The sequence below is a fragment of the Dermacentor andersoni genome, chromosome 4, assembly GCF_023375885.2.
Source record: "Dermacentor andersoni chromosome 4, qqDerAnde1_hic_scaffold, whole genome shotgun sequence".
Lineage (NCBI taxonomy): Eukaryota > Metazoa > Arthropoda > Arachnida > Ixodida > Ixodidae > Dermacentor > Dermacentor andersoni.
Window position 1 is genome coordinate 189,598,551 of NC_092817.1, and position 64,748 is coordinate 189,663,298.

General features: G+C 45.1%; 1 long non-coding RNA gene and 1 pseudogene across 1 annotated transcript; one reads left to right on the forward strand and one right to left on the reverse strand.

Moving 5' to 3' along the window:
• Nucleotides 1-16,106: 16,106 nt before the first annotated feature.
• On the forward strand, nucleotides 16,107-39,134 carry LOC126531873 (N-acetylgalactosamine kinase-like; annotated as a pseudogene).
• Nucleotides 39,135-39,903: 769 nt separating this feature from the next.
• On the reverse strand, nucleotides 39,904-45,681 carry LOC129384731 (uncharacterized). The gene is made up of 2 exons (XR_008612387.2): nucleotides 45,552-45,681; nucleotides 39,904-40,148 (listed from the first exon to the last, which is right to left on the reverse strand). It is a non-coding gene; the product is annotated as an uncharacterized lncRNA (long non-coding RNA).
• Nucleotides 45,682-64,748: the final 19,067 nt, after the last annotated feature.

Below are 64,748 nucleotides of genomic sequence, written 5' to 3' on the forward strand. Positions count from 1 at the left end.
AGTGAACGTTGTACGCTGCCTATGTGCTAGCGCTATGCCGGGCTGTTGCGCATATAACTGCAGCAAGAAGCCTGAAGATGATTATGCCATTTTCATGATGCCACAACGAAAGCGTGACGGCGTGCGCAGGAAGCCGTGGCTGCATGACATTGGCCGAAAGAACTTTGTTCCGACAAAGTACAGCGTTGTTGGCGAGCTGACGCGTCTTTCTTATAGCTCGTAGCAAAGCATCCCGTAATGCTGCATTTTTTGTTATTCTTCCGGCCTGCTCGCCAGCATTTTTGTTGCGGTTGTTCAGTTGCGGTTGTTCTCAGTTCTCAGGATTTTTGGCAGCAGCGGCAACGGAAAACAGCGACGACGTGCTCACAATCGTGTGCTTCTTCCACGGAGGCCTGTTCTACATCAAGATTCTTCGGCTTGACATAGCTGATGACCTAGCTCGTCATATCAGCAAAGTTTCGTCACCTGGCCGTATGACACGTGCTGCTGCAGGCCTGGGACGTAACCTGGACAATAATTTCCGTTGGCTGTTCGAGGAGAAGACTACTACAAAAGCTGCGAGCGCTCCCGCTCAAGGTTCATTTTGGCAGCAGCGGCAAGGGAAAACAGCGACGACGTGCTCACAATCCTGTGCTTCTTCCACGCAGGTCTGTGCTGCTCTGTTTTACTGAATTTATTTTTTCGTTTGGTTTCCTGCTGTTGCTGCTGCTGCCACGGTGTACTTTGCATTGCAATGTCTAAAGAAATCAGGGCTCTTTTCGAGGAACTGAAACATGAACTTCATGCAGAGTTCAAAGGTTTTAGAGATACATTTGAGAGAGATTTTCGGAAAGATATGAGGGAGGTGAAGAACAGCCTGACGTTCATTAGTAAAGAGTATGATAGAATGAAAGTGGAGAACAAAGAACTGAAAGAGGCGAACGTTCAACTTGAAAGTCGGTGCAGTGACCTTGCACAGCAGTTGAAGGCTCTGAAAGTCGTCTCCTCCATGCCGAACAATACTCTCGAAACGCAAACGTTGAAATTAAAGGTGTTCCTTGCAACATGCCAGAGAACCTAACCGAGATAATAGGTAGAATTGCAGCAGCAGTGAATGCCGCTGTTTTGCCAACTGACATTGACGTAATTCACCGCGTCCCGACAGCAAACTCGGCAGTAAAAAATATACTTGTCCAGTTCAATCTCAGGCAGGTCCGTGACGCTTTTCTTCAGAAAGCGCGCGCTGCAAAATTGGTATGCTCTGACATTGGTTTTGATTCTGACATGCGAATTTTTGGTAATGAACACCTTTGCCCTGAACTCAAGCGCATTCTGGGTGAGGCAACTGTGCAGAAGCGCCAAGCCAAATGGAAGCATGTTTGGGTGCGCAATGGTAAAATCTTTGCTCGTCAAACCGACGATACGCCCACAATCAGAATTGCATGCAGAGAGGACATTGCGAGGCTCACTGCGTCATCAGATAGTGACTAAAGCAAAAGGTGTCACTGGCTCAGTAATGGTAACGTTTGAAAACATGTCGCATGTCTATGCTTCTGAAACCAAGCGCATTTGCAGTGCGACATGTTTATTCTGTAGAAGTTTTGTCATACCCTCGTACATCCCTTGTAAGTATATTATACCCAAAACGAATTGCGTCATATTACGTTGTTGTGTCCATGTGCTTAAGGTTGTGGCACTAAACAGTTTCAGTCGTGATGAAGCATCCGGTTTGATTGCCCAAGTTTATATCGTACAAACTGACAGTCCCACGTGGTTATTGTTACTGTACCAGAGATATCTACATATGTCAGCAAGAACTCGGCCTTGCAGTTACACAAGTTGCGTTTGCCAACCATTTTCCGTAGGGTCACGTACTTTATTCTTCTTATCATTTCTAGATGACAGTCAATCGGTATTTTGAACGTGTTTGCCCCTGTGAACTCGGATCTAGTATGAAAAAGAAAGGCTTGTTCTCAGCGTTGCATTTAAACATTCACTCAATGAGGCATAAACACGAACAACTAGATCAGCTGATACATAATCTTCCGGTATCTTTTGATTGTTTTATTTTTACTGAAACATGGTGCGCACAAGAAAATGATCTCATTTCGCTGGAATCATTCTCGCGCTTTTTCTTGAACAGACGAACCCGCGGGGGCGGCCTGGCAGTTTATATTAAATCTTGTTACGCATTCGAGCTTGTTGATGAATTTTCAGTCATAACAAATGACTATGAAATTCTCACATTACGTCATAACCATCATATCTTATCTGTAGTGTATAGGCCCCCGAGCCTGTAGTGTATAGGCCCCCGAGCGGGAACAGTGACCAGTTTCTCAATTATGCAAACAAATTTCCAGAATTCTGTTCTAGTAACCGTTATATAGTGGTCATGGGTGGCGATTTCAATATAAATATAGCTGAAGATAATTACACGTCACTTAGTCTTGCCAACATAATTGAATCCAATGGTTTTACAAACGTAATAGTGTCTCCCACAAGAATTACGGCTTCCAGCCAGACAACTATAGATTTATACGTCGTGAATGCAGACTACTGTCGAATACGCTGGTACATTGTCGTCCGACCTTAGCGACCACTGTCCAATTTTTGTGTCGGTTGTACAAAAACTTTCAACTTTCACTAGAAAAGCCCATACTACCTATCAGTCAATTAATGACACAAATCTTAATAAATTCAGAGAAATGATAAACAGTGCTGGCTGGTCCGAAATTTATACTAATAACAGTGCAGATGAAGCGTACAATATATTTATAAATAAATTTCGTGAAATATGTGATGCATGTTTCCCGTGGTCCACAAAGCGCCAATCTAAAAAAATGAAAAAACCATGGATTACGCCGTCTCTTTATAAACAGAGAAAAAAGAAAGACAAGATGTTTCAAAAATTTTGATCCAGCCGAGATTCGGCTGACCTGACTGCCTTCAAACAGTTCAGAAATAAATTAAACAGCGAGTTGCGCAAGGTGCGTAAGGAATATTATACGAATATATTTGAGAAAGACGGCCGCTGTGATGCAAAATTAGTTTGGAAAACAATAAACGCAGTCCTTAACATGCCCAAGCCCTCCAATTCTATAGGAGGTCTTACAATGAACGGTGTAACCTTAGTGGGTACTGAACTAGCGGATAGCTTTAACAAACATTTTATTGGTCTCCCTAAAACAGATTACAACAAAGATGCTACCTGCCTAATTTCTGTACAGACACCTGACTCCTTTTTTCTCCACCCTACGCACCCATTCGAAGTTTTTGCTACACTAATGGCCTTGAAGAATAGCTCCAGCCTTGACGCAGAGGGTCTGTCAGTAAAACCAATAAAATTTGTAGCTGACCTTCTTGCACCTCACTTATCGTATATATTTAACCTATCGATATCTTCATCTGCCTTCCCAGACAGACTAAAGCTAGCCAAAGTGATTGTTATCCATAAATCTGGGACAACACAAGACATGGGCAACTATCGAACAATATCGATTCTGCCAATTTTCTCGAAACCACTGGAAAAAATTTTGCTTAAGCGTTTGGAAATTTACTCTAATGGTAATCGCCTTTTTACAGATTCCCAATTTGGTTTTAGACAAGGCTTATGTACGGAATCTGCGCTACTTAAACAAAAAGAACTAATTTTGCAAGACATTGAAAATAAACTTCTAACATTGGGCATTTTTGTCGATTTCAGCAAAGCATTTGACTGCATTAATCATAACATTCTTTTAGATAAACTTTATGCATACGGTATAAGAGGCAATCCGCTTAAGTTGATAAGGTTATACCTTGAAAAACGGCAGCAATCCGTATGTGTTGATGGTTGTAGCTCCAGTTTTGAGTATATAAGATGCGGAGTACCGCAGGGCAGTATCTTAGGTCTGTTCCTCTTTAACGTATATATAAACGATCTCTTCCATATTTCCAAGCAGGCTGAATTTATAATATATGCCGACGACACTAGTTTATTTTTATCTGAAAACTCATCGAATGAACTCCTCTTTGAAGAGAACGTCATATTGGAAAGCCTCCATAACTGGTCACATGTAAACAGTTTAAAGATTAATCATAATAAAACAAAGGCGGTTATTTTTCGTTCGATAAATCGGAAAGTAACCATATCAATCCCACTGCTTATTGGAGACTACGCTATCGAAATCGTAAGTAAATATAAATCTCTTGGCGTAATATTTGACGAACATCTTAAATGGGCTGATCACTTCCGTCATCTTTCTTCGAGCTTGTCGAAATCTGTAGGAGCTCTTTCACGAGGTCGCGACGTGTTTCCCGTGAAAGTTAAAAAATTAATATATCATTCATTATTTCACACTCAAGTAAGCTACTGCCATCTTGTGTGGGGAACTGCGGCTCGCGTGCATCTAAACCAACTACTACTTCTGCAAAAAAAATGCTATCCGCATAGTTTCTGGCTCAGATTACCTAGCTCATACCAGACCACTGTTTATTAAACATGGAATATCTAGTGTCATCATCTAGTGTCATTTAGCATTCTTCGCGCCTTGAATAACTTAAGCTTACCTCGGGCTAAGTTCATAATCCAACTCTCATCGGTGACACAAACGCGCACTCATACAAGCACCAGACGCAAAGAGAAATGGCTTTTATCCCGACTTCGCACAACGTATGGCTCCCAAATGTTGCATTTCCTGGTTCCGAACACACTTAACACAAACAAATGGTACACAGAAAATATGAACGTAAACACAGAAACAATTGTTCAGCAATTTTTTGAGCATGTGGTGGGTTCAAACCCAAATTAGGCTAATAGTGTTTTTTTTGCCATTGTACAAAAAGAAATGCTGCTATGTATTGTTTGAACTTGATATATTATATCGTAGTGTTGAAATGCAATTACGTTTTACTCCTTCTGTTTCTGCTATACCGCTGTATTATGCTTTTTTGTTACTTCTCAGTGCATTGTATATTTGAATTTTTACTTTGTATTACATTAAGTTTAATTGTAATTCTGCATTGTGTATGGTTCCTTGATTCAGGATGTATGTCAAATTGTACTTTTTTTCCTTCACTGCTGCCATTTTGTAAATGGGCCCCGGACCCCGTCAAGCTGCTTCAAGGCAGCTTTTTGTCCCCGGCCTTTTTCTCTTGGAGAAATAAATGAATCTTGAATCTTGAATCATGTATGCTTAATATTCTGGGGCGGCTCCATCACCTCGCACGTCGCTGACTGTTATTCAGTCGGAAGTGCAGCATTATAGATTCTGCTTTGCGCCCTGAAAAAAATAGTGGCAAGTATACTCATGGTATTGCAGGTGATGAGCGTTAGCTAGTCAACATTGTTTTTTTAAGTTTTAAGGCGAAAGCCTTTAGATCTGTTTCAAGGTCGCGTTGTAAGCTGGAAGTATCACGTCACCCAAGGAAGGCCAGAGGGGACCCAAAGCATGTCCAACCCGGTATAAGAGAATGATTACCCAAGTTAATTAATTAATCATTAGTGATTGACAAAGTGGATTATGGAGGATTAAGGTTGATTAGAGTATATTAAATAAGATTAAGGTGGATTAGAGTGCATTAAAAAGGATTAAGATGCATGGATAAAGATTAAGGTGGGTGGAGGTGGATTAAGGTGAAAGGTTGATGAAAGGGTATTAAGGCCGATTAGGAAGGATTAGGGTAGATTAAGGTGGATTAGGGACCATGGAGCTGGATTATGTTCGATAGAGGTGGATTAAAGTTTATTAAGGTAGATTGCGACTATTAAGCAGGATTAAGTTGTAATGAGGTGCATGAATAAGGATTAGGTGGATGAAGGCGGATAAGGGTTGATAAAGGAGGGTGAAAACTCTATAGGGTAGGCTAAGGTGTATTAGGGGTGACGTAGGTTCATTAGGTTGTATTAAGGTGGATTAAGGAGCATTAAGGTGGATTAGGGTGGACTAAGTTGAATTAGAGTTCATTGAGTATTAAGACCGATTAGTCTAGCATTACCCTCCTAATGCACATTAATCCACCGAATCCACATTCATCGACCTTACTTCTCCTTCACTCACTTTAATCCCCGAAAGTCCTCCTTAATGCATCCTAATCCACCTTCATCGACCTTAACCTACTCTAACCCTCCTTAATGCACTTTAATCCTCCTTAGTCAACCCTAATGCTTCCTCATTCACTTTAATCAACCGTAATCCACTATATTCGTCTTTAATTCACCTTAATCCAGCCGAACCCACATTCATCTACCTTAGTCAACCCTAATCCTCCTTAATCCACCCTAATCCTTATCATTCACTTTAATTCACCGTAGCCTACCATATTACTCCTTAATGTACCTTAATCCTTCTTATTCCACCCTTATCCTTCTTCATGCACTTTAATCCACCCTAATCCACATTAGTCGTGCTTAATGCACCTCAACGCACCTTCATCCACCCTAATTCACCTTAATCGACCTTAATCCAACCTAGTCCTCCTTTATGCACCTTAATCTGCCTTCATTCACCCTAATGCACCTTCATCGACTTTAATCCAACTTAATCCTCCTTAATACACCCAAATTCGTCTTAATACAGTCACTAATCAATCATTACTTTTCTAATCATTAATCATCTCTTATACGCGGCTGCACATGCTTTGGTTCGCTTCCCACCTTCCTTCGGTCACGTGATATTTTCTGTAGCTCACAACGGGACCTTGAAACAGATGTCTAAGGCTTTCGCTTAATAAACCACACACAAAGAGATGTGTTACAAGCAATACTAGATCAGACGCACGAAGTAAAGCGTCTGATCATGTGGCAGAAAAATTGTCTGGAGTATAGAACTCGCCTCAAAACTCCCTTTACAACGGTATACCCGTTCATACGGCTTTAAGAAAAACCAAACTCCTCTTAAACGTTGCCTCCAGCATTATCGATGCTGTTATTAGCATTCCTCAAAATTTTCAACCCCACTGGGGCGTCCCACTGGCCCAAAATAACACGCCTCCATAGAATCCTGTGGCCCGTCCGCGGGAGCCCAGGTGGAAAAGCGCGCCGTGCGCAGCCGGCGGGCGAGGAGAATCGAGGAGGAGAGCGCCGTGAGAAGGAGATTGTCGCTACTTTCAAATTATCAAGGGGTTTTAGTTTACCCTCAAGGCGTCCCTTTCATCTACTCTGAAAAATTGGCATGTGGCTACCAGATGTGGGCAGCTTGCCTCACAACACATGCACATGCTCAGCTACTTTTGCCAACCTTTGTGCTAGATGTCAATCAGCATGAGCAAAGCAGCGAGAATGGGGAATTATGAAATTAAGGCAGAGGTTCTAGCATTAAGGGAAGTCATACTTATGAGGTGAGTACATGTGAAGAAAGGTATTCAGAAATGTTGGGAATTTGCAGTTTCCTGTTTATAGGTCTATTAAACTCGCCCTAGCTATTTCAGTTATTTCATCATGTGTTGCAAGCTTTAGTTGCAATATGTGTTCCTTAAGTGCTGCCACACTTACTATTGGAAGTTTTAGAACCTATATTTCTTATTCAGTTGGTTCATTCATACCTACAAGCAGCAGTCTTCTCACTCTACATCAGCTGTTGAGTGCAATGCCCAGATATGTTCTCAGTCTACTTCAGTGGGAGTCACTAACACAGTGAATGATCATGAATCACGTGTGCTCTTAGAAAGTGCCTTCATGTTATGCAGCTGTAAGTTAAGGTAGGGGATGCTTTGGAAAGCATGTTACGTTGCTTACATGAGAATTATTTTATGCCAGAAAGCACACAAATATTTGTGTTTATTTGTGGTGTTATTCGTTAATTACTTTCTTGATTCAGCGCATATATATGAAGCAAGAGATCCTGGCTTGTTCTTTCTTTGCAATTACATTAATTACAAATTACGCTTACAAATTACATTAATCATATAATAGCACACTTTACATAATTGAGCATACTAAAAGTCACTTGGCGAGCAAGACATGTACTTGTCTTTTTGAATATCCAAGCTTAATGTTTTAGTGTGTGCAGTTTGGACGTGATTCTTGAGAAGCACTACATCTGCTACAAGTATATGAGGTATAATTAACTGTGTTTAAAAATAATCCTAATGTTCCTTGATAGCTGTCTTTCTTTTACTAGACGATACAAGCATGGTGCTTAATTCCAAGATAAATCTGCCTGCTGTAACTGTATGCATCAGTGTTTGACTATTCGATACCTACTATACCTATTAGAAAAATGTATTTGCCTACCTCCAATTATTTGCATTTAAGTAGTGAAGAGTTTGATGGCAGCCTGTCTGGTTTGGTCAAAAGAGGCATGGTAAGTAGTTTAAAATTAACGGCCAACCATAAAAATGAGAAATAAGAGGTGGTTCAACTGGAGCTTTGTTCACAATCGTTGTGAACGAGGCTTTCATTTGGAAGCCGAAACATATATTTTTTATGCCCGATCTTGATTTGCATATTATTATTTGAATTCATCTAGCCCCAAAGAGGTGGCAATATATTTGGAGTACTACTCTTTGCATTTTGTTTCCATTGCTGAGTTTTTTAAAAAAAAGTAACTTCATGCACCACACAAGTACAACTCAAACATTTTCATTCTTTCAAGGACGTCACTAGTGGAAGGTATTCTGCACCAACATAATTATTTTGAGATTTCCAGTAAATATGTAGTCCTCATAAAAAGTATCTAAATAATATTGGCCTAAGCGGTTATACATTAACCATGTAGGCTTCATGAACTTCTGACATCACTTGGTCTTGGCAAACTTGTGAGCTGACAAGTTTGAGCATGCAGTCACTTCCCTCCATATTTTTGATGAAAGCTTGCCCTTTGGTGCTACTCTGGATCCAGCCCGTTTCCTGCGATTACCACTATGGGCTTCAAGGTACACACTCTCAGGAAAGCTTTTCATGCACAAACCTGGTTCTTCCCACTTTTACTAAGACAGACATTGAAAGCAAGGATAGCATAGCAGGCATGTTGGCTACAGAAGTACTCTATTAAATAGCTTTGTAAGTATTCGTCTAGTGGACATGTCCATATCCTTTTCTGCGGAAGTGCAAATTAGCTGGGGGAGCATGTCATGTTCTCATGCATACCCCAGTCCAGCCAATCAGAACTTCAGCAGCGGATGAAATGGATATTTCCACTAGGTGGGCACGGAATACATCCCCTGTGCTCTGTCCTATCTTTCCACACTTCTCCATGTATTTTACTCAGTAAACAACTGGTTCAGCATGTTGGTCACCTTAATCAATCGTCCAATAGCTCAGCACTTAAAAGGTATACAATACAAATAAGGCACTGTAAACCCAAGCAGTTAGGCTGGCGATTGCTGCTGTTATGCACCATACAGACTGAAGCAATGGCTTCACCGCAGCTTTCCAAGTTAACTTTACCGAACTTTGAATTTAGAGAAGGCAGAATATAAAAATAGACTAGCATTTTTCTTATGTGCTTCCCCCCTCTACTTTTTTGTCTTACTAAAATCAGTATATTCAACCTAAATGAAGTAAAATGAAAAGGAAATTGTGACACTAATTTCATTTCACTGTCTTTTTAAAAGTATAGCAAGGTTTTTTAATCGCATTACGAGTTTTTACTTATGTTTCGATCTTAATGTTCATTTCTCATGCTACAAATAGGGCTACAACTGTTCCCTCATCCACAGCTATCAAGGCCTTATGGCAACTTTGGAAGCTCTCTAAACTGAGTAAATGCTATGCATTGCATAATTTCTTACTACATTTTCATGGCTGCCTTTAACGTCTATGGTTTCTCATTAAAGCCACCATCTCTCTTGTGACCACCTTCAAAAAGCTTGTGGTAATGTATGCCTAACAAGAAAGATGGGTCCTTTGTAGTGCTAGTATGCTCTAAGTATAGCGTTTTATGCAAAAATTGCTGACATGCATGTCTGAAAAATACCGCTTCATGTTTGCTATTTTGCCTTCTGTTTCAATTTCATTGAATCTATACATTTTACCAGTGCACGAGTATGGTTGAAGGCTGTTCTTTAAAATGCTCATGAGCACTTATCATGATCAGTTCCCCATATAAGTGGTTTTGCTGAAGAGAATACAGGAATACAAGCATAATTAGACAAGGAGGAATGTGGGTAGGAACACTTTATTTTCAGCACACATTTTTTTTTATTGAACTGCTGTTATACTGCTAAAATCTGCGCATTTAATAAATGTACAGCGCTCTGCATCATCACTCCATGCTAAGTGCAAGTATCCTGTTCCAGGAAGTCAAACCAAGACGTGGGATGTTCATTCTGTGAAAATAAAAACGAGTTTGAAACATTAACGTGCAAAAACTAAAGCACACTCAAGAAAATAAATACAGCACAGGAACAAATCCAATGAATCAGAATTACCTTTGAGAGCAAACATATAGTTTCTATGGCACAGTGAAGAAACCTTATTCCTCCGGCTTTTTTTGTGCTCGAGAAAATATGGAAGTGCATGTGTTCTCCCCATTTTTTGTATCTGTCACCTTTTCACACACAACAAAGATGTCTCAATGTGCCCAACTGTCTTTGCATATCCATTTCTCTGCTCATATCACGATACCTACAGTTAAAGGCTGTAGTAATGCTTAGCTTGAATGAACCAACACCAGCTACATGCACTGTGCTGTTGAACATGGCATTGTAAGTTAGATTCATGCACAGTACATTCATGTGCTATAAACATTTGATCGTGATTGTAGGCGAGATAAATAAAAAGAAGGTATGTAAATATGTTCCCTAAGAAGCTATGCAGAAGTGCTCTCTCGTTTGGACAGAAGCCGAGTGCAACTGCAGTGAACAAGAAGACAACTTATACGGCATTTAAAATCTAGGTTCTAAATGTGCTACAGATCTTTCTTATGCAGGGTCGAAAATCTAGGTGTTAAAGGTGACAAACATTTAAACAGGTCTCTGTTCAGACTGGTAGTGCTATGTGTCGCCTAGTTTGATAAAATATGCCATATCACTGGTCTCCCAAGCTAAGGCTGCTGTCCAGTTGCAAGTGCAAATCACTAAATTATGTCTAGGGCACGCTTGAGCAAAAGGCAGCCAAGATTACTGTGCCACTGAGGTCTATTTCCTTACATCTGATTTCTTCTCAGAAAGCTACCCCTCTAAAAGAAAAGCCTTCATAACAAAATAACCCAAACCTTTCTTGAGAAAAGCCATCACACTGGTCCTTGAACATGTCCTTACGCAGTGGCTCCTTGTGATGTAATGTTATGTACGTCAGCACCTTACAAAGTACAGGAAAATTTAATAATGGCAGCATGACAGGTACACAAAAAAGTAAAGGGATACACATCACACAGGCTGCCATCAGTGTTCATGTCTCCATTTCAATGTGGATGTTTTTAGCAGTGAATACATGTTCTCATTAAACTGAGTCATAATATCACAAAAGCGAAGGGCAAGGGTCTTTATATTCTAAAATGACAATTGTGCTTTATTACGATTCACTGCAATACAGGATGTGTTTTGAAGTGAACGGTCACGTAAGGTTTTGGCTAACTACAGCGGGTGTATCCTGCAGCGAGGCCTCTTATGTATTGCGGTAAAGCGTATTATTGCAACAAGAGCTAACCTGGCATGTATGGCTTTAGTCAACAAAAGTTCTTAAGACATCATGCATCGTGCCACGAAAATCTGCTTTGTTGAGAGTGGAACATTCGGTTCGTCGCTGACTGAAACCATACATTCCAGATTCGCGTAAATCTTTCCCAATATCGGCATGCTTCACCGCAACACACAAATATGTTGCGGTGATAACGGTGGTCGAACAGGCTGGTGCAAATGTTTCGACAGGGGAGCTTGCCTTCATCAGGGCAACTGCTTTCCTTGGCAGTTTTCATGTATGTGAGTCTCCCGCAGTCCCAACTGGAGAGATTTAGCTGGACCTTTGCCAAGAGACGTACCGACAAGCGTTTGGTAGTGGCTGGTAAAGATGCAGGAGTCTAAAAAGCCTTGCGAAATTCGGTTCCGTTAGGTTAGCTTCACCGTAGTACAAATATGTTAAGCGGTTAGACATACCAAATGTTTTGCGGTGAAGCATAGCAAGGGTGCCTGGCCTTTGATGCAAAGCAGCTTCCCAAGAGGCACGCTAATCCTATGGCTAGTTATGCAGTTCCCCGCGTGCGAGTGAGTTCCCCGCGTTCGGTGGTTTCTCAGTGACATACAAAATGACGTTTATTGACTGTAAATGGGCGACGGCACTATATGCTGATGCAAAAGCGTCGTTCGCTTTCGAAAACTGCGCTCGGCTAAAGAGAACATCTTGACTCTCATATGACCAAAGCAGTTGGACAGGAAACTACGAAATTACATAGCTATTATGGAAGAAATCAACTGTTCAAAAAAATGGCCGTGTAAACATTAACTGGCTTACGAGGTCGACAAACCAATGGTTCAAAGCATCACAGCCACATCTGAAATAGCGCTGAAGGCCTGCCAGTACACTTATTAGGCGCCTTGGCGCGCGTATTGTAACAGGAGACGGCGGGTGCACGCGCACATCATTAAGGAACACATATTATATATGTCGCGGGAAAACAGTCACTCTTCACTGCAATACTGTTGGGTGCGCTTCACCGCGTAACACCAGTCTACTGGGGCGAAGCCGACTTCGGGACGCCGATTTATTCAACTTATCTAGCGAGGCAGGTCCGTTTATCATGCTTGGCAACGTTAGACCACATTTTTCTGCATTAATTTCGCTTGTTCTTTTTAACTTTCTTATCATAGTGACCCTGTATCACGCAGTAGCAGAGCTGGTGCCGCGTCTTGATTGCGTTAGGAAAGGTAAGCGTGTATGCAGCAGGCATTGCGGCACTGGCTCTTGTTGGGAAACTTCAAGCGACGCTCTTCCGCGCAGCGATGCCATTTGTCTTATTAAAAGAATGCATGTGATGATTAAATGAGCTGCAGAAAAGCTGTAAAAAAGCTGTAGTAATGCTGTCCTAACACCACCTCGCTCGAGCGAGATGGTCTTAGAAAGAAAGCGCGATGTAACACGACCTGATGGAGCAGCTCGTCATGCCAGCGTTTTCTTACGTCCTCGTTCTTTCGCGGATCCTTCACTGTACCAGACTACTGAATAGTTCTGTGCACGCACTGACAATCCTGACGGAGGCAATTCACATGAGCAGCTGCAATTTGACGCGGCCAGGAGGCAAAATATGCGCGCAAGGTACCTAGCAGTAACGCATCGAACAGCTGACAGCCTCAATCTGTTATTACACGCATATAGCGTGGAAGTATCAATTACTCACGCTCTAAGTGGGCACGGAATAAGGACCGCTTCGCAACGCAACCGGCCCGTAAGACGCCATGAAAATGAACGGATGTGACATCATGGGTTATAGCGCACGTGACGTCATGGGTGAACGTAGACATTTTGGTCACCTTTCGTCTGCTGTGCCCCGGTCACACAAGACACGGCCTATATAATATACGAGCAGGCGTGCAGAACAGGCACCTATGCGCACCCTGTGTCAAGGTGTGATTCAATTAAGTTGTTTGCAGCGTGGCCAGATTGCTACAACTACTGCGTATTGAGGCCAAACATTGTTTTTTTTTATTTTCCACATCACTAGAGTTATCCATAATATTTTTTTTAGACAGCGAAGTTGATCAATTTTATACATGTTTATACATCTAAAGATCATTTTCAGAGTACCTACAGTTATTATAAGTTCGTTCAAAGCTGAGCTAAAATAAAAGTAAGGTGCACCCGACTAGCAGACCTCAAGCAGTCCGCACTGAATTCGGCATATACCGCTGAGTGGGCCGGCGGTATGGAGAAACATTCAAATAACGTGTAAAATACCTTGACGAAACGTTTCTATTCTAAACATAAGACGTAGAGCTCTCGTTTCCAGCCTTTCACAATTTCAAACATTTTGTTACCTTACTCCAGTAACGCAATCCATAAATGAACAGTGACAACTTTCCGTTGCACATATGAATGTAGGGATCATACTTAGCTAAGTAAGACAAATACTCGATATTTAGTTTGCTATAGACGGGCATGTCCTTACTCGCCAAATACACACCGATGACATAAAAGGATGTGAAGCTACGGCCGCATCGTCGCCTTTTACTGGTGTAAGCCTGCTCTTGAACGAAGGATCTTTCAACCAGTGCTGCTTAAGTTTCTTTTAGTTTTGCCTGTAATGTGATAATCAGAAGGCTCTTTGCAAGGTCGCCTATGTAATTCCGAGGGATGTCCGTATTTGCAATAGTCTTTCGAACCAGCGGCTGCAAGCCCGAATAGAGCTGGCCGCCCAAGGTGCTCTGAATTTCGAAACTATACGGAACAGCGGCTCCATGAATGTTTAGGCATACCGGATTTAATTGGATCTATTTCGCTACTCAAGAACGATCACTGTTGCTACTTCTGGTGGAAGATGTCCCACGACTTGGAAACATTACCTACAACCTAAACATTTCAAGATAACTAGTTAAGTAAGACAAATTCTCGAAACCGAAGTCAGAACTGCTGACCGCGCAGACAGTGATTTTGTGGGTTCGAATACGAAGCCCTTTATGCTAACTCCACTCTTGAAAGTATTTATTTTATTATAGACAAATGCACAAAGCGGCAACGAACAATATCTTGGCAAAATCGCGTAACCTTAAAATCTAGACAAAAAAAAAAAAAAGGAAAACTGCATATTTGTGCGACCTTGTAGAACCACAGCCCAGTTTCCAACTATGCTGCTTCCTTCGAGCAGTTACATTATGATTTTGAGTTGCCTAGTAATAAAACTACACACCTTAATGAAAACCTTGCCCACGATGACGTATCTCTTTATAACGCTGGTCAACAGTAGCGGCTATCCAGTTTTAACGAAGCATCAGTATGCAGCACGTGGACGCACGTCGGGATATGAAACCTCCAAGCAGAGTTAATATCTCGAGCTATGAAGAAAGCAGCGCAAAAGGTGGTATAAAGTCCAGGAAACAGAAACAAGAACAGTACAGGCGTTTTCTCCGCTTTTTGTACCACCTTTCACACTGCTTTCTTCATAGTGCAAGTGTACCAACTTGCCGAGTTGTCAATTTGAAGTTGGTACTGTCCATTCGTTTAACCGCATATTTAGCAACGTGCATTTTGTGAAATGAATAAACTATAGAGGCTAGCGGGTGTACAAAAGAAAAAGACATAGATCCGATTCATCTGAAGCCAAAAAACAACCTGCAGTTTCGAAATTGGACAAGTCGAACTAACGTCATTTTGACTAAAAGCAGCGCTTGCCAGCAATACACTTGTAAATTTAACAAGCGGTACGCATGCCGAAACCACATTCAAAACTTACGGATCAAATGCTCATGATAGTCCCAGTTCGTTCCTGATGCGGCTGCTTTCCAAAGGGCACATCGGCTCTTTACGACAGGTCCCCCGCATGGCTGATTAAGAGCTGGAACTAAAGTTCAAGCATTACGGTCGTCTAGTCGCCGTAGTACCGGGCTGTACTGGCGTCCAGCTGAGTAGTTGGAGAGCGGATGAATTCTCACATTTACTTTTAGCGAGCTCCGTTAACGACATGCGTCTTATTTACAAGCTGCAAAAACGAGTGCCTAGGGCACATAGGCAACAGAGGCAGGTAGAAACACTCCCCGTTGCCGCCTCTGCTACAAGATAAAGCGATAAAGCCTCAGTAGCTCCGTTCGCGCGGTTCGTTTCGCCGTACTGCGCTAAACACAGCGCAAGCTACGGCAAGTCCACCAACCATGGTGACAAATGCCGGTGTGCCGGTTGCTACTGGTAAAAACCCAAATAACGGTGCGGCATAGCTACGGCTTGGTACGAACTTGAGTGCGGTTGCATCCGGTGGCGATACTCGTTTATTATTCCCCGTGTGCTTAAAAAGAAGTGTTTTATACGTAACTGACCTTTCATAAGAGTCACAAAGCCGAATGTAGAAAATGTATAAAATCATTTCACCTGACTACCAAGTCTAGCAGATCGTTACGTTATCCGCACGTCGTCGGAAGCAGCTGGCATGATTAGATTTCACTGAAGTGTTCAGAGACAAGGGTTGAAGTAGTCGAGGGCGAGGTGACAACGCTTCTGTCCCCGTCAAAATACGGGGAAAGCCTAACGCGCATTCGATCGATTGGAGACGTATCAAAGCTATATCATGGGAGAGCCGGTGTAAGTACTTTGCTGACTATTTCTGTCCAGTTCAAGGAACCGCGTTAATATACCTGCACAAGAAACCGTAATGCTTTTCCTGTTGTATTAGCCCAGATTTTTCTTTAAGGGATCGTCGCGAGTTCCCCCTGATTCCATAGCAAAGGCGTTGTCCGTTATGTGCGCTTGTATATTATTTATCAGGAATACCGATGAACGCATTACGCAGAAATAACTGCCCAGCGCATTAGAAGATTTGTAAAACCATTAAAGCGCGATGCGCTATGACTGAAGTTCGTATAGTACACTTATCGTTATATGTGTATCTTGCCAAAGTTGTTGTGATCGCGGTTTCACTCAGACACTTTGCGATCGAGCCCTATCGCAATCGAATTTCCCAGTTGGCTTCCTAGCAATAGCTTGCGCAAGGGAGCCAATCGCCATCGCAAAATTTTATCCCGATCAAGCTCGGCTTTCAAAAATACCCGTGTGACATTGGTTGCTAAATGTACTTGTCCCGGATATTTTTTATATATATACATACATAAGCTTTGCTGGTTGCGTCAGTACGACTGCAGCCATTATGCAGACAGATAAGCTGTGTTTGTCGCATGAGAAAAAAAATTCTGAAACCTGACACAAACCTTATGCAGGCACGCAGCCCAATGCCCGCCACGGGTGCAATTAGCTGACGTTTGTGACCAAGGCTATCGTGAGTGCCTCGAGCTGATCCGCTCGAAGTACCGCGCAACATCTGGCAGTGATACTGAGTTTCACGTCAGGGCGCCTGGACGGGTTAACCTGATTGGCGAGCACATTGAGTGGATATGCTGTTCTACCAATGGCAGTTCAACAGGACATTTTACTGGCCTGCGGACGCAACGACACGACAATGTTGCAGTTGACCAATATGGTCAACTGCAACATTGTATGGCCCATGAATGGTCTGAAGATATACGATGTTCAACCCTGCTGGCATCACTATTTTATGTGTGAAGTCAAAGGAGCTGTAGAAGACACAGGAGCTTGTGAACTAGGTGTTCCTCTGCCTGGCTGGGATGTCATGGTTCATGGCACCGTTCCACCGTCGGCGGGTTTGTCAAGCTCAAGTGCATTGGTCTGCGCTGCTGCGCTTGCTACACTACAGGCAAACAAGTAAATCATCAATGTTTCTCTGATTGCTGCACTGTTGTTGCATGGAAGCAGTAAGAATGCACCTGTCATGTAAATACAAAATTTTCTTTTGTATAAAGTGATCTATTATAGATACGGTTATGCATTTCCTGGCTTTAAATATATATATATATATATATATATATATATATATATATATATATATTCTAAGGAAGATAACGAACGTGCGCACTGGGTCCGCAGCATCGGCAGCATCAAGCGCGCAGCAGAAGCTCGAGCTCGGGAACTGCTCGGTGCATCGTAGAACCGGCGGTCGCTACGAACCCTAATAAATCTCCTTTACAAGTGGTGGAGCCGTGCTGGGTAACGTTCCACTCTACCATCCTGGAACTCCGTTCTCGGACGCTACCCTCTGCCATGCCGGACGCCGACCAGCAGACTCTTCCACCGCCACCCGTCCCTTGCCCTGGCACCGTTCGCCAACGGGAGCCTCCCATCTTCAGCGGAACCGACGACAACGACGTTGAAGAGTGGCTGTCGTTCTACGAGCGGGTGAGCGTTCATAACAAATGGAATGACCCAGATAAACTGGCTTACGTGTCATTCTATCTCGCGGGCGTGGCCAGTCTCTGGTTCAGAAATCATGAGAGGGATATCCGAACGTGGCCGGCGTTCAAGACTTCGATTACAGAAGTATTTGACCGACCCGCCGTCAGGAAACTCCGAGCCGAGCAGCGTTTGCGTACACGCGCACAGGACACGGGTGAGACATTCACCAGCTATATAGAAGCCATTCTAGATTTGTGCAGGCGCGTGAACGCTGCCATGACGGAAGCGGAAAAGATCAAGCACGTCATGAAGGGAATCGATGATTATACGCGTTCCAGATGCTTCTGGCCAAGGACCCACGCACTGTTGGCGACGTCATCAGCTTGTGCCAGAGCTATGATGAGTTGCGTAAGCAGCGAGCTTTGACAAGGCGACATCCCACACCAAATGCGACGTCACTCTGCAGCCTGACCACCGGCCAGGAACAAGCCTCCCTGATAACCCAAATCAAGGATTTCGTCCGCGAAGAAGTTGCACGACAGCTATCTCTGTGGTGTCCGTTACTCAGGAGTCTGCCAGCACTTTGCCGTCTCATCTCCGTAACGTGATCCATGAAGAGGTCGCGGAAGCGCTGCCGGCTGTTCACCAGCAAGATGTCGCGACTATACCACTCACTTATGCTACGGTTGCTGCAATGGCCCCTAGCACTGTGCCCATGCGCCGCTTCCAGCAGCCGGTGGAACGCCCTCCCCCTCCCGTCCCCTGGACCACTACTGCCGTCACTAACCCGTGGCGTACGCCGGACAATCGCCTATATGCTTCGCCTGTAGGTATCCAGGTCATGTCGCCAGGTTCTGCCGCCGCCGATCGCAGGCGTTCGATGGCGATCGCCGCGCTCCCTATGTGCCGCCTGATTCAAATGCGCCTTACGGACCCTTCGACCCATCACCAGCTCGCTCCCAGACTGATCGCCGTCCTCGCTTCGAACGCCCCCGGTCACCCTCCCCACGTCGCCGATCGCTTTCCCCTATGCGTCGACGGCCCGTCTCTAACGAAGAGGGAAACTAGACGACGCAGTTCCTGAGGCAAGAACTGCGCAAGTGTCGACATGCCGAAGTCCTCCTCCTTTACCTGCCAATGTCATTGATGTGTTTATCGAAGATATCGCTACAGTCACCCTCGTCGATACCGGTGCCGCTATTTCAGTTATGGATGCAAGATTGTGCCGTTAGCTTCGTAAGGTGACGACGGCTCTGCCTGGATTGTCGCTCCGAACGGCGAGTGCTCAACCCATTCGCCCTACCGCTGCTTGTACTGCCCGTGTGACGATACAGGACGTTTTGTACACGATTGAATTCATAGTTATTTCATCGTGCTCCCACGCCGTTATTCTAGGATGGGATTTTCTCTCACGCCACAATGCCCTCATCAATTGCGCTCGGGCTGAGATTGAACTTTTCCACCTTGGTGACCTGGCCTCCGTCGATGCTCATCTTGCCGCTAAAATTGTCGTGAAAGAAGACATCTGTATTCCTCCGCGCTCTTCAGCTTTCGTACCAGTCTTCTGTAGTATCATATCCGACGGGACGGTCTTCTTCATGCCCTCTCATCACATTGTTACCCGCAAAGCGCTTCCTTAGCGCTTCCTTCCGCTTCCTTTGCCCTTTGCAGCTCTTGACCTTGCCGCCGGTGTCAGCACGATGCCCATTTACAATCACCTTTCATCGCCACTACCACTGCTCCGCCGCGAATGCCTTGGTTACGTCGAGTCGGTCGATTCAACACGAATTGTCTCGATCCTCGACGAAGTGCCTTCTGCTGCCGTCCATGAACTGAGTGCCCTCTCCGTACCCGACTCAACATGGACTGGCGTGTTCAGCCCATTCATCGCCGAAGATCTGACGCTTTCGCAGCGATCTCAACTTCTCGCACTCCTTCAGCACTTCCGCCGTTCTTTCGACGTTGCGCAACCATCTCTTGGCCGTGCATCGACGGCCGAGCATTACATCGACACTGGCTTTCACTCACCGCTGCGATAAAGACCATATCGCGTGTCCACTACGGAACGTCGCGTCATTGCAGACCAGGTCGATGACATGCTCCGTCGAGGCGTCATTCAACCTTCCCAAAGCCCATGGGCCTCTCCCGTGGTCCTCGTCACACACACACAAAAAAAAAAGACGGTTGCATCCGCTTCTGTGTTGATTTTCGACGATTAAATAAGATCACGCTGAAGGACGTCTACCCATTACCATGCATCGATGATGCTCTGGACTGTTTACAGGGAGCCGAGTTCTTTTCTTCGCTGGATTTGCGGTCAGGCTACTGGCAGGTTCCGATGGCAGAGGCCGATCGCCCCAAAACTGCCTTTGTTACACCAGACGGCTTGTATGAATTCACCGTCATGCCTTTCGGACTTTGCAACGCTCCTGCTACGTTCGAAAGAATGATGGATAATGTTCTACGTGGCCTCAAATGGAAAATCTGTCTTTGCTATCTTGACGACATTGTGGTGTTCGCCCCTGATTTCGCAACGCACCTGCTCCGCCTCCAGCACGTACTCACTTGCTTGACCAACGCCGGGTTGCAACTTAACCTGAAGAAGTATAGATTTGCTGTTCGTCAGCTCACAATTTTAGGTCATGTCGTGTCAAAGGAGGGCATTCGCCCGGATCCCGAGAAGCTACGTGCTGTTACTGCGTTCCCAAAACCTACTACTATGAAAGAGCTACGCAGCTTTATCGGCCTCTGCTCTTACTTCCGACGATTCGTTCGCAACTTTGCGTCAATTATATCGCCTCTCACGCAGATCCTTGGTGGCGCTAGAGATCTCTCATCATGGTCTCCAGCCTGCGGCGATGCCTTCGCAACCTTGCGCTGTCTTCTCACGACGCCACCCATTCTTCGCCATTTTGACCCTCAAGCGCCAACCGAAATCCATACCGATGCAAGCGGTGTAGGCCTTGGCGCTGTGTTGGCACAGCGTCAACCTGGCCACACAGAATACGTCGTCGCATACGCGAGTCGCACGTTAACCAAGGCGGAAACAAATTACAGCGTAACAGAAAAGGAGTGTTTGGCCATTGTGTGGGCGCTTGGCAAGTTTCGCCCATATTTATACGGCCGATCGTTTGACGTAGTGACCAACCACCACGCACTATGTTGGCTGTCGACGCTCAAAGATCCATCCGGCCGCCTTGCCCGCTGGGCATTGCGAATCCAAGAATATGACATTCGCGTGGTTTACCTTTCCGGGCGAAAGCACTCCGATGCTGACGCGCTATCCCGATCACCGCTTCCCCGGATGGCCAGTCACGACTCTTCCTGCGAGAGCACATAATCCTCTCTGGACGTTGACACTATCGCTGCTGCACAGCGTAATGATCCCTGGACTGCATCTCTGCTCGACCTTCTCTCGGATACGTCGAAAGTTCCAGCGTAACGTACGCTTCGGCGCCAAGTGCTTCATTTTGCGATTCGCGGCCAGCTACTATATCGACGCAACCATGCCCCAGAAGGACGCACCTGGTTACTCGTCATTCCGAGAACCTTGCGATCAGAGCTCTGCTCCTCGTTCCACGTCGACCCGCAGTGTGGCCACGTGGGAGTCTTCAAAACCTACGAAAGACTTCGACACCGCTATTACTGGCGAAGAATGTACAATTTTGTTCGAACATTCGTCCGCTCTTGTCGTGAGTGCCAACGCCGTAAAGCGCCACCGCACAACTCCGCCGGTGAACTCCAGCCGTTGCAATGCCCATCCCGACCCTTTGATCGCGTGGGCATAGATCTCTACGGGCCACTTCCGTTGACTCCTACCGGCAACAGGTGGATAATCGTTGCGGTAGACCACTTAACCCGTTATGCGGAGACCGCTGCTCTACCAAATGCTACAGCGCAGGAAGTCGCCAATTTCATACTTCACCGTTTTCTCCTTCGTCATGGCGGTCCACGTGAACTTTTAAGCGACAGGGGCCGCGCCTTCTTATCTGAAGTCATCGAAGAACTGCTTGCTGAATGCGATATTGTTCATCGTAAATCCACTGCTTATCACCCACAGACTAACGGTAGCACGGAACGCTTTAATCGAACTCTTGGTGACATGCTCGCCATGTATGTTTCACCTGATCACTGTAATTGGGACCTCGTTCTTCCGTTTGTCGCCTATGCATACAACACCGCGACTCAGGCCACTACAGGATTCTCACCCTTTTACCTTCTTTACGGCCGTCATCCTTCGCACACAATCGACACCATTCTGCCCTACCGACCAGACCCATCCGGATGCCTGCCGATCTCGGAAGCCACCAGACACGCCGAGGAATGTCGCCAGCTGGCCCGTCGATTCACCTCGGACGACCAGAACCGTCAAAAAGCCGTTCACGATGCCCAGAACTCGACTCCCACTTTTCTCCCGGGCGCTCTCGTCTGGTTGTTAGTGCCCCACCGCACGCCTGGGCTAGCTTCAAAACTCTTTACGAAGTACGACGGGCCATACCGCGTTCTCGAGAGAACATCACCCGTGAATTACCTGATTGAGCCGCTGACGCCGCCGTCCGACATGCGACGTCGTAGCTCCGAAGTCGTTCATGTTCAGCGTCTCAAGCCGTATCGCCATTCTACCGCCCTTCCAGAAAACTAAGTCGCCAGGATGGCTCCTTTATTTCCGCGGGGCCATTGTAAGGAAGATAACGAACGTGCGCACTGGGTCCGCAGCATCGGCAGCATCAAGCCCGCAGCAGAAGCTCGAGCTCGGGAACTGCTCGGTGCATCGTAGAACCGGCGGTCGCTACGAACCCTAATAAATCTCCTGTACAATATTACATATTATATATATATATATATATATATATATATATATATATATATATATATATATATATATATATATATATATATATATAGTTACGAATGATGTCTATTGACAAGGTGAGACAAGGTCCGAGATGGAAGCTACAGGCCAGGCGCAGCCGGCGCAGGGTACCACGAGAACACGCGCGCACACTCTACTTCCTCTTTCTCTGCCTCAGTCACGCCGTGCTGTGACATTTTCCCCGGGGGCAGACGAAGCTCGCTGAGCGAGTCAAAGGGACCGGTGATGGCACTGCTTGAGTCTGGCTACGTGAACAACTTGCGTCGCACGTGAACGCCGATTACTTGCCGTCACTTTAGCGACGACATAGTTCACATCACTCAAGCGACTGAGTATAACGAATGGTCCCGTGTAAGTGGCGAGGAACTTGCGGTACAATCCCTTTTTGCGAACAGGTGTCCACAACCAAACATAATCACCGGGAGTAAAGCTGACGGGGATATGCCGCGCATCATAGCGAATCTTGCAGTGGCCTTGTGAGGACAACGTCCTAAGATGCGCCAGTCGACGTGCTTCCTCAGCACGACACAGAGTTTGGGCGATAAAAGGATCTTCTTGGCACGATCAAGGTAGAATAGTGTCCAGAAAGCTCTGGGGAACGCGTGCGTAGAGCAAAAAGAACGGCGCATATCCAGTAACTTCGTGCTTGGCACTATTGTACGCGTAAGTTACAAAAGGTAAGACGGCGTCCCAATTCTTGTGGTCAGCAGCGACATACATTGATAACATGTTGGTAAGGGTTCGATTCGTCCGCTCCGTGAGGCCATTGGTTTGCGGGTGGTAAGGAGTGGAATGACGATATGCAGAACCACAAAGCCGTAAAAGTTCTTCAACGACGTCGGCGGTGAATTGCCGTCCACGGTCACTGATGACAACCCGGGGAGCGCCGTGACGGAGTGTGACGTGATGCAACAAAAATGAAGAGACATCTGCTGCAGTGGCGGATGCAAGTGCCGCCGTTGCCGTGTAGCGAGTAAGATAATCTACGCATACTATAATCCAGCGGTAGCCAGCTGACGTCTTTGGGAGCGGGCCAAGCAAGTCGATGCCTACTTTTTCAAACGGTAACGTCGGTGGCCTAACTGGTTGTAAATAGCCTGCTGGGGCCATCGTCGGTTGCTTGTGGCGCTGGCAAACAGTACAGCTGGCGACATACTGTTTCGTTGTTTTCCAGAGCTTGGGCCAAAAAAATCTCTATGTCGGTGTAGTGTGCGTGCAAAGCCAAGGTGCCCGGACGTGATATCGTCATGCATGGAACGAAGGACAGCAGGGCGCAGGTTTTCGGGCACAACTAGAAGCAATGGGGGACCATTAGCCTAGTCATTTTTTTTTGTACAGCAAACCATTACGAAAAGTAAGCGGTGTTGTTCCTGCTGGCTCACGTGCAGCTGCCCGTAGGGATTTCAAGGTAGGGTCGCAACGTTGCTCGCTCTCGAAGGTACGCAGGTCTGGAAAGTCGGATGAGATGGAAACTAGGTAGTCCTCGAAGTCGTCATCTTCAGCTTTGGCATGCGGCGAAGGGAGATGGGATAGGCAATCAGCATCCGTGTCACAGCGTCCGCTCTTGTATTTAACGGAAAAGCTGTACTCTTGAAGGCGCAAAGCCCAGCGGGCCAACCGACCAGACGGGTCACGCAGTCCAACCAGCGAACAGAGTGAATGATGGTCAATCACTATCGCGAATGCGCGGCCATGTAGATACGGACGGCACTTCTGAATGGCGAATACGACTGCTAGGCACTCGAGTTCAGTAACGGTGTAGTTTTTCTCCGCTTTTGTAAGTGTCCGACTAGCGTAGGCAATGACATGCTCACGGCCATCGCAGAGCTGAACAAGCACAGCGCCAATATCCGCACCGCTGGCGTCAGTGTGCAGCTCAGTTGACGCCTCCGGATCAAAATGCCGCAGTACCGGTCCAGAAGTCAACAAAAATTTCAGCTGTTGAAACGCCGAGTCGCAGTCAGCAGTCCACGAGTATGGGGTGTCTTTGTGAAGGAGAGAAGTGAGGGGAGAGGCAAGCTGTACGAAATTCTTGATAAAGCGCCGGAAATATGAGCAAAGGCCCAAAAAGCTTCGCAGATCTTTCACCGTTTGTGGCTGTTGGAAGTCGCGAACCGCTGCTATCTTTTCAGGGTCTGGTCGTATGCCGTCTCTGTCGACCAGAAAGCCTAGTACGAGGGCTTGACGCTCACCGAAATGACATTTCTTCGAGTTTAAAATAAGGCCAGCTTGCTGGATACAGTCAAGAACGATCGACAGGCGCTGATTGTGCTCGTGAAATGTCCGGCCGTAGATAATGACGTCGTCTAAATAGCACATGCAAATTTCCCATTTGAGTCCGCGGAGCACGGTTTCCATAAATCGCTCGAATGTCGCTGGAGCGTTGCATAAGCCAAAGGGCATAACGTTGAACTCAAAGAGACCGTCAGGTGTCACGAAGGCAGTCTTCTCCTTGTCTGAGGGGTGCATGGGAATTTGCCAATATCCTGACCGTAACGAGAACACGCGCGCACACTCTACTTCCTCTTTCTCTGCCTCAGTCACGAAGTGCTGCGACAATATATATATATATATATATATATATATATATATATATATATATATATATATAATTTTTGGGGTTGAAATCAAGTGTCATATATAAAGAGGAAAACTGGGGAGTAACCTGGGTTTTTGTTGGTTTGGGATTCTCCTGTTAACTTTCGCAAACAATTAGCGACAGAATCATTTTATTTAAACCATTGAAATCATTCACAGGAACATGTAATAGCAAAGGGCACTGCTTGCAAGTCATGTGACGGGCTTATTTATGCAAAGCTTCACTGGCAAGCATTATTAGTACTTTTTGAACAAAACACATTAGCAAAAATTGTGCCTGAGCCTATTTCACACTGAATGCTGACGTTAGGGGAATTAGCATTAAAGCAATGCAGCGACGCACCACATTTCCAAATTCTTCACTTCTGTGTAGGTAACTTCACTTTATGTAGCTCAACGCTCGTTGCTGGATGCACGCACTGGTCCCATTCTCTTCACTTCTTTCTCCGCACTTGGCTGCTTTTGATGCCGACTATTTCAATTATCTGCAGCTAATTTCTTCAATTAACTATTACCCACTTCCTGACTTCTTGCCTTTTGTTTTGCTTGTCTATTCGGGCACCTACCAAGCAGCACATAACCATTCTAGAGGATTGGCCGAGAATGTTCACACGTACCTATTTAGTGTCACGTGCCCAGTTACACACACTCAATGGCCCAGGTTGTCTGTTCGGGCACATACTCAGTGACTTGGGTTGTCTATTTGGGCACATACTCAGTGGAGCATATCCAGTGACCCAAATTGGCTTGAAAGAGGTTAGACACGAACATCATACCGAAAAGGGCGTGAAGTTGCCAAAGCATGGTAATTGCATTAAAAAGAAATAGAGGCATGCTTGTCGTTTCCTTGCTTGATTTGTTCTCCACAGTTCTTTTGACAAAGGGAAAAAAAGAGAGCGAGAGAGAGAGAGCCAATGATAAATGAAAGGTAGGGAGAACAACGAATAGTGCACATGGGCATGCTTTGCAAAAGGTATGATAAAATTGTAATTTCATGTCCTTGTTGATGTACATTAGAATTTGCATTTTGACCATTGTTGCATCCATCCTAGACAAGTCAGGGGTGTGAACGTAGCTTAGTAGGGAAAATGTCCTCTCAAGATCATAGCTATCGCTCGCAATGCAGAGCAACGTCAGTGCTGTATTTGCTAGGTTTGTATAGTGAGCAGTGGCGCCCTGCTAGTAGGTAAGCACATCATTGCTCTTCTGAGGGCTTCATTCTAGCAGATGTTCTTTAAACTCATCCTTGAGGGAATGCACTTTGGTGAGAAATTGGGTTTAACTTAATTTTCAGAAAACTTATTCGGAGTGCAAAAACGGACAATTATTGGGTTTTACCCAAAAACATTAGGAGACAAGAAGAGGGCGGTGTGGATAAGAGAGCAAATGGGGATAGCCGACATTCTAGTTGGCATTAAAAGAAAAAAAATTGAGCTGGGCAGGCCATGTACTGCGTAGGGTACATAACCAGTGGACCATTAGAGTTACAAGATAGGTGCCAAGGGAAGGGAAGTGCAGTCGAGGACAGCAGAAAACGAGGTGGGGTGATGAAATACAGATATTTGCAGGCGCAAGTTGGAATCAACTAGCACAAGACATAGGTAATTGGACATCGCATGGAGAGACTTTCGTCCTGCAGTGGACATAGAAAAATAGGATGATGATGATGAGCCAAAAACGAAGGACCCTAACTATCGATAAACATGCCTAGTGTACTGTGATTTTGTACATAATTTGCAATACATTGTTGAAACTTTGATCTGAAGTAAGCCTTATATATTATCATACATGAAATTTATTCTGACAAAATGGAACATATTGTCGCAGTCGGTAATGTGGCAAGAAGACGACGCTGATGGTGGTCTTAGAGACGACGAAGAAGTGTTTAACAGTATCGATGCTCTACGCTTGTTGGCTCAGCCATTAAAAGCCACTTGTAAATAGACGAACGCTTTTTCCTACCCGTAACATCATTGGTGGAGGTGCGGGGTAGGTCAAGTTGTACAACACCGGCGGAACAGTCAATCAGAGCAGAATGGGCAGACAAAAAGTCGAGTCCGAGAATCACATTATGAGGGCAATGTTCAAGCACTCTAAACAAAACGGACGTATGGCGACCGGCGACACTGACACGAGCAGTACACATTCCAAGCAGAGCCGGAGTTGCACCATGGGCGACCTGGAGCAGTCGAGTCGGAGCAGGGGTAAGTACTTTTTTCAAGCGCGTTCGAAGCTCCGCACTCATGATGGAAATTTGGGCTCCAGTGTCGATGAGTGCTGTAACGGGCAAACCATTCACGTCCACGTCCAGAAGGTTCCGATTAGTAGGCAGGGTCAGCAGAGGAATTTCAGGCCGGTGTTCTAGAGCAGCGTCACCTCCAGGAGCTGCCCCAGTTAGTTTCCCGTCGGAGAACGGCGACGGTAAGCTGGGGATGGAGAGCGACGCAGCTGGGGCGAACGGGAGCGGCGACTATGTGGTGATGGCGATCGGCTGGTCGCGGTGGCTCGAGCGTTGTCAGGTGCGTCTTCAACCTCGGTGGAGAGTGATGGCGGGCGAGGATTCAGTGGGGAGCGGCGGTAGGCGGGAAAGCTTGGTCGTGAGTGGGCTGGCCAGGAACTTCGACAGTGGCGAGAGATGTGGCCCACACGTCCACAGTAAAATCAGATGGGTCTATCGTCATGGGTGCGCCATTCGGCCGGGTTGCGATAGCTCGGATATGGGCCGTATTGGCTCCGGTGAACAGGGGCAGAGGCAGCAGACGAAGCAAAGTCAGGACGGCTGGCGGAGCAGATGGATGGAAGACCTACATTGGCAAGTTCTTGGCGAATGACCGACTGAATGAGGGACACAAGCGGCCGAGAATCGTCAAAGCACTGCGTGACTGGCGTGGAAGGAAACACTGCTTCGATTTCTCGCCGAACGATACGTACGACGTTCTCGCTGGAGGTGGACTCACGCGGTGGACAAATGTCTTCGCACGTCGACGAAGCTGCGGTATTAGGTAGACGAGTAAACTGTCGAACTATGCGGGGACTCATCGCGTCTTCAAAGCGGCGACATTCGTGGATTATCTAATTGACCGTTGTGATGTCCTTATAAACAAGCAGGTTAAACGCGTCGTCCGCGATGCCCTTTAAGACGTGGCTGACCTAGTCTGCCTCTGCCATATTGTTATCTACTTTGCGGCAAAGAGCGAGGACTTCCTGGATATACGCCACGTAAGATTCAGTGGACGTCTGTACACGGGTCCCAAGGTCCTTCTTCGCAGCACATTGGCGGCCGACGGGTTTGCCGAACAAAGCTCTAAGCTAATCTAAACCCCGTAACAATATAATTGGTCGCTAACTTCCTCCTCACAACATGAAGTTAGCAACTGTAAGTAATGAGTAAGAGCAGATGCAAATAATTTGACCAGTTTAGGCCATGATAGGTCTAAGTTGAGCGAGACAAAGACGTACTTCCAGTATGCGCTGAATGGATAGAGCTTGAGAATTGGTGGTGGTGATTAGCTCCTGCAATACCGACTTCGAGCTCTATCTAATCAGTGGAAGCTGAAATGGACAGTACATTTAGCGCGCACTTGCAGAATACCTTCCTGGAGAATAAGAAATGATCGTGCCATTTGTATGAGTACTTCCAAGCTTGCAGCATGTCTGAAAAAGAAAGTATGGCATTTGTTTGTTCGTCATAGCTATGAAGCCAAAACTTAGAAACAAATGAAAGAGCTCGAAAGGAAACGGGATAGCACAACAAGCAATGTAATGGAAGATGGAAAGTACAGTGTTAAAAGAGAAATAGAGGGGGCTGGATTATAGGGTAAATGTGAAAATACTGTAGTCAAAAATTGCTCGGGAAAAGACTTGAGCTGGAAGCCCCATACATAAAATAGATTGCCAGTACAATGGGTTTCACACCTAGGAAATCGAAGCAAAGTTGGCACCATAAATACTCGGGTAAAGTGGTGAGTTGAGAAAATCTGCAGACACAAGGGGGGTGTAGTTGGTACACGAGATCAAGGTAGATGAGAGATCGAGCTACTACATGTGCAGTGAAGCACGCAGGTGATGTAATTGTGATGCATTAAACTTCGTCACTTCTGTGATTTTCACTTGATGATCTGTCTTTGACGTACCCCAGCTTCCTCAAACTGATTCAACAATTTGATGATAAAATTCAGGGCTGTTGCTGTACCAAAGATGAAGCTGGCATCATTGTGTGCTGCATCTGACAGGTATATTGGCAACCAGGGAGGAGGAATGGACCAGGCCATTGCATTCCTTGCTGAACCAGGTCAGTTTCCTCAAGTTCAGCTAAATCTTCCACTGAGAGTGCTCAGTATGAGGCTGTAAATGATCCCTGTAACACTTTTTTTGCTCCTCTCTCTCCCAGAAACTGCTCGGCTCATTGAGTTTAACCCGCAGAGAACCACAAAGATAACTCTACCCGAGGGAGCAACATTTGTAGTTGCCAACAGCCTTGTGGAAATGAACAAAACGGCAACGTCGGATATCAACATCCATGTTGTGGAATGCCTCATCGCTGCACAGGTTTCGTACTGCCATTCTTGTGACTAAAGTAGGACTGTGCACATTATCTGGATTTATCTGATACATTGTACATTCCTCTCAATGTGCAAGCTTAGTGAAATGATAAGCTGAATCCTATTTTAGGTGTACCTGTTTATTAATATTAACCCCCTGGGAGCTGAAAAAGAGAAAACACAAAAAGAAAAGGAATGTTAATGGAAACGCGCATACGTTATTGTGTGCACCATGTAGTAATTTAGGTATTTTTAAGTCTTTCTGCCGTTAACACGAAATAAATCTGGTTTTAAAGGAGTCATATTTGACTTGGAGCGCAAAAAACGCAGACATAAGAAAGGAAACCAGACACGACATGCGCTACTTCTAACAGCAGCGCTCGTCTTGTCTGGCCTTTCTTTCTTGTGTCCTTGTGTTTGTTGTGGTCCAAGTCGAATATGAATTCTCACAAACTTGTCCAAATTTCAATCCTTGTAGGCTTTAAAAAGGAGGCTTGCAAAGAACAAGAAATTCTGAAGCATGTTGTAGAACAAGTGAAGCACACTTCACGAAAAATATGTTGTGCTAGTTCTCTGTTACTGGACATGCAAAAGTAGTGTAACTTAATGTTTTTATGCAGTCAAATGCATTTCAGCTTTATAATTTTCTTATGTGGTATTGTTTTAAACAACTGTTGTTTCAATGCAAATTTGGTCTACACATTAGCTGCAAATATGGCAAATCAGTTCTGCAGATGCCGATGGTGAAGTACATGAAAGGAAAAAGTTGTCATCCACCTGTATTGTAGTACGAAGCTACGAAGGAAAACTATACGGGTCGCTTCAGAAAGAAAGCCTCGCATCCGAAAAAAGCATTGTTCAGCTGCGAGGGTTTCTTTCTGAGAAGCCCGTATAGGCTTCCTTTGTATCTTTGTGCTATAATTCAAAGTGGATGTCAATTTTTTCCTTTAATTAGCAGCAAATTCCACCGGTTAACCACGAGCAACTCTTTTCCACTCTACCGGTCAGAATGCATGCTTGTCTGATCGATAAGGTTCAGCATCTGATGTTTTGCACTACATTAGGCAACGAATAGATCAGTAAAATGCCAGATGTTGCATCAGCCATACAAGCATGACTTGTCTCCAGCGGAGCAAAAACGCCACTTCAGAGCTAGCAGCAGAACTCATTGCAAATCGTGTCATGCCTCCACATGCTTTTATAAATCATCCTTGCAAATTCATGATCCCATGTTGACTTATGTTTATTTTCTTGCTTTTATTGTGTTCAGGTGATTGCTAAAGCTCGGGGTCTAGAGCTGAGGAAGCAACTCAAGCTCGGAGAACTCCAGTCGTTGTTACAGGTTCCCTTGCACGAAATGGGAACCTTGGCCAAGAACATTTTGCATCCAGCTGTCTACACAAGGGATGAACTTTTTACACTCTTTGGCATGGATGACGCTCATTTTGAGAAGTGCTTCCTTGGAAAGAACACAAAGCACCTGCAAGAGTTTGAGGCTAGCACATTTACTTCTTTATTTTTCTTTGAGACGAAAAACGAAGAGCAGCCGCAGAACGCCGCTGCACAGAGTAGCTTGATAAGATGGCTGCCCCCAAAAAATGATGGCAGCATACAGTTGGCAAAACAAAAGTGGGGCGATACACAGTAAAGACGTCTCAGAGATCATTTGAAATTTCTGGCCCTGCAGTAATGAGCAACATTTATGCCTGACAAGCATTTACAGCCGACTGTTACAGGTTCTACACGAATATACAATGACATGACAACACAATACATTATTATATAAAACAAAGGCCAATGATCAGAAAAGGTAGGAAAATTGTAATTCTACATCTGCACAAAACTAGAAAAAAAAGTAAGAATATAAAAATAAATAAGATGCGATCGTTCAATAAATTTATTCATTTTTAAAAAGTAAACCAACTAAATTCCCTTCATGTGTTAGAGGGTGATTGCTTGAAGGTTGCTCATAAGTTAACTGAATGTATTGTTTGAACTTTCATGCTAATTCCTACTTTTAAAATATGTACTACCTCCTTGAAAGGCAGGGAAAATGGGGGAAGATATCAGATGGAAATGCAAGACAGTGAGTAAAACGAGAACAAGGTGAACACCTTGTTCTCGTTTTACTCATCTCCTTTAAAGGTGCCACAGCAAACTGCAACTCCAAAACATTTCATTTTATTCCAAAGCGACAATGAAAGTTCATGCGTTCACTGTACCATTTTTGTATTCTTGAAAAACAGCCAAAGACTCGAAAGTTGTGGACAGTGGCGCAAGAGAAAATTTTCTCTGCTGAAGTTGAATCGGCATACTCATAAGGTTGTGTGACATGTGGGGCAATCAAAAACTTGACACGAGCATTGCTGATAGCACCGGGATGTGGTGAGGAAGAAAGGGCATTCAGGGTAGGAACACACCAAAGCTCTTGCCTTTTTGACACAGTTTTATCACAATAAAATTAACTTATGGACTCAGATAGCTCTCTTCTGCACAAGAACTTCTAATGGATGTCTAGCAAATCGCGCTTCCCAAGTTCCTAAGTTGGTATTCTATAACAACAGAGTTGAAGTATAAGAGGAAGACAGGCAACCAGGACAGGCACATGCACTTAACCCTATCTGTCCTGGTCATCCTTGTCTTCCTTCTGCATTTCAACTTTTCTTAATTTTCCCAAGTCCCCCCTTTCTAGTTATTCAAGCAAAGTTTCCAAAACTGGCGAAAAAGTGGTGAAATCTAAGAGCCAATGTTTGTTAGGCTGTGATAACACGAAATTTCCAAATTAAGGTATTTTTCAGCCGCTTTCATGCATTATTTGCTATAGCAAAGCCGCAAGATTTAATAAGCTTCAATTCCTATTCAATTTTCTTAAATTAAGCAACTTCAAAAAGCACCGACAACATACTGGACCAACCAGAACTGTGTCATTTGGGCCAACCACAACTTCAAATAGTTCAAGTTTGAGTTGCGAGTCTGCTGTACCTCTTTGCACTGTTGCGACGTTGGCCTTGTGTATTGATATCCTGAATGAAGAACCAAATACGCAATGATTTTTGCATTTCTGCAGCTGTACCAGCGAGCTGTTCATGTGTACGAAGAAGCAAGCCGAGTATGGCAGTTCAAGGATGTATGCGAAGGAAGTCATTAGTCCTTGTCGCAGTTAGAGCAGCTCTCCAAGCTCGCACAACTGATGAATGATAGTCACACAGGCTGCCGCGGTCTCTATGAATGCAGCCACCCGGAACTTGATCTTCTGGTAGAGATTTCGCTACAGGCAGGTGCACTGGGCTCCCGCCTCACTGGCACAGGGTATGCACGTTTCTTGCTAGATCTTTTACAGCTTTTAATGCTATGTTGGCACTCAGCATCCCTCAAGTACACAAGTGTAAAACCCTTCCTATCTGCCACACATTGGCATATATGAATATGCAGCTCTTGTCTTTTCTGACGCAGTCGTTTTGGCCAGTCATGTCCAGCAGCTGGCCTGCGAGCTCGTTGAAGCTTTCCACATTAAAAAAAGGGGGATAATTGCATCAGTTAAGTGACCATCACTCTTGCTGACAAAGGAACTTGAACAATGTGGCGCAACATGCAGGTTACCAAAAGTCTAGGCTTTGTGATTTGCTGTTACAATCCTGGTTCCTTCTTGCTTTCAATTTCTTCTATGTATTTGTGTATGCATGCACCAACACATCTGTACCTTCTTGTCTGCATATTAGCATGTGTAATGCTACCATGCCGCTCCTACAGCTAGCAACAAATGTTGGTTCTCTTGATGTTGCAGTTCATCACTCCAAGGGTGCAGTCACACCGGCAGTTGACAGAGGTCACATGACTGATCACGACTGGTGACCAAGGTATGACTCATGGCAACCAATATCCACACTGGCTAGCATGACTTTCCAGTCGCCACGCAAAAATATCTTACTATTGGTGCCATTCACGTCTGCTCACACCGCATCACCAAATGAAATAAGCGACACCATATACAGATGTCCTGCTCCTGCACTGCTGGTTGGTTCAGCAGCTTTGCGACCATGGTCATGTGAGTGAAAAATGGAGCAGAGAGCGACTAACCCAAAACAGTTGCTTTTCAACCAAAGTGACCATTTGTGACCGGTTGCTATGCAACCAACTTGGTTGCACAACCTCTGCAAGTTGCCAATGTGAACAAATCCTAACGGTGCTTTTCAGCGGCTAGAAGCACTTTCTGCCCACCAGAATGGCTATGGCATTTCACTACAGGGCACAGAGTTGCAATTTCGACTGCCAACATTGGTGGCCACATTTCGAAGGGGATGACTTGCAATAACACTTCTGTATACTTCAATTAGGTGCACATTGAAGAACCCCCATATAGTTGAATTGAATCAGGAGGGCTCCACCACAGCACCTCTAAAAACCTGTGTATTGCTTTGTAACATTCAATTGTATATTTTCCTTTAGAAACACTTTCTGCTAAAGTACTACAGTCGAATGCCTTCATAACGAAGTACTTGGCGCCTCCAAAATTATTCAGTATACAGGTCGCTTCGCTTTAAAGGATGCACACCACAATGCTCACAATAGAACCAGGACACAGTTATCCCTTCCTTATACAGGCTATTTCATTGTGGAAATGCTGGACTGTATTAAATTATCGCTAGCATTATAACCATAAGCGCTACTGTAAATGTCTTCGAAGTCAACTATAATACATTGAGACAACCAACACCCTGAATGTTCATCCAAGTGGCTGAACAGATGCACTCTGAGCTGCTTGAAAAGTGCTCTTGTGAGTGCTCTTGCGAGTGCTCATGCTAGTTGCAGTTGTACCAGCAGAAGTAGCACTAGTCCCTCTAAGCTATATTGCCAAGAAGCAACTTTTATGCACACAATGTTGGATAGGCTGAACAATTGTCTGCTATCAGCACGCAAAGTTCTCAGCCAGTGCTCCCAAAGCTACTCCGCGCATAAGGGGACTGCCTTTCTATACATCCTTTCTCTCCTGCAAGATGTTACATTGTCACGAAAACATTGTGTGGAGTGCTCCAACTTGTACACTATAAAGCAGTGTAAAGTTAATGTTCATTATTCCATTGTAAGGAAAATTACGTAAAAAAATTATGCAGATCCCACGCACTGTGGGAATCGATGTAAGCGAAGCTTTCCTTGCTGGATGCTTTGATTGACGATAATTAGCGGTAATGTTGATGGCTTAAGCTTAATCTCTTCAGCGTTTAGGCTATCACGAGATTGGTGAGTTGATGTTAAACGTTACCTTGGGTGCAGCACTGTTGTTTGTCTTCGTAGTACACAGGACACACACAGAGAGAGAGTGTTTGCTTGAGGCGCTGTTGGGCACCATATCTTATAACCTCTGAGAGGGTTGAGCATTGTCATTGCCTCACATGGCCAATCGCATTGTAGCAGAAGTATTGAACTTGATTGGATTATGGAACTGTACATGCCAAAACCACACTCGGATTATGAGGCAAGCCATAGTAGCGGACTCCGGATTAATTTTGACACCTTGATGTTCTCTAATGTGTCTCAAAATCTAAGTGCAAGGGCATTTTCTATTTCACTCCCGTCGACGTGCGGCTGCTGTGATAGGATCAAATCCATGACCTCTAGCAATGCCATAGCCGCAAAGCTATGCGGCGGGCGCAGAAGTGTTGATTTTATGGTCGACCACTTCCGTAGTGTCTCCTGGACCCTGCGGTGCACTTTAATTATTGCGGCTCTGCTTCTGTACGCCCTGAATAATTTGTCTGCTTGACATATACGCATGGCGTTTATTTTTCAGAAACAGCAGCAACATACTGTACCGTAGCATGAACTTAAGCTTATCCTGTTTCCCCGCAACCGCTGTCATCTCACCTCCCCTCCTCTTATATGGGAACCGCCTCTGCTCCTCCCTCTCCTTCTTCTCCTCTGTACAGTTCTATCTACATCCCCTGTGTCCTTGCACGTCAGTAAAAAGGGAAGTGTTGCAGTTTCTGCAAAGCTTCTGAGGGGAGGCACGGATAATTGCAGCTGTCAAGTGGCTAATGTGGCGATGGCCAGGGAGCTCCAGAGGGCATTGTGCACAGTCGACGCAGAGGGGTAAAAACGAGTCTCGTCGCCTTTGGTTTCTTACTTGCACCTGTCATCTATATACACGCTCCGAACCACCCCCCGAAGCGGTGTGCACGACAGCAGCAGCCCACAGCAGCAGCAGCAGCAGCAGCAGCAGCAGCAGCAGCAGCAGTGGGAAAGCCGAAGGAAAAGGCAAAAAACTCTGTGCTTTAAAAACTTTGTTGTTGTGGCCTTGTTGAGGTAGTACATCGCAAGGTTTTACTACTTGGGCTTAAAAATAAATGAAGTAAAACCAGAGATAAAAAAGGGCTCAAAAGTATCAAAACAGCTACGCTTGCTTTTTAGGGTGAAGCTTTCTTTGCCTCTCCTTTCGACTTTTCCGCCGCTGCTGCTGTATCTGTCTTGCACGCTGCATTGGGAGTGGTTCGGAGCATGTATGTACATTAGAGGAGCATGGCAGAAAGGAAAGGCGACGCGAGAAACTCGTTTGGACCTTTCCATCAATGGTTGTTACAGTGCCCTCTGGAGTTCCCTGGACATTGCCACAAAAACCTTTAAATGGCTGTACTTATCCATGACCCACTGCAAAAGCACTGCAGAAACTGCAGCGCTTTCCTTAGTACTAACTTGCAACAGTCCCGTGCGGAGGTATATATAATGGTAGAGAGGAAGGGAGGAGTCAGAGGATGGGTAGAACCGACGGTCATAAAACGAGTGAATAACAGCCTTGCCACTCGTCGCTTGCAGCTCGTGTACATGGAGGTGGGTGGGAGAGGGAAAGGAGATGTAAGAAGGAAAGAAAATGCTACTACTACACACGACAGCAGTCGTGGACAAACTGGACAAATTGAAGTTCGAGGTGCGTTATGGTATGTGTCCACTATTTCTGAAAAATAAGCAATGTGCAAAAAATGTCAAGTGCACACGTGATCCAGGACATGCGGACGCAAAGATGCATTAAAGGACCGTAACATCTAGGCGACACTATGGAAGTGGCGGCACATCAATTCAACACTTCTGTATGCGCCACGGTAGCTCTGCGGCTGTTGCATTGCTCGAGGTTCCAGTTCTATCATGACTGCGGCAGGTGCATTTCAATGCAGCAGAAATATAAAAACACTTATGTAACTAAATTTAGGTGCACCTTAAAATACCCTAGGGGGTCAAAATTACAGTAAAACCTTGTTAATTCAACCACCGTTAATTCAGAAAATCGGATAATTCAGACTCATCCTCTGGTCCCGGCAGGCGTATGCATTATTTATTGCACTGAAACTCTTGTTAATTTGAGCAACTAGCATTAGCGCACTAGCGTCCACCAAAACGAAACGGCGGAGTTTGCATCCCATAGTCATCAGTGGAAATCGTACGTGAATGACAGCAACGCCAGAACACGTTGTGCCTATTTGTGCCTTTAGAGTGTTTCTTGCGTTTACGGCCGCACTTAACAACGCATTGACTGCGTGCCTTCATGACTGTGTTGTTGCCATTCATGATCGCATTGATAGTGGCCGCACTTTCGTCCGTGGCGGTTGCGGCAAACAGTAGTTTCGCTTTGACTGGGTGCGCAGGTCGGCCGCATGCCTTTAACGTTGTATAGTTGCCATCCATGATGACGTTGATAGCAGCAACGGTTTCGTTCGCAACAGTTGCAGCAGACAGTAGTTTCATTTTTACCCAGTGAGAAGCTGTCGAGGATGAAGAGCACCGCCTACATTGCGATGGGCGGCGACCTGGCGACACGGGCGAAAAAATAATCGGGATGGGCGCGGGGTAGTGAAAAGCATCTCAGATAAAGATGTGCGCCACAGCCGCACTGTAAAGTCGCGAGGCCTTCGCTGTTGCGAGCGCTAATCAGACACGAGATGAGAATAGCAGCTTCCGCACTGCTTTTGTGCAATATAGAAACGGGATTTGCTGATTCATTCAGTAAATAAAAGCGTGTTGACATAGTATGCATTTGCTGATTATTTTCTTGATACGCTCGATAATTTGACATTCGGTTCATCTGGACACTTTCTTCGGCCCCGTTAAATCCAAGTTAACGAGATTTTACTGTAATCCGTGGTCTGCCACTACGGCATGCTTTAAAATCAGCTTGTGGTTTTGGCCTCATACAGCCCAATAATTCAAGTAATATTTAACGCTTCTGTGACGATGCAATGTGCCATGTGAGGCAGTGACAACGCTAACCTTCTCAGAGGTTATGAACAAGCAGCAGTGGTGCGCACGATGTAACATTTAACATCAGCTCGCCACTCTCGTATTCACTGTCAACATCACTGCCAATTATTGTCAATCAAAGCAAACTGCACAGAAAGCGTCGCTTACATCGATTCTCACAGTGTTTGGGATCCGCATGATTTTTTTCTTTTATGTATTTTTATTTCTTTCCTTTTCAATTAGAAGCTTGGGAAGGTAAGCTACGTCAGAGCCGGCTATTCCAACATGCTCGATTGTTTACCAAAAATCATTCCTGAACAGAAAGCTGGCAATATTGGTGCCACAGCTTAGCCAAAACAAAGGAAGTGAGAGGAAAACACGTCTTCACGTCCTGTTTCAATCACACTCTATTCACATTTACTCCTGTAATCATACTCTTTCATAGCTTTGGTCCAGATTAAAATATTAGTTGTATTCTGTTCAAACTTTCTTCTCTGTTCCTGTTTGACAGATGGTGAGATTCCTTGGAAGGCTAACTTCTTTGTCAGATTCAGTAAATGCTTCACAACTTTATTTTCGAGTTTCTCTCCTCTCATTCTGTGTTGTAGGTGGGGAGGCTGTAGCATTTCCCTGGTGCCCGCGGACAAGCTGGAGGCCTTCTTGAAGGAAGTTGGCATCAAGTTTTATGGGAAGTTCGGTGACAGCGTGGCAAAAGATACGGCCATGTTTGTCACCAAGCCTGGCAGCGGTGCTGCCATTTTTGTACCCTAGTCACACATGCCGTAATACCAAAGGTTGTGAATACGTCTGTGCTGAAAACTCTGGCAAATTTACAGCTTGATTTCCTGGCTCAAGGGAAAGACCTCTCCCCATTCGGAAGATTTGTTTAAAGGTTGTAGGACCAGCAAAAGAAAAAGCCAAAATGAATAAACACCTGTTGTTTTGCTTTCCCGCCGTAATACAGCGGCTTATGAAGACAGAAAAATGGTGATGCTCTTCCAAGCCCACACAAGTCATATTCATACTTTTATTCTAGCCTGCAAGCTCTGTTGCATAGCAATGTTATTGTTTTTTCTTACTACTTTTGTTGCGGCAAATAAACAAGATGCCAGTCTGATGCACTTCCATTCACTTACCCACAGTTCAGTCAAGAAAATTGCCAATTTTTACAAGTATACATATATGTACCAAGGTTTTTAAGCTGCACATTGTGTGCTTTGCAAGAGTTATGGATCAAAATCATAGAATGACAGAAAGCTGAGCTAGTTGGTAAGGATTCATAATGGGAAAAACGGTAAGGCGTGCAGACACGGACACAAGAGAAGTGGACAACACGAACGCCATTGTACACTTCTCTTGTGTCCGTGTCTGCATGTCTTACCTTTTTTTTGCATTATGAGCAAAAGGAACTGCACTGCAGGCAGTATTTGCGCAATGTATTCCGAAGCACAACTTCGTTATCAGCACCAAACTTTTTCTACCAATAAAGCTGATTGTGTTTCACGTGTGCCAACATTGTGCTCAATCTACAATCGATGGAAACCACCTTGTTATTTTATGCCAAGATGAAGGTTGGTAATCTACAAATGTGAACAGCGATGGAAACCACCTTATTTTGTGCCGAGATGACAGTTGGTAATGAACGGTGCAAGTCCATATGTCATCCTTAATGAGTCAAACTTTCGCTGCTGTAGGGGAGCTAAAATACCAGAACGCTGAAAAAAAAGTATACGAAAACTATTCGGATAAACCAAAAGTTAGACTTCTCTCCCATGGCGTGGATATTTCAGACATTTGTGTTTGGAAGTACAATAGACTCCCTTGAGGCCATATGGGAAGTGACCCAGTAAGTAGACTCCTCAAAAATCCATCTTAACCCTATAAGATGCTTCGTACGCGCCTGTGCACATCACACAAGCACGCTTTTTAATGTTGATAGTGTTTAACTCTTTTCTGAAGCTTGGGGTGACGACTGTTTACCATCTTCAGCATCATCGTTTGCATTATGAAAAAAATGACATGTGCACTGCATCAGCACTGTTGAAATCCAGATTCCTGTTTCTTCCTGTTGTAGATTCCTGTTGTAAATGGCGTGATGCATCACTGTTTTCGCCGGCTGCCGGTTGTAGTCCTGAAATAAGAGCAACAGCAGTTTTTCACATGAATGATGCTATACCTGTTTCCACTATACACATCCAGGCATCAGAACACAGGCTATAATAGCAAAGCTGTTAGTGCAACTAAAAATGCTCGAAAACGTTATATGCCTGTTATAACAGTTTTCTGAAAAGGAAAGGAAACTAGATCACTCACGATGTTTATAGCTTCAAGAAATGCTGGAAATGTTGGAGGCAATATATAGGCAAATTTTGAAGTTTTCAATAAGTGAAACATTCCAAATCCTTGTATCCGACATTAAACGAAAGTTGAGAGTAGCGCCTTGTCCTGTCGTCTTTCTTGTCTCTGTCGTTTTGCGCTAAACAAAGTATTCATTAAACGAAACGCTTACAATGTTTCGCCACTTCGCTGGGAGGATCAATCACAGTGATTTCATACTTGGAGAAAATGGGGCCTTGCTACGAGTGACGTGTACCGAAAGCGTGAAGTCTGTAACTATGTACTTTCAAAAAGTACCGAATACTTGTTTTACACTATTTTCATGCACTATACGAACCATGTTGCTGGTTTTCCCAGTCTCCTCGGTGAACTATGCACGGCATGTTGTTCATATTTCATTGAACTAGGAAGCATGTTGCAAGTGATGCACAATAAATGCACAATCTGCGTAGAATAATTACAGCCTTTGTAGAAAAATATTTATTCAAGCATTACAGAGTGTCCAACAGCCATTATCGACAATGTTTCCCAGAGTCTTAAAAAAGTATACAAGACTCAGAGTTCCCATTTGTTCGAAAGAGGGGGCATGTTAAGTGCAGTGTCTGGGGAAACTAACCTTTCCAGCTTAATTAGGAGCGTTGCAAATGTCTAATGAACTGTCATTTGGGTTGCAATTCTGCAAAGTCGTACAAATATGACGTCTTTTAAAATGATAACTTTTCTTTGCTTGTTCCTCAGTTTCACGCCGTGACCCCGCCTACAGCAAGAGGTGACTGAGACTTGCCAGAGGGGGCATGTGACTTCGCTTGCAGTGCCACCGACGACAAAGGAGTGTTCAGTGACGTGACACAAACGCGGTGTCTACCAAGTTGACATTTCCAAATTTCCTGAGTTTTCCATGTTTTCCCTCAGTGCCTTTGCAAAATTCCCTGAGTGATGCAGAACTAAGTTTTATGTCAAGACGGGCTGAAACCATATCGCCCGATGCTGTCACTCTCTAGTAAGCATATAAAAAAAAATAAAAAAATGAGTTAATCCAATTTGAATACTAAGGAGTAGTGCTTATGTTATTCAAAAAAAGAAAAGAATAGAAGGGAGGGGGTTAGTAAAATGCGCAGCAAATAAAATGTTTTCGAAAAAAATTGCAAATTGAGTCAGACATTCTCGAATACAAATAAAACAGATGCATACAGACGCAAATATTTTCGAATATGAGCTATTTCTATCAATTGAGATTCTCTCTCAACGGCTCGTAAGTCAACCACAACTATCTTGACATACTCACAACCCGCGCACGACGCCCCAGTGTTGTGCTCCACTGTTTAAAGACTTTATTTTGGTTTGGATGAGGGACATCTGCATCTCGGCACCAGCCAACACTTTGTTTTTTGAGCTCAAGCTCCTTCAAAACGGCGGCAGCACGCTTCCTTTCCCGTTCATTCCTCAATGCGTAGCTCCTTTCTATTCTTTTCCTCCTTCCGCCACTCGTTCGCCCCACGGACCACTTGAAGCATCTTCTTGGTCAGTTGCACAGTCCACATCCGATTTTTCGAACTCCCTGGGGCCGCGAAAACGTCGGAAAAACAGGCCAGTTTTAAAAAATAAATGCATGTCATTTAGTGCCCTTAAGGGCTGAAACCGCCACAGGCCCATTCGAAAACGCTCTGAATGTCTGCCGGTACACGTATTAGACATATCGGTGCTCGTACTGCGACAGGAAATACCGGTTGCACGCGTGTGTAATAAAGGAATACATACTGTGTTCCATGGAAATAGCCCCTTCTCATGCTTGTTATGCTTCACTGCAATACTTATGTGTATGCTTCACCTAGCAACATTTGTGTACGGAGGCGAAGCTGAGTTTCGGGAACCGGCATTATGCAACGCACCGTGTTTTCCAAGCTTCTAAGCCAACCGCGAGGACCACAAAGGCGGAGTCCGTGCCATTGCTGACAGCAGCGAATTCTTTCAATAAAAACACGGCAACCAACGGCAAGAAGCTTCATAGCGAACGTCGAAGCAGCTAGGCCTAGCGTTGCCGCCGTAGTGGTTACGGCTGCCAGTGGATCTGCGTGCGAGAGTATGGGTTCCAGGCGGCAAAGTAATCAAAATGGCAGCGGTGGTGGCTTTGATTGATGCCGTTTCGGACCTGCAGTCAAGGGAAAACCTCCGGAAAATCGGACGGCGAAGAGTTCCTACGTCCGAAATTTAAGACGTTCTGATACATTGACTCTATGGGGTACGTGGTGGTGCCGCAAAGCCGTCGAAATTATCGGGAATCGGTCGTTGACTGCACACTAGAAACTCCTCTAGCCGACGACCAGGGCCTCAAAGGCGATTCATTATGATTCCTGTCTGTTACTCGAGCCAGCATTACCTCGACTTCCGACCCTTTCAATAAAATTATAGCTAATTTTCCCTGATAGAAGCACAAATTCCCCGAGTTTTCCCTGAATTTTTCCAGACTACTCAAAATTCCTGAGAATTCCCGGTTTTCCCGGTTGGTAGACACCCTGCATCCTTTCTCTATGCCCCCCTCCTTTCGTTGAATGGCAACTGCGAGTGAAGAGTGTGACTCGTTTAGTGACAGCGCCTGTTCTAACCTCTCTCTGCTTCATCTCCCCCTCCTCTATACCATTCTATATAGCTAGCCTCTGGACTTGCACGTTAGTAGAAAGACAAGCGCTGCAGTTTCTGCAATGCTTTTGCGGGGGGTCACACATAATTACAGCTGTCAAGAGGCTAATGTGGCGACGCCCAGGGAGCTCCAGAGGGTATGTGCACGTTCGACGCGGTGCAAAGTACAAGCGGATTTCTCGTGTCGCCTTCTCTGCCGCGCTACTGTCATGTATACACGCGCTCTCAATTTCATACCCTTCCACGGACCTCCGCCTACGATGGTATGGTATGGTATGACGGTGTAGACGAGCCGTTTGTAAAAATAATAAGATATATATAGCGGCCCCACAGCCACCGTAGTCCTCCATAAAGAAAGCAACAAAATCCCAATAAAGAAGGGCATCAGGCAGGGAGATACGATATCTCCAGTGCTATTCACAGCGTGTTTACAGGAGGTATTCAGACCTGGATTGGAAATAATTGGGGATAAGAGTTAATCGAGAATACCTTAGTAACTTGCGATTCGCTGATGATATTGCCTTGCTTAGTAACTCAGGGGACCAATCGCAATGCATGCTCACTGACCTGGAGAGGCAAAGCAGAAGAGTGGGTCTAAAAATTTATCTGCAGAAAACTAAAGTAATGTTTAACAGTCTCGGAAGCGAACAGCAATTTACAATAGGTAGCGAAGCACTGGTAGTGGTAAGGGAATGCAGCTACTAAGAGCAGGTAGTGACCACGGATCCGGATCACGATACTGAAATAACCGGAAGAATAAGAATGGGCTGGGGTGCGTTTGGCAGGCGTTCTCAGATTATGAACAGCAGGTTGCCATTATCCATCAAAAGAAAAGTGTATAACAGCTATGTCCTACCAGTACTGACCTACGAGGCAGAGACGTGGAGGCTTACGAAAAGGGTTCTACTTAAACTGAGGACGACGCAACGAGCTATGGAGAGAATGATGGGCATAACGTTAAGGGATAAAAAAGAGCAGATTTGGTGAGCGAACAAACGCGAGTTAATGACATCTTAGTTGAAATCAAGAAAAATAAATGGACATGGGCAGGGTATGTAATGAAGCGGGAAGATGGGGTGGGTTTAAGTGGTCATTAAGGGTCACGGACTGGATTCCAAGAGAAGGGAAGCATAGCGGGGGGCGGCAGAAAGTTAGGTGGGCGGATGAGATTAAGAAGTTTGCAGGAACATGGACACAATTAGCACATGACCGCGGTAGTTGGAGAAGTATGGAAGAGGCCTTTGCCCTGCAGTGGGCGTAGCCAGGCTAATGATGACGATGTGACCGTATAGCAACCTGCAGACTACTGAACACAGATTGGTCTATTAGCCATCTACAAGATGTCTTGGCAAGATCACCAAAAGTTGTAGAAAATCTTGAAACGTTTACACGACATCTTCAACATGTATTAGCATGATATTGAGAACTTCTTGAAGACGTCCTACCAAAATTCTGCCAGATGTCTTAAAGCGTCTTGTAGCCGTCGTGAAGACCGTCTAATGCACCGTCAAATAAGGGATGTAAGCGATTTTGCAAGACGTAGCTTTAAAAATTGCGATAGGACGTTTTGTAGCCGTTTTAGAAACGGCTATGAGATGTCTTGCAAAACGTCTTATAGCCGTTTTAAAAACGGCAATAAGAAATTTTGCGAAACGTGTAGCCGTCCTAAAATGTTTTTCCAACAGACTTGACAAGCAAGGTACGATACCTTCTAGTCAATATTTGTGTAAGGTAGCCCTATAATTTAGTAATGCAATTTATTGAGTGATAGGTCATTTAACCAATTTCTAGCATGCGGGCACAATACAGCACTTTCTGCCGCACAATATCACCGCTAGCAGTGATATTTTTGGCCCGCATTTCCCCGAACCAGGTGTAAACTGCCTTGTCCAAGGCCTCGTGCACCGGCTGAGTCACTTTCTTGTCCTTTGCTGACTTCCGTGAAGCTAGCACCTTGGCTATAGCATCCTTGGCCTTCAATAGTGTTGAAAGAGTTCGTCGGAATTCCAAATTCTTCCGCAATGACTGTTCTTTTTTTTCAAGCTTCAGCCTGGGTGATAACTCGAGCCTTCTCTTCGAGCGACAGAAACTTGTGTTTCTTTGTCAGCTGCGACATGCTTCAGCTGACGATCCAAGCGCTTCGAGAAAAATGACCAAATGGCATGCAATCGTTCATTGTCAAGCGTGCATCGCCCGAACGCCTCATTGCACCCTACCCGCACAACCGCTACTTTGTATAATAATTGGTGTTGCACACCAAAGCCATTTTCACGAAACTTCATAGAAATCACACACACACACACACACGCATATATATATATATATATATATATATATATATATATATATATATATGTATGTATATATATATATTGCGAGACAGCTTGTAAGCCTCAACGGTTTATTTTGCAGCTCGCGCGCTGAAGACGATGACGCTGGCCATGATGATGAATATATACAGATGAAGAAGATGAAGGGGTAAAATAATGCTCACAGTATATAATAGACACAGAGTATGGAGTAGAGTGGGAATTGCACTGGCCCCGTAGGAGTAACTTACACTTGTTATCCTCTTTCCTCATACCTCTGCGCTGTGCTCACGACGTTAAACGTTACGCAACAAGCGGTGAGAAGCAGCTCCGCCGCAACAAACATAGTGTGGCCTGAAAGAAAAGAAAAAATCATGCGCATTTTTTGAAGAAAGCTGCAAGTCATTCACGCTTGTTCATTGTCATGTAACACTGCTGCAAGCAGGCCCTGCACCAAGAACAAATGTCCAGCTTCCATCACTCAGATGACAGATACATCTTCATTCAAAACAGTACATTTCCACGCTATCACTCAACGTTATTTCTTTATACAGCTGTCTGCATATTACTTTGCTTTATTACTCCTTTCTGTAGTGCCTTTGGGCATTGAAAATACGTATAACAAATAAATAAATATATATATATCGTAAACAAAAAGGTCAGCTGGTCATCCGCCAGAACGCCTGTTTTACTGTCACTTTGTCTCTTCTTGTGCTCGCTGTGCAAGTGGCCGAGGCCAAGTGCACTTCGTCTACACACTCAGCCACGCTGAAAGTTTAAAGCACGGCTTGCAACCGTGCAACTTAACATGCCCAGGGAGTGAAGTCGTCATTGATGAGCCACCCAGTGCATGACCAGGGGCCCTATAACGTAAACCTATTCCAATATGTTTTTATTCCAATGCCCTGAAGTCAAATTTACATAACCGCCGACGCAAGCTTCGGGCGGTGGCCCACGGGGATGTCTGAACAGACCAATCAAACGCTCTCTTAGTTTAGAGGAGCTCACTTTTCTTCGCTTTGAAAACGAAACACATTGCCTATATTGAGTGGTTTTTCGTTTGTAATTGGCTGCCAGGAGGCGAGGAGCGTGCGGAAGTGGAAAGGGTGTCGATGGGGCCGAGGCAGCGCACTGAAAATAGATAAACGGATGAAGAGGGTGGCGCCGTCGCCTGCAATTGGTCCGTTTTCCCTTACTTTGCTTGTGGTGGCTAGTCAAAAATCGTGGCAGCATGCAACTGAAGCTTAAATGAATCATCCTCAGCAAAGAAGAGTTGGCAGAAGGACGTCGTAAACGTGCCGAAAGTGCTCGAAAACGTTACACGGCCACGCAAAAACTGTTGTTATACAGAAATAAACCCATGCTCTCCAGCAGGTGCGAGTAGCTTGTGCCTTTTATTCCTTTCGGAACGGGGCAGCCTGTGGCTATTCAGAAGAAAATTTAGTTTTGTTTGGCATATTAATGCATCTTTAACGCATACACATCACATGGGCGCAGTGAGTTCTTGTGGTTTTGTGATGTCGCGTGATGGGCAGGTGAAGTGGATGGAGCCCGAAAACTTTTGACCATTAGCTGAGGGATAATGGCGGACAGGCGTCGAATCAGAAATAACAATTGTTTTGTTCAGTCAAATCATGCATAATCAGTGTGTACATGTCATATCAGATGGGAAGCTATCGCAGTTTTCGTTACGTCGCGTGATAGGCAGGTGAAGTCTGGGTGGTCCGAAAAAGTTTTTCACCAATTGTGGAGGGCTTATTGCAGAATTCAAATAGAAAGTTTGGAATAGTTTTACCTTATAGTGTTTCTGCTCCTCTGGCGGGCGGCACTGGACGTTTCACACTGGTCGCATATCTCGCCGACGATTATCCTGGCAGAAATGTGCGCATACGGCAAGAACACAGAAGAGCCGCTTTGCGGCTCTTCTGTGTTGGGTGATGGCTGTCTGGTTGGGTGATGGCTGTCTGGTTCATTACAATGGCGCAGTCGACGAAAACGCAGCCTAAGGCAGCCCAGCCTTAAGGGCAGTCCTCGTTAATATATATGTGTGTGTATATATACACATACAGGGTGTCTACCAAGTTGACATTTCCAAATTCCCTGAGTTTTCCAGGTTTTCCCTGAGTGCCTTTGCAAAATTCCCAGAGTGATGCAGAACTACGTTTCATGTCAAGACGGGCTGAAGCCATACCGCCCGATGCTGTCACTCTCTAGTAAGCACATGATAAATGTTTACAAAAAACGACTTAATCCAATTTGAATACTAAGGAGCAGTGCTTATGTTATTCAAAAAAAAAAGAATAGAAGGGAGGGGTTAGTAAAATGCACAGCAAATAAGATGTTTTCGGACATTCACAAATACGAATAATGAGCTGCATACAGAAGCAAATATTTTCGAATATGAGCTATTTCTATCAACTGAGATTCTCTCAACAGCTCGTAAGGCAACCGTAACTGCCCTACATACTCTCACACCACACATGACACCTCAGTGTTGTATTTCGCTGCTTTAAAGAGTTTATTGTGGTTTGGATGAGGGACACCTGTATCTCGGCATCAGCCAACACTTTGGTTTTTGAGCTCCAGCTCCTTCAAAACAGCGGCAGCACGCTTCATTTCCCGTTCGTTCCTCAATACGTAGGTCCTTTCTGTTCTTGTCCTCCTTCCGCCACTCGTTCGCCCCACGGATCATTTGAAGCATCTTATTGGTGATTTGCACCGTCCACGTCCAATTTTTTTAACTCCCTAGGGGCCACGAAAACGTCCGAAAAGTCGGCCAGTTGGAAAAAATAAGTGCATGTCATTTACTACCCATACGGGCTCAAACCACCACAGACACATTTGAAAACAATTTGAAGGCCTGGTCGGTACACGTATTAGTCATATCGGTGCTCGTACTGTGGCAGGAAATACCGGGTGCACGCGTGTATAATTAAGGAATACATACTGTGTCCCACGGCAATAGCCCTTTCTCCCGCTTGTTATGTGCTCAGGAATGACCGCTCTCATCACCTCATTAAAGCAAATGGCTCGCTAGAAGCACTCGTCTATTTGCTCCCACTGACAATCATCATCCTTGTACGGGCACACTTATTTCTTTCTCATCAATTCTTATATTTTGAGACTCAAAGAGAGTTTGCAAACAAGAAGCTATGAAAGCAGAAATATCCAAGGTCACTTGCATTCCTCCACAAGCAGCCTTGACAATGGGCCATCCTGCATCAGGATGTCCATCGTTTCCTTGGCCACGCCGAAAACGGTAAGGAAGGCACTGATAACGCAGTACATCAAGTATATCCAGTAAAGTCGCAGCGACAGCTGTAATAGAAAACAGCAGGTAAATTTTGTCAGTGTGATTACTTTTCTATAAAATATTTTCACGTTTATTAGTTAGCTAAATAGGGTTTAATGGCGCAAAAGCGGCTAAGGCTATGCTGCGCCAAGCACGAGGTGTTTTATAATCCAGTTTATGAAGGAAAAGGCTGCGTTACTCTATATTTTATGTAAAAATATATTGTCATCTAAAAATTTACGGAGGTTACAGCGGATTATCATCTAAAATTAGAGAAGGGTGTAAAGGTATGTGTAGTTGACTTAATTTGTGCAAGTGTTCGTCTGTGTGTTTCAATCTGCGTACATGTCAGTAATATGTGCATAACTGTTAGTGACTCTTGACATTTCTCACATCTTGGTGTGTCTTCATTCGTAAGTAAATGATTGTGTGTGAGGTGTGTGTGCCCAATGTGTAGTCGGCATAAAACTACTTCGATGGACCGCTCCTGATGATAACATGACTTCCACTCGCCAACTATGGGTTTAATGAGATGTAGCTTGTTGTCGACACAACGGTCCCAATCGTGTTGCCATATTGTTGTTAAGGCTTTTCTAATCGCACGGATGCTATCTTTATATGGAAGTGTTATGTTTGTTATCTCTGTACGCTGCCATCGATGCACATCTATCGGCTGCTTCGTTACCCAGTATCCCAACATGGCTTGGAACCCAGCAGAAACGAATTGCCCTCCCGCATTTGTTAAGCACCACCATGTTTAAAATGTTTAAAATGTCTCCTATGAGGGGTTCACACTCAGATAAATCTAGAGCCTTCCGTGTGCTTAAAGAATCAGTGTATATGACTGCATTTTTGTGTTTATCAGTGATAATCGTTTTAAAAAACCATATAGCGTAAACTTCGGCCGTGAAAACAGAGGCTTGTTGCGGCAATCGAATGAGCGTTTCCCAATTTTCCGTTAGAGCCCCCCCACCCACGTGTTCTTTTGTTTTAGAGCCATAAGTGTAATATTTCATGTTATTTTGAGATTTGTCCTGAAGTGCATGGAATTCTTGTATCATGTGTTCGTGTGGGGTGTCTCTTTTCTGTAGATGTGTTAACGTCCAGTCGCATAACTGTGTGCAATCGTACCACGGGGACAACTGTTGTGGTTTTTTGGCAATCTGGAGGACTTCATGAGGAATGTCATGAGCCCGACAGTATTACTCATACTTTTCATATTTATTAAAGGCTTGTATGTGTGCATATATATATATTTCTTTCATGAATGAGAAGAAAGGAAACCGAGGACCAGATTTTTATTAGTCATATCATAAGAAGCCAACAAACTCGTATCTATCTATATATATATATATATATATATATATATATATATATATATATATATATGTACCCATACACCTATAACTGGGTGATCTAGAGAACACTTTCAAAATTTTGGAATGGTTGTCTGAGGCAAATAGTACAATTCTAGTTCATTAACTGGTCTACTTGAAGAGGCGTACATTACTTTCATAAAAAACTGAAATGCGTAACCGACTAATTAACAAAAATTAACCAATTAAGTTTTAACTAATTAGCTTATGGCGGCCCATATTGCAATTTACAAATTCTAGCCGCAGAGTTTGCACAGCAGATCCACTTGGAACGAATTCTCAGGATGACACCAGTTTCGAGACAGTCATTCCCGAACTTTGTGGAGAAATGGATTGGCGTTTCCGTTACGTTTGTGCTTAAATGCATAAAATGATTTTTTGTTAAGAAAGTAACTGCAACGCCAATGCATTTAGCATCACCCCTTTACCTGTCTCTCTACTAACTCTTTCGCGAACCTCTACAATATTCCTGTAGCTGCTGTGCCAATGATGACGCCACCTGTCAACGACAATTCCCGACATATGGCCGAACTCCACCTTTTTGAGAGCCGGTAAATGCCTAGAATCTGCCATACCATCATACTCTGTCCCTGCTAGCCTTCCACGTATAGCCCCCTGGGTAATGTCCAAAGTAAGAGTACCTCTCTATATTTCCGGAATTAAAAAAAAAAATATCGCGAGTACCTACCATGGGCTTCGCACATCTAGCACTTGAATATGTGTAGAAAGAATATGGCTCCTCGGCGAATTTGTATACAGACGAATTGTTGTAATCGAATGTGCAAGGTGTGGCTTTTGTCATGCCAGCGCATCATCATCGAACAGCTTCGTCTACATAATAAGACGACACCAACATCCACGGAACTAGTGGCAATCAACGAGCCAGTTTACTATAATTCACAGCAGCCTCCTCAAGTATGGATAGTCTTCAGTGATGCGAAATCGGCTCTGCTGCTACTTAGAGTTGTATTGAAAGAAAGCTCTTGCAGACTGTTGGCTCTTGAAACTGCTAAGCTATACACTCTAGCGTAAGAGAGCAACTTCCACCTTACATCTCAATGGATTCCCACTGTCTGTGGTGTATACGGCAATGAACTGGCCGATGCCGAAGTGAAGAAGAAACTCGAAGAAGCAGAGCCATTGTTTGCAATTGTTTTTTCAAGAGTGGATGCCAACTATGTTTCTCAAGTGTCATCCGAGAAGCAACAGAAGAGCACTGGGACAATCCGCATAATCGCCACAGTTGACTCGAAAGATTGAAATCTACCATGAAATTTAGGCTACCACCAGGAACGCAGCTGTGCCAACACAGCCAAAAACTAGGGGTGGCGTTTACGTGCAGATACGTGCACCTCATGCAACGCAGAGTCCTCAGAATGTAAGCTGTGTAATGTGAGTGAGGCTAGGGTCACGTGCAGTGTGACTACCTTCAGTGTGTCGAAGAGTGACAAAAGTGAGCAATGACCTTACACGCCTCAACAGCCCACCATTGCTAAAGGACCTTATTTTAGTCCCTTGGGCAGACGTTAAATCAAGTTTTCAGGTCATCTATGCCTTATTTTTTAAAACGTAATGGCCTGGACTGTAAGCTTTGAGTAGACCGAATTGTTTGCTACATGTCTTACATCCTCTTCCTCTCATCATCATCACCCATCACGCGCCTCTTTCTTCTCTCTTCTTCCCCCACGCAGAGTAGCTGTCTAGGGGAATGTACCTCAGGCTGACCTCTCTGTATTTCGCATGATTAAACTTTTCTTTCTCTTCAATAACACTGGTGTAAGCCTGACACATATCTGCTACAACACCAATATCCACACAACCTCCTATTTCTCACTAAACCGCCAATGTACGCAGCTCCCCTGTTAGCAGTCTGCAACACACGGACAGTTTTGTTAGAAATATTCAAGTCTGACGGATTAACCCTTTGAGGGTCGATTTTTTTGTAGGAGATTCCGATTCTTAGGGACTTGTTTAGAAAAAAATTCACCGCAATTTTCTTCCGTGACCGTAAAGTGACAAAAAATATTTTGCGTTGCTATATATGTTATCTTCATTTATGAAATAGTGAAAAAATAAGTAAACTTATATAAGAATTAAAAATCTTACGCATTGTTACACACATAGTTTGAGGCTTTCGACATGCGCACACGAGAATATTTCCCAATCCCCAAATGTTCCTGCTCGTACACTAATATGTACATCAATAGCATAATCGAAATGCGTACGTGCGCGCACTCAAGAAAACTGTGTCGTTGTGTGCCCGTCAAAAAGGCAAAACGTGTGACAAACTTCCGCTAACCTTCATCTTATCGCCAACGAGAGGCAACTGGTTTTCCCGAGTGACAAAAAAAAGCAACAGAAATGCATGCATGGCGGCATCCTTCCTATGCGCACCCCTGTGAGCACTAAATTAGTGAGAAACAAGCGATTGCCCTTTGAAAAACTAGTAACATGATAGCCATCAGTTCTGCAAGCGCAACAAGCCGAAACCGTCCGCGGAACAAAACCCAAACCGCCGCCCGCCCACGGGTGCCCCAATGTGCGAGTGGTACTACATAGATGCGCTGGAGCAAACTAGCTCTAACACAAACCATGCAAACAAAACCGAGAGGGAGGCGCGCGAAAAAAATTTCCTGTATTCCCATATAGTGGTAGCACATGGCAGAAAAAAAAGTTAGGAAATCGGCACGCTTTTCAAACGTACAGACGGCACCATAAATTTACGGCATCGACTAGTTTTGGACTTGTTCGCGGCACCGTAAATTTACCTCACTGACCTTCAAAGGGTTAACGTATCTTAGTTAAGTATTTTAATGGAAGCAGGAGCTACGAAGTCACTTTATAAGTCTCGTGGGGAGCAATATTTGCCGGCGTATGGAGTGTCTGTTGCGCACGCCTCTACTTCCACCTCGACAATTTGCCCAGCTGCAAGTACGTAATCGCGAATTAGAAAAAGAATAAATATGACGTTTTTTATCATGCTGCATATTAGAATGGCCAATCATTTTCCTCCACATGATAACATTTATTCTTGACACAAGCACTAATCCTTAACAAAACTATACACACAAGCTTATTGTGAAAATGCGTACCTCAGGAAATGCGGCTCGGCCACTTCGTAAAGCCGCACCACTGTGGAAAAGTACATCGCCGTACTTAATACACTGACTAATAGTAAAATAGCGTGTATGATGATGAAATCTTCAGCGTCGAGGGTCGGCATCGCTGATATTAGAAGTTCACTCGTCAAGGCAGAGTATACTATGTTGTTATTATATTCTTCAAATTGATGCTGCCCCTCTTGATGGACGTTATTTGCCCGGCTTTGGAAGTAGGTGTGGAGTTGCCAGTCCATAACGAGGCGTGCAACAGTAAGTGCCAATAGGACTTCAGTCCACTGTGATCTCGTGTCACAAAAACTCATGGTTGCACTTATCGTTGGGCAGGTCACCGATACCTGGGAATGAGAAGCAAGGAAACCAGGAAATGGAAAAAGCAATGAAGTAAAGACACTTATTAACTACAAAAACTCTCAAAATATTCGTGTAACGCACTAGCTTAGCGTGGCAGGCGTGACCACGACGCAAAAAAGGGGGAGTGCAAAAAATAAACAAAAAAAACTTGATCACCACGGAGCTGTTTATTGCGTAATTACGGAGGTAACGATGAAAATATTGAATGATGTCCATGTGCAAATGTGTCCAGAAGTTGTAAAACCAAACTAACATAACAATAAGCTTGGCGTTTTTGTGCTCACGATTGTGCCGCTTCATGCCCATAACAAGCTTTAGTTTCTAAGCTGAATATGAGCACTCGACATTGACAAATGCCCATTCATCATACTTGTACTTCCGTGCACTTGATATCTTCATGCTCTTCGGAATCCTTCAATAATTGGCACTGCGGACAATTTCCATACCGTTCTTTCAAATGGTACTGCAGCAGCTGCAAAAAACAGATTAGCGGACGTGCTAAAATACTGTAGCTGCTTGAGGTGGCAGTGTTTTTCTTGAACAGAGCCCACTTCTGCCTAACACAAGTCCAGTGCACTTTCTCCCCACAAGCAACCTACGGTTCGCACCGCCCCTTTCTAAATATGGTGCGATTAGGCACATGCTTCAACAGGCATGCGCGATCACATAAAGACGTTTACGATATGTGATAGCCTGATAGCTTGTCCTCCACATTGGCCCATAACGAAGAGGGCACTGTTTACATCATGTAGTTTGAAAGTGGATTTGCTTAGATATGCCCCGCTGGGGCATCATTGATCACAATTATAATCTATAACATACTTTTCATTCATATGGTCCTCTTTCAGGCAAGTCCAGGCTATAATACGTGAGAACTCTGTGCTGTAAGGAGCAGCTGTCACAACATACTGCGAATACTGCGAATACTGTTCACTGGAGCTGTGTGCTCCACTGAACATAAATGTAGCTATGAGATGTCGATCCATTTTCGTTCAGCAATGCTAACTTCCATAACACTTACGTGGGTCACATTTAAAAACTCAGTTAACATTGACTGTGGAAAGAGCACTATTGCCAGATCACACTGCCATGTAGAGATGCGTACCTTACAAAAAAAAAACGGTTGAAAGGTTATTGAAATGTCATTGTTCAACATGAACAAATGACATTGAAAGAACATTGGGGAAGTGTTGAAAGATTATTGAGGAAGTTGTTGACATGTGTTAATTAGCCCGCGGCATGTTGTCAAAACATCATTGGGGCCTTTAAATTTGAACGATGGTGTATTGTTGAAACTACGGTGTGTTTCAATGTTGAAAGTCCATTAAAGCATTGTTGCAGATCTGTTGAATCTCAACATTGAAAGTACTTTAACATAGTGTTGCAGCTGTGTTGAACGTCAACACTCAAATTATGTTGAGAACCCTTCATACCCTAGTGTGTATTTAGCAGTGTCTAGAACTGCACTTTTCTTAAAATACTGCTATGTTGTGTTACACATAAGTATCTGTGATGTCACGTTGATATGTTTGCTGTGAGAGGATGGGGGTAAAATTTAAATACAAGCACTTTTGTATTGCAGGCCTCAGTCACCGTGGGCTCAAAAGCATGCTCCTAGATTGGCTGTAATAAACCATCTTGTAAAGCTGCTAGCAGTACTGTTAAGCCACTTTTTCAATTGTCACAGTGAATGGTCCTTCACGAAATCAAGAGTGCTGAACCAATGCAGACAAAAACCATTTTGCTAGGTGAAGTGTTTATTTGTAGCCAAACATCTGTGTAAATGTACAGCTATTTGTAATTTGAGAAAATCAGAAACTTCTTAAAAACTATAGCAAAGTACAAACTTCCTGCAGCTTGACACCATTACAAAATTGAATATTGACAGATGTAGTCTTTGTGGCCCTCAAGTAAAGCATATTTCCCAAAAGAAATAAATCTAAAACAATAAATACCTATATAAATAAATGTACAAGCAGAGTGACGACTAAATATAAACACCCAAAAATACTTACTTTCTCTATTAGGTAGCCAGTGGTACTATAACCATGGCACGATTCGCTTGAGCCCACAGCACACTGATATGAAGGGTGGTTATCTTTAAGTTAGATGGAATTTATCAAAGACCGGCTGTTGCAGCTAGCATAATTCTAGATACAGAGTGGCAAACATTACTTGCATGGGAAACCAAGATGCATATTCAGCTAATTAACAAAAACGTACTTCCTAATAAATTTTTTACAAATTGTAGCCCGTTATTTTACAAGGTGTATGCACTTTTAATGAATTTCGAGAATGACATTGGTAACATCAAACTGGCTGTAGAAATGCATTGTTGTTGCACTTACTTTTTTTACCAAAACACAGTTATGCATTGAAGCACAAAAGTAACAGGACTGCACATGTATTTCATCTCACATTTATGGAAAAACCTGGAAACTGGTGTCATCCTGGAACTTAATTTCAAGTGAATACCTCTTTCAAACTCACTGGCTACAATTTCTGAACTGCAATATGTGCCGTAACGTTGTCAGTGAATTAGTAAATTTGTGAGAATGAGACGAAGGTGTTTCCATTTCTTGAGCAAGCATTGTCAACCTTTGAATAATCCAGCTCAAGATCAAGAATTGTGCTACCTGGCACAGGCAACTTAACAAAAATCTGTGAAACTAAAAAAGTACCACTCTTTTCAATCCTCTGTCAAGAAGACGCATGCCTTTGCCGCACTCCTCGCTGTGCAGGGCCCAGGCAGTCACTCTCAGACTTCTGCAGACAAGCACTCACCCGAGCACTGCAGCGCTGCACACAATGTACGCCGAATGGTTCCCACGCCCGGACTGCCCTCTGTGTGGTTATTCTACGGACTTCGAGCACGTCCTGTGCAGATGGGCTTCTGCCGGTCCCCCTTTTATCCAAGAGGAAATGATGAAGCTCATTAGGGCCCAGAACTAGACCTCTCAAATCCTGGCAGTCAGAGGGCTCGTGAGAGGGCAGTCAGATTTCACCTGATGGTCCCCTAGTGGGCCTAGCCAGGTGATGTTGAGTTTGCTCTCATCTATTGTGGACCAAATAAAGTTGTTTCACTCCCTCACTCACTAACTCTGTTCAATCCTTATTTCTTGGTTGAATGGTGTGTGCCAATTCCAGTAAACATTACTTTTTAAACATGACAATCGCAATAAGTGATGCTATGGGAGCAATTTCTTATGCTGCATTGCTGTTGCATGATCCAGTTGTTTCGTGCCATGATAGCGTTCCTGCACAAGTCATTCCACATCAAGTGACTTATTCATATTGACTGCTTCAGATTTTTATATGAAAAAAAAAACAGCTATTACTGACGTGCTGGAATACTACAAAATTATTCCTTGAACAGGCTAAGAGCCGCCGTATCTCACACCACATTGCGCGGCTACCCAACACTGCTGCTACGTCGACGTGTGAGGGTCGACCGCGTCAGACCACCACCTGTGACGTCACCCGTATTGTTCGCAGCGAACTCGAGGCCGCCTGTTCGCCAGCCTAAAGGGCCGTGGTCAGACAGGAATTTGAAAACATGGGTCTGAACACCGTGTGTTCCACGTCTCGATCCAGCGTTCCCAGTTATCTAGCGGCCCTCCTCGTCCCCGGCAGTCCTTTTCTTTCACATATCGCCGCAACCCGTCCGAATGGCGTACCCCTGATGGCAGGCCGATCTGCTTCCACTGCTGTCGCATCGGCCACATCGCCCGTCACTGCCGCAACCGATGGCCACTACCTCCTCGGACTTACGCCGCCACTTATTCACGCACCTTTGGACCTTCTGTACCCTATGCCACCCACCATGAACCCACTACCACTGATGCCCCTGCTCCGAACCTTCGCTACAGCCGCTCACCCTCACCTCGACGCCACCAGTCTCGTCCGACCCAACCCCGCCGCTTCTCTTCGCCGCCCATCGCCTCCCGGACCCAGCCGGAAAACGAGGCACTGCAGCTTCTGGAGGTGAAGATGCGTTGTCGACCCTGCCCTCAAATCCTCTGCTCACGTTACCTACTAACCGAAACCTTCTTGACGTTGACGGCTATCCTGTCACGGCACTCATCGATACAGGAGCACATCTTTCTATTATGAGTGCTGCCTTCCGACGGCGACTGAACAAGCTCCTCACCCCAGCGTCGGCGCGTGTCGTCCGCGTTGCGGATGGCGGTACTGTGCCTATCATCGGCATGTGTACGGCACGTGTCAGCATCGCCGGCCACCACACTTCTGTCCTCTTCACCGTACTTGCTCATTGCCCCCACGACCTCATTCTCGGCCTCGATTTTCTCTCTGCCCATTCTGCTCTTATTGACTGCTCTTCCAGTATCCTTAGCCTTGAGTTGCGGATGCTCGCAGAACCTTCTGACGCACCCCACTGCCGCTTACGCTCTACCGGCTTTCTTCGCCTGCCGCCAAAGTCCATAGCCTACATTGAAGTGTTGTCTTTCCCACCAGTTCCTGATGGCGAGTACCTCGTCACTCCTCTGCCCGACATCCCAATACAGTATGACGTCACCGTGCCTCACAATATACTTACTATTACTGCAAACCACACTCGCATGCCTGTCTGTAACTTTGGATTGGCAAAGCAAATTCTACCGCAAGGTATTTGCCTTGCCACCATTGATTGTCTCGGCGACCAATACGTGGCAGCGTTATCGACCGATGGTTCTCGGGAGATTAGCATGCCCTTCGCGCCAGCCTCGGGCGTCGATCCCAACATAAAGAAAATGGTTGCGACGGACCTGTCCTCTACGCAGGCTGAAGACCTTTGCGAAGTATTGTCGTCCTACCGCGATATTTTCGACTTCGACGATCTTCCTTTAGGCCAGACGCTCGCGGTCAAGCATCGCATTCTTACTGGCGATGCTGCGCCTATTCACCGACAACCATATCGAGTTTCTTTGTCGGAACGCCGAGTAATTCAAGATGAAGTGAACAAAATGCTCGATAAAACATCATTGAGCCTTCATAGAGTCCCTGGGCGTCACCTGTGGTGTTGGTTAAGAAGGACGGCACGTGGCGCTTCTGTGTAGACTACCGTCATCTGAACAGCATTACAAAGAAGGACGTCTACCCGATCCCACGTATAGACGACGCCCTTAACTGCCTGCATGGTTTCAGCAATTTCTCGTCTATTGATCTTCGTTCGGGATATTGGCAGATTGTTGTTGACGATATGGACAGAGAAAAAACCGCGTTCATCACACCTGATGGCCCATACCAATTTAATGTAATGCCGTTTGGATTATGCAACACCCCTGCCACCTTTGAGCGTATGATGGACTCCTTGCTCCAAGGTTTCAAATGGTCCACATGCCTTTGCTACCTCGACGACGTCATCGTCTTCTCGCCCACGTTCGACACTCACCTTGAGCGTCCCACAACTATACTTGACGTATTTCGAAAGGCGAAGCTGCAACTTAACTCGCCTAAATGTCGTTTTGGCCACCGACAAATTACTCTTCTGCACCATCTCGTTGACGCTTCCGGAGTACAGCCTGATCCCGGCAAAACTCGCGCTGTCCGAGAGTTTCCGGTTCCGAAGACAGCCGCAGACGTTCGAAGTTTTGCACGGCTGTGCTCGTACTTTCTTCGTTTTGTTCCAGATTTTGCGACAATTGCCAGGCCCCTAACCAATCTTTTGAAGGCGTACAATTCTCGTGGGGTACTGCAACAGCAGCCGCCTTCTCTCGTCTCGTCACTCTTCTAACCTCACTACCCATTCTCGCCCACTTCGACCCTGATGCCCCTACAGAATTACGTACGGATGTCAGCGGTCATGGCGTAGGTGCCGTCTTAGCCCAGCGTTAACGTGGCAAGAATCGCGTTATTGTTTATGCGAGCCGCCTCCTAGCACCATCGGAGCGCAACTATTCCATTACGGACCGCGAATGCCTTGCTGTTGTCTGGGCGGTTGCGAAGTTCCGTCCTTACCTTTACGGTCGCCCTTTTTCCGTAGTCACTGACCATCATGCTCTCTGCTGGCTCTCATCGCTAAAAGATCCTACAGGCCGGCTTGGTCGATGGGCTTTGAAGCTACAGGAATTTTCATTATCCGTGGTGTACAAGTCTGTCCACCTGCACCAAGACGGTGACAGTTTGTCGCGTTACCCTGTTGACGACTCTGACTCCTCCAATATTGCCAGTGCTTCTTGCGTATTCTCTGTATCCCAGCTGCTTCATTTCGCTGACGAGCAACGCCGTGACGCCTACATCAGAGCACTCATCGACCGTTTTGAAACCTCTCCGGCTGGTGTTGCTCTAGGCCTCTTCGTTCTCCGCGACGGTACTCTGCACCGTCGTAACCTTCAACCGGACGGCTCTGAGTTCCTGCTTGTAATACATAAACACCTCCCCTCCACCGTTCTAAAAGAGCTTCACGACGCACCAACGGCAGGACACCTCGGCGTAACTCGAACCTATGACGGTGTACGCCACCATTTTTTCTGGCTGGGCCTTGCCCGTTCCGTACGACTTTACGTCGCAGCTTGTGAACTTTGCCAATGTCGCAAGAAGCCTTCCCAGCTCCCCGCTGGTTACCTGCAGCCGCTCGACATCCCCGCCGGACCCTTCCATTGTGTCGGCTTGGAGCTTCTCGGCCCCTTTCCAGAATGTACACCAGGAAACAAGTGGGTTGCAGTCGCGGTGGTCTACGCGACCCGCTACGCCGTCACCCGTGCTCTTCCGACCAGTTGCGCAATTGATGTTGCGGACTTCCTCCTACATGATATCATTTTGATGCATGGTGCTCCGCGTCAATTGCTTACAGACCGCGGCCGCACCTTTTTGGGCAAAGTCATTGACGACATCGTGCGTGCCTGCTCAACACAGCATAAGTTTACCACCTCCTACCACCCCCAAACGAAAAGCCTCACTGAGCGTTTGAACCGCACCCTTACAGACATGCTATCCAACTACGTTTCAGACGACCACCGTGACTGGGACCTGGCTCTACCTTACATTACCTTTGCATACAACTCTTCCCGTCTCGAAACTGCTGTGTTTTCCCCGTTTTACCTCTTGTATGGCCGCGAACCGACGCTACCACAGGACACTGTGCTTCCATACGCCACAGCTTCAACTAGCGATTATGCCCGTGATGCAATCGCCCATGCTGACCATGCTCGGCAACTTGCGCGCGCTCGTCTACAAGTGTCTTGTTATGATTGGGCGTTCAATCCCATCGCTCGTGATCCGTTGTCAAGATTGGAGTGGGGCATGAATTAGAAGGTAGCTGCCCCATGCCGTTGTCCAACTTATCCACGCTGAGGACGTTGATGAAGGGAAGGACTGCTTCTCATCGAGAACGAGGAATATGGGTTTATTTACAGTATTTATATCAGTCTAACATGACTGCTTGAGAAAGTACATCAGTCTAACATGACTGATTGAGAGAGTGTCCTGAGCAGCCGCACAACAGCGGCTTATAAACACAAGGTCCTCCCCCGATACCCAGGTGACGGAAACGGCCGTCCAAGCACCGTAGGCGAGTTGACCAGGCACCGAGGGGAGACGACCCGGCACCGTAGGGACATTTATTCCCTGAGCTGCAGCGCGCCCGCCCGCCGCCCATTGTCTGGCGTCTTTGTCGGCGCGGGGGAAGGGGTCTCAGTAGACGTTCCCGTGGCTCAGTAACAATAGTTGGTCCGCCGAGTCCGTTTAGTCACAATGGCGACTTCATGAAACTCGGCTCCAGCGACGGATAGTCGAGGACGCACGTATTGTTGTTCACACACGGTCGACTTAGTCACGCTGTGGCTAGAGGTTTGCGGCGACGCTCCAGGAAAGTGGCAGCCACTGTCGCAACTGGCCGGCAAAACTTGCACTGCAGCTGGCCGTTCTTAACAGTCTCAAGACAAGCAGAAACAACGCTACGACCTCTGTCACCGTGATGTCCATTTTGTGCCCGGCGCCCTCGTGTTGCTTTGGTCACCATCGCGTAAAGTCGGCCTTTGTGAAAAACTGCTTTCCTGTTAAACAGGCCCATATCGCGTGATACGCAAATTGACCGATGTCACCTATGAAATCGTTCTAGCGACGCCCACTACGTCCTTCGCTGTGACAACCAGTGACATTGTCCACGTTGCCCGACTCAAGCCCTACAACTCTCTATGCACCTTGGATATTTAACAGCACCGTGACGATGCTTTTGCCGCCGGGGGCTGATATTACGATATCATCGAGCGATGCTCAAGAGACGAGCCGAAGCGAGAAAGACGATGAAGTTGGTCGGTGCCCTTGGCACGAGCGAGTGTCAGCCTGGCTCCAGTGTAAATAGGGTGTAAATAACATCTTTCGTCTGTGTCTTTTTACACGTAACAATATTTTTTCCTTAATATGTTCGAAATAAATGTGCTTGAAAGCAGAAATGAAAGCCTCGTATGCGGCGTCAGCCGTTAAAGCATGGCAAACGTCAGTCCAAGTGTCCCTTTCAAGGCACGCGTAGAAGGCGTGTAAAGTTGTAGGAACAATATTTTGTACCGTCTTTACATCATTCATTTGCACATATGTAAGCTTACCTTCAGCCCTGATAAGCAAAAAAATCGGTAAGTGGTCGCTGAGATCACAATTCAGGACACCAGTTGTCAAACTTTCAGTAAGTATATCTGTAATAAAGAGGTCGATGAGTGTCTCTGTGTGGGATGTAACGCACGTTGCCGTATCTGTTATGATAGTGTGACCAGATGACTGTACTGCCGAAAAGAGTGTTTCTTTTATGCGTCAAGATTTTAAGATATCAATATTTAGGTCTCCGACAAGAATTAGTTTCACATTTTTCGAATTAACATAATTTAGAAGCTTTTCAAGGCTTTCAGTAAGATGTCGGATTTGTGCGTTCGGTGGCCGATACATGACAGTGAAAATATATTCGCGCAATAATAATGTCAAACATTCTATGTCCTCGGGTATAATGGAAAACTGTATCTATTTCAAATTCTAGCTCAGGTTTCACGAGAACTTCTAAACCGCCACCTTGCTTATGTTGCCTATTAAGAAAGAAGCTTTGATAACCTCCGCGGTTGACAATTTCAGTATTTGCAGGACACCATGCATTTCTCTGTAAACATCATCACGTGGAAATTGAAAACAAGTTCATTAAGAAAACTGACACTTCATCCTCCTTGTTTCTCAGGGACTACACATTCATGTGAAAACACGTAAAAGGGTTTTTAGAAAAGTGAAATGCATTATTAACCTCTTCTGGGCACACAGCCATTGCGAAAGCACTGAATAACGGAAAAAATATGTGCACTCGACGCAAAGTAGTTAATCCTTTCTAGGTCACGCTCACTACGAATGTGCACAATCGGTGACGCTTCATCTTTCCTGGCCAAAATCTTGTCGCTGCTTGACCAAACAAATTGCCAGTTTTCCACTCTCTTTTGCGCAAGCGCCATGCCGAGAAGATGCTTCAGCGTTCGACAAAGGTGCTCGTTAACATACAGTGGTGAACCAGGGAAAAAACCCAGTTCCTGAGATGGCAGGCGTGACTGTTCTTGCTTTTTGTAGGATTGAATCGCGTTTGGTACGGCTTTTAAACTGCACAATTATGTTTGGGGTGGCATCAGCATTCCTTGTAGGCACACGTTGGCACACTACAATGTCTGTTTCCATGATAGGTTCATTCGAGATCACACCAATTTTGTGCAAAACCTTAGGAAGGCTTTCGCTTTCAGTCAAGGGTACACCTTTTATCTCGAGATTGCAGTTTCTTGAGTACTGCTCAGAGAGTAACACGGTTCTCAAGTTGAGCGACTTGCTTTGATAGCGTTGAGCAATCGCTTGCAAGTTTTGTGTTAGTTGCCTTGAGCTCCTTGTTTTCATTCGCGATTTCATATTTTTCATGCCTGACCTTTGCGAGTTCGGCATGACAGAACTCAAGACTTGTCTTCAGCTCTCTAAGTTCTTTTCTGACTTCGCGTTCCAATTTAGATTGGAAATCTGACATTTCCTTCCTATGCTCCTCACGAAATTTGGCAGGATCAGCCATAACATGCACAATACAAGAGAACACACAAGCGCTGGTATCGGCAGCAGCTAAGGCAGAAATCAGAGCGTTTTCTGCACTAATAGTGGAAAATAATTCTAACTTGCAAATATACAAAGTAGCTTCAGAAGGTTGTCGGGCTGCCCCGCTGCGGCCGAGTGGTTGCAGATCGAAGATGCAGGCCTTTATGTAGCTTGTTCTTCCACCTGGTGGGCGTGACATCACTGGCAGTCACAAGTAGTCACTGCAGGTGAGCCTTGCACTTGCTGATATTATGGTGTGCCGTAAGCAGCTGTTGAAACAGTGATCCAAGCTGCAAATATACAAAGTTGCTTCAGAAGGTTGTCGGGCTGCCCCCGCTGCTGCCAACTAATGTCAGTAAGGCCATTAAAAATCATTTATTGAATTTATCGCTACAAGTGTTTCAGAATCTTCAAAATACTCTCCTTTTGCGTCGATACATCGGCTCCAGCGAGACTTCCAGCTCTTGAAAGCGTTGCGGTAGTCCTCTTCCGGAATGGCCTTTAATGCTGCGGTGCAAGCTGCTTTGATCCCGTCCACTGTCCCAAAATGCTTGCCTTTCAGGAGTGTTTGGAGGCGTGGAAACAGAAAAAAGTCGTGGGGGGGGGGGAGAGCCAAAAAAGTCCGGGCTATACGGGGGCTGGGGGATTGTTGGCATCCCTGCTTTGACCAGGTATTCGGTGACGATGAAGGCACTGTGGGCCGCCACATTATCGTGGTGCAGCTTCCAATTGTCTGCGATGTCCGGCCAGATGCGTTGAACCCTGCGTTTCAGTCTTTTTAAGACTTCCACATAAAATTTGGAGTTCACAGTGGTTCCAGATACTACAAACTCGTGATACCAGTCTGTGGATGTCAAAAAAAACAATGAGCATGATCTTGATCTTTGATTTGCTCATCATGGCTTTCTTCTGGCGACGGGACGAGTGCGTGTGCCACTCTTTTGGTCTCCGGGTCATATTCAAGTACCCAAGTCTCGTCACCTGTAATGACCTTGTACAAAATTTTTCAACCAGGATTGCACATGTCGAGGTTTTCTTGGCACGTTTCAACGCGGCATGACTTTTGGTCGTCAGTGAGCACTTTTGGAAACATTTTTGCGCTCGCCTTGTACATGCCGACATCGTTTGTAACTATTTCATGAACTTGAGGTTTCGGAAGCTTTAATATGTCGGTCATTAAACGAACACTTCAACAGTTCAACAGTTCCCTCACTCGCCTCACATTGTGGGCCGTGGTCGTCGTGGATGGTCGTCCGGTGAGGTCCTCGTCGT